Below are 68,285 nucleotides of genomic sequence, written 5' to 3'. Positions count from 1 at the left end.
AACCCTGGCTTGGATCCCAGCCCACTGTCCTGGTCTCCCTGGTAACTGCCTTCCAGCTAGGGGTGCCCCTCTCCTAGGTTACCCGAGCAACCTCCATATCCTCCTCCTTCCAGGTCCTGGCTGGTTCATAGCAAATGTTGGGTAGGGTCTTGGGGTTGGTATTTAGATTTGAAGGTTGTGAGCTGCGGGTGAGAAGGAAGCAAGTACTAAGGGAAGGGAGCTGGCCTCGGTTACACGGTCTGTTAACAGCTTTAGAAGCAAGGACTTCTGGGAAGTGTGTCGCCAGTGTTCGAGGCCAAAGCTGGGGTGCTGCTACGGGTGTGGGGTGGGGTGGGGAATGAGGAATATAAAGCTTCCCTGTCCTGTGGCACCTCTCCCTGCCTCGTACATCAGAGCTGAGCTCTTGGGAAAAGCTACTTTTCTTGTCATTGAGAGAATTCCCCCGATCTTCCCGTCCAAGTGCCTCCCAAGCTGGACCCCGTTTAGCTTCTAAGATTAGGCGAGATCAGGTCACAGTGGTATGGCACACAGGATTCCCTAATCTTATCCCCCCCCCCTTTGCCCCCAAAGGCCTTATTTCTGGGGTTAATGGCTTGATCCCTCCGTACTTGGGGGCTTCCTTGGAGTGGAATAGAAGGGACGGGATGGTTGAACTGTAGTAGGAGGGAGGGGGCCTTCATGGAGACGCACCTCCCTACTCTCTTCTTCTAGTGTGTGTCTCTCTAGGGGTGTGGAGCGGCTTTTCCGGGCCAGGGTGGTGTGCTGGAGGAGTGGACCCTTCCAAGGCCTCTGCCCACAAATCCCGCAGTCCCCAAGAGGACCTTATTGTGTAATTATTGCCCCTTCCCGTATCATTTCTCCAAACCCTATACTTATTTTGCCTGAGTCCCTTGGCAGCCCCTCTAGCTTCTTTAGTTTCTCTATGAGAAGCTGGGGGCTGGGAGAAGCAATCTAAAGGATTTGTGTTTGGGGCTCTAGTGGTGGTCACGGAGTATAGAACAATTTGGAGACTAAGAATCATTATGGATCAAGACGACTTCCTTTGCTGCCAGCCCTCCCCCCGCCCCCGCCCCCACAAGAAGAACCTTCTCTGATTTTCCAATCAGTTTCCCCTAATCTTCTTAAGGAATGCCAGCCCTCCAACTCTACCCTTTCCTTTTTACCCTTACGTTGTCCAGGCCTCCCCACCTTTGCTGTGCTTTTTAAAACATGCTGTTTCCTTTCCAGAGCCTTGAAATTCTAAGTTCAGGGCCTTCCAAATGGGGCCTTCCATCGGGAGACGCCATATTCCTGGAAAAGGAGGGGGTCTGAGCTCAGTGTTAACTGTTCCGGGAGATCAAAATGCTGGCAGACGGGCTGACAGAGTGTGATCTGAGCTGCTAGCATGACAAAGCATGATCCGAGCTGTTAGAGGAGGGAAGCTGGAGGCAAAATTCCAAGAAAATCCAGTCTCAGAGAGAAGTCAGGAGAGCACATGGCTGTACAGATCAAAGTGTGTGTGTGTGTGTGTGTGTGTGTGTGTGTGTGTGTGTGTGTAGGGTATTTCCTGCCCATTCTCACCTTGATACTTCTCATTGTTGGCTGTCTCACTGCAATACGACTCCTATGCAAGGAACCTGACCAGTTTGAGTTCAGCCTCCTATAAAGCCCTTGCTCTTTGGCATCCACCTTAGAGTTGTTTGTTTTTGAAACAGGATCTCACTCTGCAGCCCTTGCTGGCCTAAGACTTGGTAGGAAGATAGACATCTCTTTATAATTATTTCATGAGTACTGGGATTAAAGGTATGTGCCATCATGGCTAGCACATCTTAGGTACTTTTAAAAAAAGATTTATTTATTTTATGTATGAATGTCCTGTAACTGTCTTCAGACACACCAGAAGAGGGCATCAGATCTCATCACAGATGGTTGTGAGCCACCATGTGGTTGCTGGGAAGTAAACTCAGGACCTCTGGAAGAGCAGCCAGTGCTCTTAACCACTGAGCCATCTCTCCAGCCCGCATCTTAGGAACTTTGATATTCTGTTGCACCCACCGCCCTGTGCTAGGCAGCCCCCAGGATCCAGACCCTCTCTTCATCACAGACATCACCACATTGTAATTTTGTCTGTGTCTGCAGGCTGCAACCCTCTTTACTTAAAGAAAATGATTTATTTGTTTACATGCTGTGTTTATAAGTATTTTTCCTGAATGCATGCGTGCCTTGTGTCCTGAGAGGCACAAGAGGAAACCAGATCCCTTAGAATTATAGGTAGAGTTGTGAACCACCATGTAGATTCTGGGAACAGAACCTTGGTCCTCTAGAAGAGCAGCAAGTGCTCTTGATGGTTGAACTCTCTCCTGCTGGGCCTGTAAGCATGCACACACACACACACACACACACACACACACACACACGCACACACATATGAAAACACACATACACATGCACACACACATATGCACATAAATACACATGCACACACCCCAATAATATGATAAAGCCTTTATTTTATTTTTGAGACAGTCTCAAGTAGCCCAGACTGGTCTCAGACTTTGTGGTTTATGATGACCACTACATTCTGATCTTGCCTCCACGTCCTAATTCTGGGATTACAGCCATGTGCCACCATGCCCAGTTTATGCAGGGCCATTGGGTTGAACCTAGGCCTTCATGCACGACTGGCAAGCCCTTTGGTATCTGAGCCTCATCCCTGCCCCCTAACTTTGTTATTAGTGCTGGAGATTGAACATTGGGCCTCATGCATGCTGGATAAGCACTTTTCTGGGGAACTGCACCGAAGTCCTAAGCCTTAGCATCTCAGGGGAGCAAAGCCAGTCAGTCCTGTGCATTTCTTTCGAGACCCTCAGGGCTGTGAGGGGAGAAGGGAAACTGTTCTCCTGCTTGAGCAAGAGTTTTGCCAAGGTTATACCACTTACCAGTTGACAGAACACATTCTCACACTTGTGTCTACCTTGGGGAGCATCTTGCTGGGGACAGATATGAAACTTACTTTTACCTACTGGATTACTCTGGATGACTAGCTTTACCTCTCCAATCCTCTGTTTTGTCACAGTGAGGGCAATGGGGCTTGGGCAATGTATCCTGTTTGGTAAGACGGCCATCTAGACTTGCTAGTGTACCAGTGGGGCCAGTCACAGTTGGCTCTCTCAGTGACAGGAAGCTCCCCTCTGTGTCTCCCAACTCTACCAACAAGCAGAGGAGAGGGATGCTCCCCGTGTGGGTGTATGTTCCTCTCAGAGATGAGCCTTAGCACTGGTGCAAGACCAGGTCTGTGTCAGACCACCTGGGGAGCTTTGCTGGGAGTGGTCTGCAAGTCCTGCAGGCAGGAAACCTCTTTCCCCAGCATGGTTTTGATCTAAGCCTGTAGTCTGGGGGCAACCCTCTTATTGTTCAAGGGTGGGGCTTCGAGATCCAAAGCTCAACATAGGATTGGGTATGAATGAAGAGCCTGAGTCTGTCATTCTTCCTGCCCTCTGCAGTGGCAGCACTGATGTGCGCTTGCTAATTGTTTCCTCCCACCAAGCTTCCTGTTCTCCACCCTCCCTCTTACCTTTGCTTTCTGTGCTGTGTTTCCAGTCCTGGAAGGAAGCAGAGCAGAGCTGCAGGGGAGCTTGGTTTCCCTTCATGTGAAGGAATAGGGTTCCTTCCACGTTGGTCTTCTATTGCCCAGTGCCAGGCACCCAGAGTGCAGCAGCCTTGGCCAAGTGCAGTAGCTCAGAGCTCTATCTGGATGACAAGTTCTTGAAGCTGTTGCGGGGGGGGGGGGGGGCTCTGAAGGCTATGACATACTCTGAAGGGACAAATCTGAGGTCAGACCCCCATCCTCACTCAGAGGACCCTCTCTGCCTTGAGATGCTGACTTTTTAGGTTGTAGGGTGATTCCTGTGATCGGTGCTATTGTGGTAAAGTACATAGAAAATAAAATTTACCTTTATTTATTTACTTATCTATTTATTTATATTTGAGACAGCGTTTGTCTGTTTAAGAGCTCTGGCTGCCCTGGAACTCTTTCTGTAGACCAGGCTGGACTTGAACTCACAGACATATACCTGCCTCTGCTGGGATTAGAGATGAGTGCCACCAAGCTAGTCAAGGCAGTGTTTCTCCTGTTTCTGCTGTGAGTCATAGATCCGCTGGCCTGTGAGGTTGTGACCAGTTCTGTCTCCACCTTCTATCTTACCATAGGAGTGTTGGAATTATGGGTGTTTGCCTCAGAGAATGACTTTGTTTTCTCTAGACAGGGTTTCTCTGCATAGCCTTGGCTGTTCTGAAACTCACTCTGTAGCCCGGGCTGGCCTCGAACTCTTGGAGATCTGCTCGCTTCAGCCTCCTGAGTACTGGGACGAAAGGTGTGTGCCATACTGCTTGGCAAGAACGGCTTTTTAAACTTCACTTTTTTGTGCTGGAATTCAAGTCGCCAGGCCCATGTATCAAGGCTCTTACCTTCTGAGCTGTCTGTTTGGCTCATTTTAAATAATTTTAAGGTAGTTAAGTGTCTTTGAAGTAATTCATATTTTGTAACCATTGCCATCTCTGATCCCCAGGATTAAGAAAAACATTTATTTTATGAAGATAGATATGTCCTGAGTGTGTGCATTTATACCCTGTGTGTGTGTGGTGTGTTGTGTGTGTGTGTGTGTGTGTGTGTGTGTGTGTGTGTATGTGTGTGTGTGTAGGGCCCCGGGAGTTCAGAAGAGGCCTTGGATCCTCTGGGACTGGGATTATAGATGATCATGTGCTTTCTTATGGGAAACAAGTCTGTGTTCATTTAAGAGCAGCCAGTGAGCTTAACTGCTGAACCATCTCTTTAGCCCCAGTCTACCAGAAGTTTTCCATCTGTAAGTATACTTCCTTTTCCCTCTTGCCCTTCGTGCCACAATGCCATCGCAATACCACTGTATTCTGTGGGAGTTTTACTCAGGAGTGGGCTGTCTGACCTTCCCCTCCAGTTTACATGGGTTCATTCTCTGGGTCTTTCTGGCTTTCTTCCGTTTCCCCAGCCTCTGCCACCACTAGACGTCCTCTGCAGCTTGCCCTGGCCCTCTCTTCCTTTGGCATTCCCCTGGGTGGTGGTGGTGGTAACTCTCTTCATTTTCGAGCGAGGTCTGCCTAGCTGGTCAGGTCCATTTCTTCTCTTGCTCCTGACACAGTGCCGGAGACTACACTACCTGAACCAATCTCTTCACACTACTTAGGGACTGGAACTCTTGCTGGTCTGTAAGCTTCCTTTTCTCCTCTCCTTTCTTGTTTTCGTTTACAGGTCTCCAGTGAATGGGGAAAAAGCATGGGTTTCATATCTCCGAGTCTTTGTAGGGCGTATCCACAGCATGACCAGCTTGTGCTTCCTACCTTGGGTATCTGTTTCCTTTCTTGGATGATGCTCCCATACTCTCTCGTGAATGACTGGGGTGTGGCATTCACCTTTGGTCACAGCACTTGAGAGGCAGAGTATTATAGGCTAGTGTGGTCTACATCGTGAGTTCCATGGACAACCAGAGCTACATAGAGAGACCTCATCTAAGAAAAAAAAAAGCAAGCAAACAAACAAAAATTCTAAGACTGTCCTAACTGGCTCTGGGAATGTTACTCTACACAGTCAAGCCAGTTTCCTTATCGATGAGAGAGGCCAGTAGGTGAGGGCAATTACCTTTAGATCTGAAGACTTTCAATCCCTGGAACCCACATGGCAGAAGGAGATAACAGACTCCTGAGGTCAGGTGTCCTCTGACCTCCACACATGATATAAATAAAACAGGGATGATAATATTGATCTCACAGGAGGATTAACCCCGAGTGAACTGCCTTAGCACAGTACAGAGGCCCAGCTCTGCTATGTCCTCTCCTGTTAGTCCCTTTACTGGCTACGTCTACCTGTTTCTTTTTCCCTTGCTGCGTGTGAATGGGTGTGGAGGCCAAGCTATCTCCTCAGCCCACACCCATGTGTTTTTCAAACATAAAGGCTCCCAGAGGCTCAGTTTTTTTTCTTCCTTGAATTAACTAATTAATTCTTAAGAATCAGGGTTGATAAGTTATCCAGGCTGGCTTTGAACTACTGGACTCAGTGAGTCTCCTGCCTTGGCCTTCGGAGTAGCATGGAGTACCAGGTTTTGTGCCTGGTACATCTCTCCTGACTTCCATACCTCTAACTTCTGGTTGAGTGTAGCCACCTGGACAAACGCCAGTCTTGAGCTTCCTAAGTTAGGTGAACCATCTCCTTTCCTGGGGGATGCCTCTGACATCTTCCAGGTGTCATTTAACGTGAGCCCACTCTCAGGGATCGAGTCCCCTTCTCAGAAACTCCAGCGCCTTCCTCCCCGCCACCTTTGCTCGTGGAGCAATGTCGTCTTCTGGAACTCATCATTCTGTGTCTAGTCACCTTCTGCTTCATTCACTGTTTTGAAGAATTCCAAACACATTGCAGGCACGGCGCCCTTCTGCGTTCCAGTATGTGCCTTTAAAGAACGCTATAATCTTCCTGGGGGAATACTGCCTCTAAGGAATCCACTCCCGCCCTGAGAGCCCTCAAGGCTCTCCAGGAGTTTCCGTCCCATAGTGTGGATAGAATTCAGGCAGAGGACAGATCACACTCCCTTTCCTTGCTGCCTGGTGCTCAGCACAGGCCTGGCATCTAGTGACAGCACCATAAGAAAACTCACAAATCCTCTTTTCTTTGGTACCTTGACTCCTCATCCATGTCCTGCCATGACAGGGGAGAGCCCGGTCCGGAGTGTGCCTGGTGTGTTCTGCCTGGGGAACATAATTCAGGAAACGGCTTCTCAGCTTAGATGGCTGCCTTATCTTTATAGAGGATTTGCATGGTGTTGGAAGTGAGTGTGGAAGGAGCAGATGAGGTACCGAATAATGTGTATTGTGGGCATGAGCACACCTATGATTTTGTTTGTTTTTCCTTGGAAACAGGGTCTCTCTGTGTAGCCCTTGTTGACTTGGAATTCACTCTGTAGAGCAGGCTGGCCTGGAACTTAGAGCTCCACCTGCCTCTCTGACTCCTGAGTGCTAGGATTAATAGTGTGTGCACCTGATACTCTTCCTCTCTTCCCATATCCCTCTCTCCAGTCCTCTCCTCTTCTCTCCTCCGGCTGTGTCTTTCTCCATCTCTACTCCCTCCTCAATTCCCCTTCCATGTTCTAAATAAACTCTATTCCATACCAAAAAAAAAAAAAAAAAGAAAGAAAGAAAGAAAGAAAGAAAGAAAAAAAAAAGTGTGCACAACCATTTCCTGGATTTATCATGATGTTGGGTTGCAGACCAGGGACAAGTGGCCGAGGTGCATATTTAATATTCCAAAAGTGACCTGGCCTCCACATTCTCCCACCATTTCCCAGTCCTACCTGTTTACCTGTTATAGGTTATGTTATAGATTATGGGCCACAGCTGGGATGCCTCATCCTCTGTTTGAAACTTTCCAACCCAGGGGCTAGGCTTCCTCTCACCCATCCGTGGCTCTTCCCTATACAATCCAGACATTTTGGCTCCACTTCTTCCTTCTCTTCTCTTCTTCTCTTCTCTTCTCCTCTCTTCTCCTCTCTTCTCTTCTCTTCTCCTCTCTTCTCCTCTCCTCTCCTCTCCTCCCCTCCCCTCCCCTCCTGTCCCCTCCCTTGCGGCGCGCTCCTCGACCAGCAAGGAAAGATGACCACCACCAGAGGATTCTTCTCAAATCACGCTTTATTGTGAGAGCCTCTTGATTGAAGGGGAGAGCAGGAAGCGAGGGCCCCAAACTACCCTAGCTGTCCGCTTATATAGGGAGAAGCGCATACGGGCTTGCCATGATTGGTTGTCACCAGTCTGCTGACACCAGAGGCCTCGGGATTGGCCGGAGATAGGTTATGTACTGTGAATGAACAGGGTGCAGCGCCTTAGCTGACAAGAGCATTATTATATATGGAGTTGTTTACCTCAATCCGTGAGGGAGCCAGCGCCATCTTGTAATGGCGTCCGCATTCGGCTCCCCACACTCCCCTCTCCTCTCCTCTCCTCTCCTCTCCTCCCCTTCCTTCCCCTCCCCTCCCCTCCCCTCTCCTCCCCTCCCCTCCCCTCCCCTCCCCTCCTCCCCTCCCTTCCCCTCCCCTCCCCTTCTCTCCTCTCCCCTCTTTCTCTGTTTCTCTCTGTGTCTCTCTCTGTTTCTCTTCCTTCTCCTTCCCATCATCTGTCTCGCCCTCCTGTTTGGTTGGTGAACTCACCCAAGAGCTGCCCCCATAAAACCTGCCTTTATACTTTAATTTGGCTTGAGTCCGCTCATCTCGTTGGCAGAGGATAACGTATCACATGACATTTCCATACATGAATATTTACCCTGTTATTCATTTTCTTATTCATCCCCTGCTCTCTTTCCCCTCCTACATTGCTAACAATAATTCTCCATTTACTTTCATGTTCTTTTAAAAAGCTGTTCCAGAGTTCCAGAATCCACATGTGAGGGAAAACATGTGATGTCTGCCTTTGTGACCACAATGACCTCCGGTTCCGTCCGTTTTCATGCATGCTACCTCTCTCTGGATGTGTGGTGTTTGTCTATGTGTGTGAGGTTAGGGAAGGACGTTAGGTGACCTGCTTTATCATTTTCTACCTTGTCCCTTTGAGCCTGAACTTGGAGGTAGGTTGATAACCAGTGAGTGAGGCCCAGTTGATCTCCTGTCTCTTAACAGTGCTGGGATGCTTGTAGTGTTAAATCTGATTTTTTAAAAATTTAATTTAATTTATTTTGTTTTTTGTATTTTGGAATATTTATTTATTTGAATTACTTTTATTTTTTGCAATCCAGCTATTGCCCTCCTCCCCGCTCCACTCCCACAGTTCCACAGTTCTTCCCCCTGTCTCTGTGAGAATGTTCTCCCACCACAATTTTATTTTATTTTATATTTTTGCTTAATAGTTTTACATCCTGCTCACTGGCCTTCTCCTGGTCACCCCCTCCCACAATCCTTGCCCCCTCTAACCCTTCTCCTCTTAGTGGGTAGAGACACCCCTAGATATCCTGCCACCCACACACCTGATTTTTTAAAAATTATTTTATTTTATATATGTGAGTACACTGTCACTGTCTTCAGTGAGCAGAATAGGGCATTGGAATCTATTACAGATGGTTGTGAGCCACCATGTGGTTGCTGAACTCAGAACCTCTGGAAGAGCAGTCAGTGCTCTTAACCTCCGAGCCACCTCTCCAGCATCTGATTTTTTTTTTTTTTTTTTTTTTTAATGTGGGTGCTTGGATTAGAATTCAGGTCCTTATGTTTGTGCAAGTGCTCTTATCTACTGAGTGATCTTTCCAGCCCCTAGGATATGTGATTTTAAGGATATGTGTGTGTGTTTTGCCTGCATATATATGTATGTATATGTGTGTGTATATTATATGTACTATACGTATGTCTAATGCCTGAGAAGGCTAGAAGATGGCATCACATCCACTGGAACTGGAGTTATAGAGGTTATAGGCCACCATGTGGTTGCTGGGAATTGAAGTCAGGTCCTCTGTAAGAGCAGCCAGTGCTCTAAACAACTGAGCCATATCTCTCTCCAGCCCTTGCTTCTCTTCTTTCTCCTCCTCTTTCTTCTCTTCTTCCTTCTCCTCCTCTTCCTTTTCTTCCCCCTCTTCCATCTCCTTCTCTTCCTTCTCTTCTTCTCCTCCTTTTCCTTCTCTTCCTCTTCTCCTTCTTTCTTTTCCCCCTCCTCTTCTTCCTCCTTCTCCTCTTCCTCCTTCTCTTCCTCCTCCCTTTCCTTCTTTTCCTTCCCTTTCTCCCCCTCCTCTATCTTTTCTCCCTCCTCTTTCTTCTCTTTTCCTCCTCTTCCTTCTCTTCCTCATCTTCTCCTCCTCTTCCTTCTTTCTTTTCCTTCTCCTCTTTCTCCTTTCCTACCTCCTCCTCCCCTTCCTCCTCCCCTCTTCCTTCTCCTTCTTTTCCTTCTCTTCCTCCCCTTCTTCCTCTTCCTTCTCCCCTTCCTCCTCCCCTCTTCCTTCTCTTCCTCCCCTTCCTTCTTCTCTTCCTCCCTTTCCTTCTCCTCTTCCTCCTCCCCCTCTTCCTTCTCCTTTTCCTTCTCTTCCTCCCCTTCCTCCTCTTCTTTTTCCTCCTCCTCCTTTTTGGGACAGGGTCCCTGTATGTAGCCCAGGCTGGCCTGTAAGTCATGACTGATGTGCTTTAGTTGGAGTATGGAAATAATAAACATGTGCTATCATGCCAGCATTCTTCATTTATCTGTGCTGGTTTATTATTTGATTATTTACTCATATTTGGAGACAAGGGCTCATTCTTTAGGCTGGCCTCAAACTCCTCAGGTAGCCAAGGATGATCTTGAGTCCTTGGGCCCTAATGAGTTTTGGAATTATAGCATTCACAACCATGCCTGGTTTATGAGGTGCTAAGAATACAAACCAGGGCTGTCTGTGTACTAAGCAAGCACTTTACCAACTGAGACTACATCCTCAGATTTATTTATTTGTTTATTTGAGATAGGGTCTCACTTTGTAGCCCAGGCTGGCCTTGAACTTGAAAAGACTAAGTGACCCCCCTTCAATCTCCCAAGTTCTAGAGTTCCAGGTGTATAACACGGATTTTGTTGTTTTGTTTGGGTTGAGACGAGGTGTTGCCATGTAGCCCAGGATGGCCTGTAATCTTCAGCCATCCAGCCTTTACCTCCATAGTGCTGGAAACAACAGGCCCCATACCTAGACTCCTTTGTCGGCTGGGAACAGCCTGGGTCCTCGATCATGCCGGAGGCTCTACCACAGGGCTGCATGTGTTTCTATTTGTCATTTTGAACCAAAGTCTCACTTGCACCGGGCATGCAGCTTAGTTGGTAGAGTGCTTGCCTAGTAGGCACAAAATCCTGGGTTTGATGCCAGAACTACATAAACCAGATGTGCTGTGCACACCGGTGTGCCAGTACAATCATCAGTTCAGGGCCATCCTCAAGTACACAGGGAGTTCCAGGCCAGCCTGAGCTACATGAGACCCTGATTCCAAAGGGAAAGGCCCTGGAGCATGTGGTGTCTCACTAAACTGTCCAGAGTGGCTTTGAATCTTTGCTTTTCTTGTGCTGGGTGTGGTGGTAATGGCCTTTAGTTTCTGGAGGCTGAGGCAGGCAGGTTTCTGAGTTTGAGGCTATCCTGCTCTACAGGCAGAGAGTTCTAGAACATCCAGAGCTTCACAGAAAGCCTTTTCTCAACAAATAAGCAAACAACCAGGAAACATATGAAAGTGTTGGTATTACAGATGTGTGCCACCGGCTGGCTGTTCTAAGTGCTTTGTGTACACTCCCTTCCCTTCAGACTCAGTAAGCAACTCGAGGCAGGACAAAGTTCAGGCTAGGACTGTTAAGGCTGATCCTATCTTTGAGCTTTTTAACAACCGGTCTTTCTGTGAACCACCAGCGGCAGCAGGGAGGAAGGTATTTCTAGCTACTGCCTTTACCTGGTTTTGTCATCTCTGATTAAAAAAAAGTGGAGTAAGATGAGAAAGTCCATGTTATTGCCTTGTCAGCTTTAGCGTCCTTTCTCACATCCCCGCTAACCACAGGCTAATCCGGGAACACTGAAACTAAGGCTTTGGTAATCTTTGCCCAGGAGGGCCCATGCTCTGACGTGTTACAATCGACGTATGAAACGGTTCTAGACTAGGGCTTCCTCCAGGTTTTCTCAGCTCGGAAGTTCTAGAAAATGGAGAAGTTGGGGCCATAAATCCCTAGTCTAGAATGTGGGGAGACTCCAAGGACATGAAGCTAGGGGTTTTCCGGAAGTGTTTATTCTGACTTCACCCAATGCCACCCACACCTTCTGCGGGCTCGGGAATGGGGGCAGGGGCTTGAACAAGGACGGAGAGGGAGGTGCGTGGTGGGCTCTCAGTGGGTTGAGGTCTGCAGAAGACCATTCTGACACTTTGCCTCAGTTCTGTCTTTGGGCCACTCAGGGCCGCCCTGCGTCCTATGGACTCTAACTCGCTTACTCCCGAACCAGAGAGAACCAGATGGCGCTGGGTTGCGGAGGGCTCCAGGAACCCTGAGGTCCGGCTCCTGGCTCGAGCCTTCGGGGCAGCGGCCACGTGGCCTTGTCCAGGCGGGGGGCTCACCTCCCCTGCTAGCCCGGGTGACTCAGGCTGCCGCAGCTGTTCCCGCGTCACATGAGAGAGAGAGAGGGAGGGAGGGAGGGAGGGAGGCGGCCACCCTGAGGGGGAGGGGGGCGGCCGGGGCGGGGCCGTGCAGCAGGCGGGGCGCGGGCAGGGGGCACCGGAGACCGCGGTGGAGCCGGGGCAGGAGAGCATCGAGAAGCGGCGGCGAGCGCAGGTGAGGCCGGGGATGACGCGGGCCCCGGGCGCCCGTGGGGACAACTTTGCCTCGAAGTTCGCGTGGCGCCACCCGCGCCACACCCGAGGGGAGGCTCGCGCCCGGGGGCTGGCGAGGGTCCCGGGTCGCCGCCCGTAGGGGTTGGGATCCCGCGCGGTGCGGAGGCCCGCCGGGGTCCACCCGGATCCGGCCGTGCCCTCCGTGCGCCCCGGGATCCCGAGGCCCCGCGGCTCCGCTCCGCGGTGCGCCTCCCCGCCCCCCAGTCCGGCCGGCGCGCGGGGAGGGGGGAGGGAGACGTGGATCTGACCGCGGGTTTCTGGGTGGGAGGGCCGCGATGGGGGCCGCGCAGGGAAGGCTGCGAAGGCCGGCGGGGAGCTGCGGATCCGGCGGACCCTCGGCCTGCTCTAATCCTTGCGCTCTCCGCGGCCCCAGGCCCAGCAGCCATGGCGGTGGAAGGAGGAATGAAGTGTGTCAAGTTTTTGCTCTACGTTCTTCTGCTGGCCTTCTGCGTGAGTAGTGCGGGGAGGGCGACGGGGCGCGCGGGCGGGGTGCGGGGGTGTCTCGGAGCGGGAGCCGTGAGGAGTGAGGGACCCAGAAATGAAGGCAGCTGGAGGCCAGATGTGGAAGGAAAGCCCGGGGAAAGGGCCAAAGGCAGAATGTGTCCGCGCTTCCCCCCCCCGCCCCTCCCCCCGGCTTTCCGGGACCTCTGAGGAAAGTTTGGACCGAGAATTGCCACCTTCGATGCGGAGCACCCTCAAACCAACCCCCTCCTGGCCCTTCCTGTCTGGTGACCCAACCATTTGTGATATGGGGTGGTGGGGCAACCTGCCAACGGTCTGATGGTATCGCCAAGGGGCTGCTTCCACTCTTGACCCTGTTGATTCATCTCCATTCCCTCAGCCCTCTCATTTACTTGGGGGAAGGAAAGGCTCTGCCCGCCCTCCTTCATTTGCTCCTGCCTCAAGAAGCTACTGTTTGTTCAGAAAGGGGCCACTCTTACCCCTTCTTCCCCCTCCCTGGCCTAGCTGGCCCTAGGACCTGAGTCACTGGAGTGAGGGGGTAGTTCTGGGAGAGACTCCAGCTGGGAGTCCATAGAAAGTAATGCACATCCTGGGCTGAAGAGCTGTTTAAAAGGCGGGCAGGACACCTCCTGATTCTCTTCTCCCTGTGTGTCTTAAATAACGTCCCGGCCTTCGCTGTGGGCAAGGATAGGCAGACCTTCTCTTTAGCCAGTGTTTCCTGGAGATGTAAGAATCTGTTTTCTGGCTGGGGGTCTGGTGTGAGGGCTACTGGACTGAGGATCTGACCTAACCCTCGCCTTTCCCCTCAGGCCTGTGCAGTGGGATTGATCGCCATTGGTGTAGCACTTCAGGTTGTCTTGAAGCAGACCATCACCCATGAGATTACTGCTGGTTCGCTGTTGCCTGTGGTCATCATTGCAGTGGGTGCTTTCCTCTTCCTGGTGGCCTTTGTGGGCTGCTGTGGGGCCTGCAAGGAGAACTACTGTCTCATGATTACAGTGAGTGGGGTGTGGGAGCTCTTAGGGCTGCCAGAAGTCACTTCTGTGGTGAGGTGGGTGGATGGAGAACACCAGGAGTGTGTCCTGTCAATCCAGACTTCAAACCCAGCTCCTGTCCTGTCTTTCTGCAGTTTGCCATCTTCCTGTCCCTTATCATGCTTGTGGAGGTGGCTGTGGCCATTGCTGGCTATGTGTTTAGAGACCAGGTAAGCAGGGGGCAAGGGGAACCCGTCTCAGGTTGCTCTGGGAATTTAGGGCCTGAATTCTGTTCTCAACAGCACACTTCTCTGTTCTTAGGTGAAGTCAGAGTTTAATAAGAGCTTCCAGCAGCAGATGCAGAATTACCTTACAGACAACCAAACAGCCATCATTTTGGACAAATTGCAGAAAGAAGTGAGTGGGATGTCTGGGAAGAGGGTCAGCAGGGACAGAAGATTCTTGTCTCTGGATTAAAATGGACGTTCGATGCTTTAGCAGCTTCCCCTCCCCCTCCCTTCCTAGAATAAGTGCTGTGGAGCTTCTAACTACACAGATTGGGAGAGCATCTCCGGTATGGCCAAGGACAGGGTCCCTGATTCTTGCTGTATCAATATCACGGTGGGCTGCGGAAACGATTTCAAGGAGTCCACGATCCACACCCAGGTAAGAGAAACTTGGAAAATGCTGCGGGAGGCAGGAGATGCTGACGGGATCAGAGCTGGGGACAGAGGCTGGGAGGTACAAGTTTCTGTTGGTATTCATGCCTGCCTCTTCCCTTCAGGGCTGCGTGGAGACTATAGCCGTATGGCTGAGGGAGAGAATTCTGCTGGTGGCTGCAGCAGCCCTGGGCATTGCTTTTGTGGAGGTGAGGAATGCTGTGGGTTGGGGGTTCGGAATCAGCCCAGGGCATCTGGGGAACAGGAGGCACTGGCCTGGGAACGGTGGTTGTTGGGTGGGTTTGGGGAAGCTTGCCCTGCCTCCTCTCCACCCTCATTTCCATCTTTCCTTTCAGGTCTTGGGAATTGTCTTCTCCTGCTGTCTGGTGAGGAGTATCCGAAGTGGCTATGAAGTAATGTAGGGGGAGGTGTCTGGTCTCTTCTGTTTTCTCATGGAGTGGATTCTCCAGGTTTTTCAATTAAACGGATTATTTTTTCAGACCTAAAAAAGGAGATGGTCTCAGTTTATCTCAGTGATGGGTGGCCCCTTCCTTTTCCTTCTCCCTGTCCCTGCCCTGAGAATAGGCAGGCATATTTGTGGGGGGTGGGGCTGGGGAAAGGAGTATTTTCTTGAGAGTGTTGGTTGGGTTGGCAGTGGAAGAGGTGGGGAATCTAGAGGAGGTTGTGGCTGAGTACTCTTCCGCCCCTGTGTTGCCTGTTTAGCCTTCAAACAGTGTTCCCGCAGTGTCCATGAGACCATCTCCTGTGTAAGTCAAAGGGATTTCCCACAAAGGTTCTACATGGTAGAGCCTTGATGTGTCTATTTTGGACGATTTTTTTGGCTTTCTGATGCTTTGAGGGCCAGCAAACTCCTCCCTCAACCGTCAAGGAAGAATGTTTAAGTTGCTTGAGGCCTGTGTGGCAGTGCCCCTGATTTTTGCCTTAGATATTAGGGGAGTTGAGGTATTTCCTCTTTCATGGAAGCCACCCAATCTGGCTATGACCAGTTTTTATCACTTTCCCTTCTATCCCCAAGAATTATAGACAATGCTGTGCCAGGCGCTAACGACAAATTCTCATGACTCTGAGAGAAAAAGTGCCCTCTGGTGGTCATCTCTCCAAGTGCAGCTTCAAAAAGCATCTGTAGGTGCATGGTAGCTCCTTACACCACCCAGTGTCCAATAGAAGTTTTGCAGGCACTAAAGAGGCCGGAGGGTTTGTTCTGTAGGGAGTTTAGGGATTTTAGATACTTAAATCTTGTCAGGCTCCCAAGGGCAACTTCATTTCTTTTGTACACCTGCTTTTTTATTTAAAGCAATACATATTTATTGAGAGCCTAATTTGTGTCAGAAACCAGCCAGCCCCAGGAGGAGACAGAAATAGTAGCCTTGCCTTTCAGAATCAGTCTCTTGCTGTAAAGCTGGAATCAGTAGATTGACTGGGCAGGCTGGGGAAGAACCCAGGTGAGCACAGCATCCACTACACTGGCTGGAAGGTAGGAGGCGGGCAGCCAAAGCAGCTTGGCATCCCAGCCTGGGCTGTAGCGTGTTCTCGGGTAACGTGCAGTTAGGGCATGCTCCAAGCAGCTTGTCACCTTTGTTAGGTCTGGGTCACAAATCAGGTTCATGATGCGGCGCTGCACTTGAAGATCTGTAGCTTGGAAGATGCTGTAGTTAGTGTGCACGTTCATACTGCCTCTCCTCCATCCCATGCTAGATCCTTGGGCTGATTGCCAGGTTCAGGAAGTGACAATATCCTCTCTGCCTGCCCCTTTCCTCCCCACGAGGTCTGACCTTTCTGGCCCTCTCTTTTATCCCTGTCATGCACCCAATATGGCCCCAACTACTCACAAGTAGTGAGGAAGGCTTCCCCATAATGGGCCTGTGTAGCTGGAGGTAACCGGGCCCAACAAGCCTTCAGGGTGTTCTCCAGACTCTCCAGGTTTGTCACTGGGGTTCGGAAGAAGCCAGGCTCCACAATGGAGACTTGTACTCCAAACGGAGCCACGTCCCGCCTGGAGGGTGGGCAGAGAGGTTACTGTGTTTTAACCTAGGTTTTCATAACTGTGGCATCTAAGATAGAAAGGTGTCATAGTGTAGGGACATGTGTCCTGACTGGGAAGGCTATTGCTGGTTGGCCTGGAATTGGAACACAGAGGGTTTTTGTTTTTACTTCCTGGCAGTGAGGATAAAACCCAGGGCCTGTGTATGGTAGGTAAGCAACTGAACCACATCAATACCAGCCTAGGGTGAGGTATAGTTGAGCATGTTTTCCTTGTATTTTTAAAGAAGATTTGTTGGTTATCTGTCTGTGTATGGCTGCATGGTGCACTATGTGTGCAGGAGCCATCATTGGTCAGAAGTCATTACTGGGGTTATGGGCTATTATGAGCCACCTTGTAGGTGCTGGGAACTAAACCTGAGTCATCTCTCTTTTGCTTTTTTGAGACAGGATCTTGTGTAGCCCAGGCTAGCTCTGAACTCTCTACGTAGCCAAGGATGACCTTGAACTCTTGGTAACTTATGTCTCTACCTCCCATGTGTTATCATTATGTTAGTTTTCCTGTTTCTTGCTCTTCCTCCAGAACTCAAACTCAGAGATCAGTCTGCCTCTGCCTCCCAGGTGCTGGAGTTAAAGGCGCACGCCACCATGTCTGGCTTCTCTCTTTTTTTTTTTTTAGAATTTTATTTTATGAGACAGGGTTTTGTTATGTAATTTAGGCTAATCTTCAAATTTTCTTTTATTTAAAAATTTGTATTTACGTTATGTATGTGTGTGCCACTGGCCATGTGTGGAAGTCAGAGACAACTTAGTTCTCTCCTATCAAGTATGTCCACTGAATTCAGGGTGTCAGGCTTGGAAGCAAAGTGCTCTTAAGGGCTTAGCCTTTTTGCTGGTTCTCAAGCAGCTTGGACTTGGTATGTGGTAGAGGCTGACCTTGAAATTGGTGACTACAAGTGTGTGACCACCATGCTTGGAGTGTACGTGTAGACAAGATCTTGTAGTTTTGGGATCACCGTTAGGCGTCACTATGCACCTCTCTCCTGTGTATTTTATTCTGTGATCTAGACCAATGCCCAGCAAGCTTTTTGTGGGTGGTGGTGCTCAGGGTCCAGTCTAAAGCCTCATGCTGCTCAAGTAGCCCAGACTAGAGTTCAGGACCCTTGTGCCTTAGCGTCCTGTTCCTTCAGGTGTGTGCACATGTGCATGAAGGCCAGAAGAGGCCATCGTGTTGCTTGGGTGTGGGTTCTCACGATTACACATCCAGCAGTCTCCCTATCCACCCTGTCCCCTACTTTTTCTTTTTTAAAAAAGGATTTATTTATTTATGTAAATACACTGTCACTTTCTTCAGACATCAGAAGAAGGCATCAGATGCCATTACAGATGGTTGTGAGCCACCATGTGGTTGCTGGGAATTGAACTCAGGACCTTTGGAAGAGCAGTCAGTGCTCTTAACTGCTAAGCAATTTCTCCAGCCCCTACTTTTTTTTTTTTTAAATAGTAAATTTTGAGATACTACAGGCCAGACAAAAGGAATTATTTTTTAGTTTTGAGACAGGGTTTCACCATGTAATCCTGGCTGGACCAGAACTAATTATGTAGACCAGATTTGCCTGGAACTCACAGAACTACTGCTGCCTCTGCCCCAAGTGCTGGAATTAAAGATCTGCGAATGTGCTAATATAACCATTTACAATGTAACTGTTAAAATGTGTTAAAACCATTATTAGTCTGAAGGCAGCTGAGCTCATCTGGTTGGTAACTGCAGTTTGCCAGTTCTTGATCTAGAGTCCCATTCTCTATCTCCCAGAACAGAAGACCGAGTCTGCAGTACTAGGAGCAAGGGACCTAGACTGGTATCAGCTGGTAGATGACTTGGTGGGTGAAGTGGGTGTATATTCCACTGCCCTGGCCTGGCCTGTGCAGAGATCCAAAGTGTCCCATGATGCTGACTGGAAGATAAAGAGGGGGAAGGGAACAAAGGAGACAAGGAGATTATCTGTCCAATGAAGTGACAAAGGCAGCCTTCCTCACTAGCTGGACTTCACTGGACCCACCTGGGCTTCTGCCCCAAGTTTAGACTCTACCACCTCCATTGACCTCTTTAGCTCTTTTCTGTCTCACCAGCTTTGACTATTACTGTTTAAAAGGTTATGTAAGCCCTCAGTGGAGGCATATGTCTGTGAGTTCGAGGCCAGTCTAAGCTACACAGTGACACCATGCCTCACAAAACAGAAGAATGAGGCGCAGACCTGACTTCGGGCATGTCTCCAAACTCCTCTCAAGTAGCTCTATAGTTTATATAGAATGGTTGAGAGAATGAAATACTAGTTCTTCTACTGTAAATGGTGACATGCAATTCTGGCGAGATGATTCCTAGGACAAAGCCTTTTGCCATTAATCATCACCTCAGGAGGGTCCAGACTCCCATGTGTGCTATGGTGCCCATGCATATGTGTATATGCAGCAAATAAGGGTGTGTGTGTGTGTGTGATCTGTCAAAGCCAGCTAAACAGACTGACGGGAGGCTTTCCCTAACATCTAAGCACTGCTGGGTTCTTGCACACAGCTCACTTTACTCTGAACCCCATAAGGCAAGTCTCACTCTGACTTAACAGAATTGGAAGAAAAACAACAAAACCAAAACACCGAGAAGCAACCTAATTGGGTGTGTGGTGGCTCGGTAGGCTGAGGTAGGAGGACTGCCCAGTATTCCAGGCCAGTCAGGGCAACACAGTGAGACTTGCCTCAGAAACTAAACACCTGCATGCACACACTCCTGTAAATTAAGGACACAAAGTTTGTACGTGATAAAGCTTGGGGTTTCACCTGTGGCCCTGTCTGCTCTTCATCTCTGTGTCATCCCCACTTGTCCTTTAGCCTGGGTCACCAACTGATGAGTCTGTTTGAGTAGGATCCCTGCCCCTCTCCGGGAAAGGCCTGGAGCTGTGCACCCTCACCTCAGGCTGTCAGAGAAGGCCTCCAGGCCAAACTTGGACACACAGTAGCCCCCGCCATTGGCTGCTATGCGGCCCAAGACACTGGTGATGTTGACTACCCGCCCCCTGGCCTGCTGTAGTAAGGGAAGCAGGGCAAGGGTGACCCTGATGGGGCCCAATGTGTTCACATTCAGCACTCTCTGGAAATCATCCTGTGTCAGCCATGGTGTGGGCCCGATGATACCAGCTACACCAGCATTATTCACCAGACCGAAAAGCCCTGTGGGAAGATGACAGACACGGGGAGGGGTTTTGGGGAGGAGTCCTGGGATTGCTGTACAGACCAGGCTCCTGGGGTCTCCAATATACTTACCAGTTTCTCCAACACGTGTCTTCACCCATTCTGCAACCTGCTGGACATTCTGGGGATCAGTGATATCCAGCAGTGTGGTGTGGAGGCGGGAGGAGGCCATCTGCTGTAGGTCTTCTGCCCCAGAGCGGGTGAGGCAGCTGGCCAGGACTTGGAAGCCCTTCTGGTCAAGTTGCAGTGCCAGAAGGCGACCGAAGCCCGAGTCACAGCCAGTGATGAAGATGAAAGCATCGCTGGCCGGCAGGCTCTGCCGGTCTCTGAGCAACCACAGTGCTGCCCACAGCAAGGCACCCAGAAGCAGAGGCAGCCACATGATGAGATGAGACGACCTGCTGAGGGCAGCCTAGGCTGGGCAGGAAAACTTGTCATTTCCTCTACCCCTTTAGCCTTAACCCCTAACATTTACTTAGCTGGAAATGTCTGGTCTGAGCAGACAAACCAAGAAACTATATTCTTGACAGAGGACTGGCAAGCTTGACTTATTGTGTAAAACAGATGTGGGCAAACACTCTCTTTGTAGCTAATGAAATAAACCTGAGCTGGTCCTATGGGCAGACCTATTACTGTGAGAGCTGAGGGACCTGAATTACTATTCTCCTACTAAGCTGGGAACATCAAAACCCTCTAAATGCATTCTTGCCTTGCTTTTGGAACCAAGAGCCCTTCATTTCAGTCCTGGTAGCCTCAGTATCACTGTGAGACTGGACATCTTCAGTCTATCTTGGAACCTGTTTTCTCATTTAGTAAACTGGGTTACAGTACCCACCAGGCCCATCTCCGTGTTGTGGAGATGACATGAAGACAATGTTTGAAGCCTAAAGCTCGAACAACCACTCTCAGCCATCCTTAGCTAGGCTTTTTATAGCATCCTTGTTCCCACCATCACTTACCTCTGGGGAAAGCTGGCAGGCTTTTCCGCTCTGCCTAGGAGACTTTGCTCCTAGATTTCCCAGGATCCCACACTAGCTAGCTACAGCTAAGGCCAAAGTCTGGAGTGGGTGGACTCTCGCTGTGGACAAGGAGTGTTAAGTGTCTCTAGGTTTGGGGGATGACGGCAGCGATGAGGAGGAGGAGCTAAGAGGCTGAGGCCTGGCTGAAGTTAGGTTTAGCAGAGGGCAGTTCTGCTCAGGCTCCACCCCCTAACCCCCAGGCTGTCTTTCTCAGCCTGGGCTCCTAACCATCTATGCTATTGTTTCTTAGGAGGGGGGATGACCAAGGATGGCAGCTGGCCCTCTCTGTGGGTGGCCCTGGATCTGCCAGTTTTCTTCCTTCTCAGTCCTAAAGTGCCCCCAAGAATTAATCTCCCACCTGGCCCAGACTCATGACACTGCTTAGCAGCAGCCTGGAAGGGCACATGAGCATGTGGCAGAGCAGAGAGCCAGAGCTGAGACTCGCTAGGTCTGCTTCCTGCCTTAATTCTGCTCTGCAGGAAACTGAGATCTGGAAGCAGGAAGTTTCCGGCAGAGACCCCTCACCTTTGGGCAGGCATGGGGAACTTACTTTCTGCTCACCCAAAGGTACCTGCACCAGGCCCAAGCTAGAGTAGGGGTACCCTCCAACAAAAGGCACTTGCCCCACAGTGGAGCAACCTCAGACTTCCCACTGCCTCACAGGCACTAGTGATGCTTTCAAACACACCACACAGAATGGACACTTATGTTTTTATTCATGGCTCACTCTCTCCCTCCAGTCCAGAAGGGTGAAGTAAAGTCGAAGGGGTGGGTTTTAGTCTAGGATGGTGCAGACTGCAGCTGCCCTTTGTAGACATATTCCAGCGCAGTGGCAATGGTGCGCATGTCCAGCTCGATGCTCCGAGCCCAGTTCTCCACATCCCCAATTTCCTGAGAAAGGGGAGACAAGACTGAGGCCAGGAATCAGGGTGGGTGGATTTTAGCTCCCAACTGAGGTGGCTTACTCAGACCCTCCAACTGTTTTTCTGTCTGCTTTCCTTAAAGATGTATTTATTATATGTATATGAGTACACTGTCACTTTCTTCAGACACACCAGAAGAGGGCATTGGATCCCTACTGCGGATGTTTGTGAGCCACCGTGTGGTTGTTGGGAATTGAACTCAGGACCTTTGGAAGAGCAGTCAGTGCTCTTAACCACTGAGTCATCTTTCTAGCCTGTCTGCCTTCCTTTTGGGATGAATTACTACAGTGTTGTTCAGGCTGGCTTTAATTCCTGGGCTTAAGCTATCTCTTGCATCAGCCTGCAGACTAGATGGTAGTACTAGTCCATGTACCACACTCAGGGTTTTCTGAGTACTTTTATTTTTGTAGTGCTAGGGATCAAACCCAGACATTTACTAGGGCCCTGAACATGTCACAGAGCTGTATCTTGAGATCCTGCCTTTCTTCTTTCTAGCTTTTCTGATACCACAACCATAGGAGTTTCTGGGACAATCCTCACTTCCTCATTAACCCTAGGTCTGAGGTATTTATGAGAATGGAGAGAGCCAATGGGGGTTCAGTTAAAGACAGTGATGTGTTGAGCGTTGCCCACCTTAAGCGCCTGGTTGAAGTTCTCCACCATTCCAATCCACTGGCCTGTCTGCTTGGCAAACTGAGCAGCCTGAACCTGTAGCGTCTTCACCTCATGGTCCAGCTTTCTCTGGTTCATGTAGGCCTGGGCTACACTAAGGATTGGACGAGGGGGTATGTTAGCTCATCCAGCTCATACTGGGTGCTTTTCAGGGGCAACAGCCTATTACAGTGGTGGGAGATGGGTCAGGAGGGGGGACTGGGGAAGCCTTGGGACTCTGGCCTTCTCTGGGTGTGACCCAAATGAAGCAGGGTCCTTCCTCCAATCCCAGGGTTCCCAGAAAAGCCAAGTTGGGAGCTGACTAGAAACATACCATTTCCTATCCTCTCAAGTTTTTGCAGCTGAGATGGGGCAGGGAAGGTTAACCTGGGGGGACATCCCTGAGGAAGAAGCTGGGAGGGAAAAGGGAGCGTGGGAAAACCCAGCAGCAAGGACATATCTGGCAGTGATTTGAAGCCCAGGGAGCTCTGCAAGAAGTTGCAAAGGGAATCAGGCCCCTCCCTGAATCTGGGGTAGGATGGGAGAGTACACCCTTCCTTAGGAACCCTGGGTTAAATGAGCCTACCCCAAGAGATTTTCTTGGCTCTTCCTAGCCCCCTTTTTGAGACAGGGTCTTATGTAGCCCAGGATGACCCCAATTTGATATGTGGATAAAGCTGGCCTTGATCTAATCCTCCTGCATCTACACTCCAAGTGCTGGGATTGATTCTAAGGCATATAGGCATTCACCATCACACCCAACTCTCCCTTCCACCCACCCACACAGCCCAGTGCTTACACGGCTTTTCAGCTCAATCAAGGCGCTGGCTGTGGTAAGCATCACTATAAGGAGGCCGGTGCTCCGTTTTCCTCCACGGGTTTTCACTTCCCCCTTTATGTAACCAGTGTTCCCTCTCTTACTAGCAGATGACCTTTTCATTCCCTATTCCAAAGCACTAGGTCAGTCAGGAGACTCCACATCCGGTGCCCTTATCCACTGGAATGTGTGGGGGTAGAGGAGGCAAAGGGCTGGGGAGGGGGGAGTTCAAGAAAGTGGGTAGGGCACCTGACAAGGGTTGAGATAAACTAAGCCTTTGTTTTATTTTCTGGAGAATAGGAGCTGTGGGTAGCAACACAAAACCCTTTCTAATCTGGATTTGGCTTAGCTGCCCTCTAAGCTTTGAATGTGGGGTGGCATCTAGCAAGTAAACAGAAAGAGAGAAGTCTGGCCAGCCTCATAAACGTAGCAAAGGACGTGCCAGTGTGGGAACACCAGAGAAGAGAGCTGTCTGGAGACAAAGGAGACTGGAGGCCCAACCACAGCCATTCTTTCCCCTAATCTCCCCTCAAGATGAGTAATGGAAATGACCCCAACCCCTGCATGACTCTCTTGGATGACTCAGTCTCTAGATTTGCAACCAAGCTTGTCACTTGCCCTGGGCGGAAGGCATAGTATGTGCCTCTTCTCTTCCCATAGACAGACTATCAGATCACCATCTCTGCACTCTTATGAGTCATGCAGGGCCAGGAAATCCTTCCAAGTCTTTGGATATCACTGGTCATCATTGAGGGTTGAGATTGGGGGTAGGGTCCATCCCTGGAGACCCAGAAGGAAAGGAAGAGACAGCCTGGTTTTGTTATAGCTCTTGGCTGAGGCTCTCCCTTACTTCAACCAGCTGTGCCATCTTGTTCCTGCCATTTGTCTCGAAGGCTTGCCAGAGAGTAGGAGGTGAGGAAGGAAAGAGGGTATGTGGTGAAAGAGGTTGTCTTTCCCTCCCACCCAAGTGACAGCTGGACAAAAGAGGGTGAGTCGAGCTGAACAGATGGCATCGAGTTGTGCCAGGGAAGTTAGTGTGGGGAGGGGAATTCTGTTTTCCCAACCGCTGCAGCTGTCGCCCCCATCAGCATCAGCGTTGGAGAGTCAAAGCTGAGAATCTCCCTGAAGTTACTCTAGGGGGAGGAGACAGGTCAGGGGAGTTACTAGGTCACGTGGATGGAGGAAACCAGAACGGAGGGAAGAGGTTCATACCCCACGTTGAGGTGATCCACCAATGCTTCTGTCAGGCAGGTCGCTGCAGTGATGGCCTCTCGCCTCCTCTTCTCTGGGGAAGGGGGAAAGGGATTGGAGCAAACTTCCTATTTGGAAGGTGGTGCTAATGGGTCCTCATGCACTTGATACTGTTCTGGGAACTGCCAACCGATGTCTGACCACTTAAAAGAGCCTCCCATATATAAACAAAATAAACCCCTTTATTTTGGAGGCAAGGAAACTGGCAACCTGAGAAGGGAAAGGACTCCATCAGGTACGCCAAGGACTCTTTTCAGACACCCTTTCTCCACTACTTTGGGCAATGGATTGGCAACTCCAAGATTCCCAGTCTAGGCCTGAGCAAAGACGAGCTTCACTGCTTTAGCTGTGCGGCCAACTGGAACCCAGCCACTTACTGGGCGGACCCCAATTCCTCCCACTTCCGGGGTGAGAAGCTGGCTGGGCCAATTAGCAACACGTGTCACGAGCTAGGGGCGGGGCTCAGACGCCGCCTGGGCGGGATTAGGGGAGGAGCCGAAGGGACCCGAGCGGAGCCAAGTGGACGGAGTTACCAGAAGTCCCTCCCCCAATTCACTGTCCGGTACTCGGGTTGCCCGCTAGTCGGCGCCCTCCCCTTGATCTGGGAGGTTACCCGAGGTCCCGGCTTCCGGAAGAAGCTAGGCCGCAGCCGGGAGCGGCCGACGGGACACTGAGCTCACCCTGCAACTCCTTGCGTTCATTCTGCTTGGCCTGGTGTTCTTTGAGCAAGCGGGACAGCATGGTTGAGTCCGGCTGGGTGTGGGCACGACGGGCCCCTCCCTAAGGTTGCGGGAACTGGACTGTACCGCCTTGGCTCACCCGAGACGGAGTCACGTGATCGCCGCGTCACGTGACGCGGGAGCCTCCCTCTTTTGGCATTGGGTAGTTGGTATTGAGCTAAAAGAGGGAAGTGGAGAGTTGGGTGGGTCGGGGGGCTGAGCTGTTCTCTAATGGGTCTCAGCTTTCCGAGTTGGGAACGCTCATTGTATTTAGTTATGTTGAAGAGTCAGTTTTCACATGCTGTGGCTGTCAGGTTTTGAGAGGATTGGTGTCCTCATGCTGTTCTCTACGATTCTGTTACTGGGGTAGCAGAAGCTCTCTGAACTCATTGAAATTCTTTTCCTTCCCTCACCTTACTTCCTGGCGGTGCCGGCCGGTTCTCAGTGGATTCCCCGCTTCCTCTCCCTAGAAGAGAATGCTTTCAATTCTTTCCCAGCCCTCTTGTCTTCTCACTGCTCCACCGAGGTCCCCTCAGCTCTGGGTGATCACTGATCATTTTAGGCACCTCAAGCAGCCTTCTAGGGAGCTTTGCTAGTGTTGCGGGCAGCGAGTGGCGAACGCGCAAATCCATCCCTGTCCTTTTGTGGTCAGGGAATGCAAACCCAGTTTAGTGGTGGCAGAAGCATTAAGTGCTACTGTCAAAGTGAAAGGTAAATTATACAGCGCTCTCCGACTAAGGAGGAATGCTTCCAGGACTGGATTCCAATGAGAAAAACTATAAACACCATCAATTCATTGCTCTTGTTACAACCTCTCTCCCACCCTCCCTCCCCCCTCCTCTCTCTCTGTCTCTCTGTATGGGTCTCTGTCAGTGTCAGCATTTCTGTCTGTCTGTCTCTAGGCTCCTTGTGCTTTTCAGGGTGGCCTGGAATCCAGGAACCTCTGCTTCAGTGCCACAAGCGACTGGGGCTGTGGGCTGCATTACAAGTGTGCACATACCCAGTGTGGTGGCCCACTTTGATCCTAGCACACCTGAGGCAGATGCAGGAGGATGTCAGTGGATTTGAGGCCAGCCTAGTCTACAGAGCAAACTTCAGGGCAGCCAGGACTATGTAGAGAGACCCTGTGTCAACGCAAAAATACACAAACCACCCACCCACCCACCCACCCCCACACACACCAAACGAAACCGAATGTGGAGACATGCTGGCCAAATTTTCTTATTCATTCTGAACTTCAGTTTTACTGTTAACAAACTAAGGTGATTAGACTAATATTTAACTCTGGCTAAAGATTAGACCAACATTGATGAGTTTGTAAAAGTGCTGTCATCTGTGGCACACACTGATACATACCTGTCAGGGGGCTGAGGTGGAAGAATGGGGAGGTCTAGACTGGGTTACATAGCAATACTCCTCCCAGTTTAAAAAAAAAACCTGACCCCCAATTTATTAAATTCTCCAGAGGATTGTCTGTCTGTCTGTCTGTCTGTATCTATCCATCATCTCCAAAGTGCATCCACAGTTGAGGACCGTGGGCCAATCCGTGTCTAAGACTTACCCATTTTCTGAGTTATGGCGCTGAAGTTGATAGCTTGCATCTACCAGCAGGGACAATGGATGCAGGACAGATTAGAGTATTCTCGGCTTCTTAATCAGAGTGTGAATTATTGACCCACTGGTGCATCCAGCGATTTTATTTATTTTGTGTGTGTGTGTGGTGGCGATGCATACCATGGGATTCACGCTTAGGTCAGAAGATAGCGTTAGGGTGTCAGTTCTCTCTTTTTAACATACGGGTCCTGAGGATGAAATTCAGGTCTTGCTGGCCCTCATTCAGCCATTTGAAGAATGGTGTCTTATACTCTGGGAGGTGAGTGAGAAGAAGCATTAACTGTCAATATCACATTTAGAAACTTCTATTCTCACTTTTATTGTGTGTGTGTGTGTGTGTGTGTGTGTGTGTGTGTGAACACCGTACCAGTGGGGGCTGGAAGATGGCACCTGATCCCCTGGAGCTAGAATTTAAGGCAGTTGTAAGTCACCTACCTAATGGGGTCCTGGGAACTGAACTCAGGTCCCCTGGAAGAGTATTAAAAGGTTTTAGCTGCTGAGCCATCATTCTAAGTCCCTATAAAATTTTTTAAGTGGGGTGAATAAATAAACACAAAAGGAAATAAAATTGAAAACATTTTTAAGTAGGGACTGGACTGGTAGCTCAGTGGTGGAGTGCTTGCCTCGAATGCTCAGAGGTCTGGGTTTAATTCCCAGACTAAATACACACAAAAGCTAAACAAAAATGTTGGATAGTATGTATGTATCTAAATACCTTTATGCATATCATAAACATTTTCTGAGCACTCATAATAGGCCAAACACTGTGTGTTCATTTATCCCCTAGAACAATCCTGTGAGAATTGCTGTCCATGCTAATATGCATGTGTAGAATATGAGGTAGGGAGAGCAGTTAAGTGATGGATACAAACCCAGGCTAATTCTAAAGCCTGAATCCATATTGCATAGATCACGGGAGAGACTCTGGGGGGCAGGGCGGGACTTAGTTGGATGTGAGCTAAAGGGAATCCTGGAATTCTCTCATGGTGTGGGTCCCAAGTTGGACCAGTTATTGGTTGGCCATTTTCTCAGTTTCTGCTCCATCTTTATCCCTGCACACCTTGTAGGCAGAATAAATTCTGGGTTGAAGGTTTTGTGGCTGGGCTGGTGTCCCCCTCCCTCCATTGGGAGTCTTGCCTGGTTCCTGGTGGTGGCCATTTTAGGTCCCATATCCCCTATTGCTAGGAGTGTTAGCTTGGGTCAGTCTCATAGATTTTTAGGAGTTTTCATTGTCCTAAGTTTCTAGTTCTTCCCAGAGATACCACCTACTGATTCCCATTCTCTCTCCCTCTGTCCTTTCCACACTTGATCCTTCTTCACCTTCTTTCCCACCTTGTTCTCACCCTCCCTCCATTCCTGACACGTGTTTTATTTCCCCTTCTCGGTGAGATTCAAATATCTGCTTGTAGGCTTTCCTTAGTTTTTTAGCTTCTTTGGGTCTGTGGGTTATAGCATGGTTATCCTGTACTTTATAGCTAAATATCTACTTATAAGTGAGTACATACCATGTGTGTATTACTGGGTCTGGGTTTTCTCACTCAGGATAATCTTTTCTAGTTCCATCCATTTGCCTGCGGATTTCATGATGTCATTGTTTTTTTTAATAGCTGAGTAATATTCCATTGTGTAAATGCACCACATTTTCTTTATTCTTTCTTTGGTTTATGGACATCTTAGTTGTTTTCAGTTTTCTGGAATATTTATATATAATAATTTCTGGAATATTATGAATAAAGCTGCTATGAACATAGTTGAACAAGTGTCCTTGTGGGATGGTGGAACATCTTTTGGGTACATACCCAGGAGTGGTACATCTGGGTCTTCAGGTAGAACTATTCCCAGTTTTCTGAGAAACTGACAAATTGATTTCCAGAGTAGTTGTACAAGTTTGCACTCCTACTAGCAATGGAGGAATGATTGTTTCCTTTACTTCCCACCATCTCCAGTCTTAGACATTCTCACCCCAACACTATTAATGGTATCCTGCTAGACTTGCAGACAGGAGCCTAGCATAACTGACATCAGAGAGGCTTCACCCAGCAATCGATGGAGACCCACAGCCAAACAATAGGCAGAGCTCAGGGAATCTTGTGGAAGGGGGTGGGGTCGGGGGAAGGATTGGAGAAGTCAGAGAGGTCAAGGACACCACAAGAAAACCTACAGAAGCAGCTGATCTGAGCTCATAGGGTCTCACAGAGACTGAACCACCAACCAGACCTAGGGATGGACCTAAAGCCCCCACACGTATGTAACAGGTGTGCAGCCTGGTCTTCATGTAGGACCCCTGACAGCAGGAGCAGGGGCTGTCTCTGACTACATCCTTTCCCCCTAACTGGGCTGCCTTGTCCAGTCTCAGTTGGAGAAGAGATGTCTCTAGCCCTACAGCAACTTGATATGCTAAGGTGGGTTAATATCCGTGGGAGTCTTTCTCTAAGGAGAAAGGGAGGGGGATGGAGGGAGGTGAGGTGAGAGGGAGCGGCTGGGAGGAGAGTGAAGGGAAGCTGTGATCAGGATATAAATAAATAATTAATCAATTAATTAATGGGAACAGCAGGAGCAGCAACAACAGCGGGAATCCTGGCAGGGAAGGAGCTTTTGGGAAAGGGTGCTCTATAGAAAGGGCTGATCAATAGGAGCGGGAAGAGTGAGGACATCCCAGAGCAGTGTGGCCCAGGCCTCCCTGCCCCCTCTGGCTCTGGCTCTCCTTCTAACTGCAGTGAGCAAGCAAAACAGACATAGAAGATGCCTGCTGCTTTACTCCCAAAGCTTAGGCATTTGAGAGAGGGTTTTGGGTGGGCAGGGGTGCTGGAACGGAGGCATGGGTTAAGAAGGTGGGGGTTATGAGAGGGGTTGATACTGGGAATTTCAGGAGTGACTCAGACAGAGTGTCAGGATCATCTTGTATTCCCCACACCCGACTTGGCCCAACTTCCTGACACTCACAATAGACACTGCCGGGATCCTGCAGACATCAGTCTCTGTCCTTCTTCCCCACATACTGGCTGCTCTGCTGTCCCAGAGTTGGACAGTGCATGTGGGATACCTATACCTGAAAATCCCAACTGATCTCCACAGGGTTATCTTCCAGCTGGTATTCGCTAGATCCTTATTGTTTATGGTCTGACTCCAGTTTCTGCTGTATCTGAAACTCATTCGCTTCACCTGACTTTGGTGAAAGTGGACACAACATGCATGCATCGGCAGAGGATGACTCCTCTATTTAAAACTCCCCCTCCTTTCCCTTTACCTCTCCCCACTCCATCCCTCTTTCTCCCCTCTTCCCTCTCTCTTCTTAATATGCATGTACATGCTTGGGTCTGAGTGTTGTGAGGGTTCATGAGATGTATATATGTATGCTGGAAGTTGACAGGGAGTGCCTTCTTCAGTGGTTCTCCACTGTGTTTACTGAGGAGGGGTCTTTTGTAAACCCCAAGATCACCAATTCTGGTTAGTCTAGCTAGCCAGCTTACCCTAGAGTCCCCCAGTCTCCCTTTTGAGTGTTGGGGTTGCAGGAGTCTTCCATGTAGCACATTATCCTGAGCTCCCTCTCTCGATAAATACCCTGAAGTTTTAAATTTGGTGGTATGTTTCACACTTGTAATCCAAGTTCTTTGGAGACCAAGGCAGGATGCTTGCCACAAGCTTAAGGCCAGCCTGGCCTACAGAAAGGAGCTCCAGGACATCTTGGGTTGCCTGTGTGACCCTGGCTTCAAAAACAAAAACAAATAAACAAACAGAACCCACAACAGCCAACCAATCAAACTCCCAAATCGCCCCCAAGTAAACGAAGTAAAATAAAAATGAATTTGACATCTCATTCTGCTCATTTCTCTCTATGATTTTATACCTGGTTTATTTTCCCTTAGAATAATGAATGCAGCTCCATGATCCTCTTTTCCCACTATTCCCTTGTTTCTTTGAGATTTCTCTCAGAGTGAGCTTTATTGAACAAGCTCCAAATGAAGCATGTAGGCCAAACCTTAGCGCTGGCTGGGAACTGCTCAGTGTTTAGAGGTTGGATGAGGACTGAGGGAGGCCGAGCAGGGAGTGGAGAATGCTCGAACGAACGCTTCACATACTGGGAAGTCTGGCTGGACTTCAAGAGAGGGGGCTGTTGGCAGCGTGGCCAAATTCCACATATTGGCCTAAAGCCAGAGCTCAAAGAAAAGGGGCCCTTAAGACGGTCTAAATGGCTCCCTGTGGGAAATGACCCCTGGGCCCTCTCTCCAAGATGCAAGAGTTTCTCTTGGGTCCTCAAAGACCAGAATGGTCAAGCCATTTCCCTATAGACTTCACTCAGTCACATTTATGTTCTTTCTTTCCCAGCCACTCCCACCGTATGAGCTTTGGCTACTGCCAGAACTCAGAGGCTGGCAGAGCCTTCCAGTGCTGGAGAGATGGGTGGAGTGAGTGAGAAAGTCCTCAAGATGTGTGTTGTGGAGAGAAAGGGTGACCCTTGACACACACTCCAAGCCTTTGTTGCCTGGCCGGGTGGAGGGAAAAGTGATTTGTGGAGTGGGCCTTCTGGAAGTTCTTGCTTAGAAGTTAGAGATAACAACAGGAAAACATGTGTTCTGTGATGCTGGAAAAAATTGTGTTCCAGACACAGGTAAAGAATGTGTTCAGGGATTAGCGAGGGGACAGGAGAAAACTGCTAATGTCTTTCTTGGGTACAGACACTTCTCAATTAAAATATTTTGAAATAACTTTAGACTAAGAGAAAATTTCAAAAGTAGTGCACAAAGGCCTGGGAATATGCAATGGCAGTGTGATGTCAGGACCAGAAAGCAACATTGGTACAGTACTACTAACAACCTGCAAGACGCATCCATTTTCAAAAACATCATTTACATGTGAGTTCACGATTGTAGTAGTGTGCGGCTTTGCCCCATGTATGTGTGCATTTCACCACCACCACACAGAGCCTGCCATCCTGAAGGAGCTCCCTTGAGCCTCTCCTTAATACTCGGATTCACCCCTCTGTCTTTATCTCCTGGCAAACATTATAGTTCTGCCATTTTGAGAGTGCTACGTCAATGCTACCAATGCAGTATTTTTGTTTCTGTGGTGTTGGGGCTCATAATCTATGACTTTGTGTATGCTAGGTAGTTGTTCTTCCACTGAGCTACGTCCCAGCCCTGAGCTCTTTTGGATTTGGTTGTATAGTCTAGTCACACTGAAGATCTTGTCTATGAGGGTTTGCAGTGAAGGAGTGCAGCTTTGAACACAGCTTATTAATTTTGCTAATCTCTAAACTCAAATGGAAGACGTTTCCTGACCCAATGTTTAATGCGGGTCTTCCCTGACCCTCTGGATTTCTCTAGTTTCTTCAAGTCTGTTCACCTACAGTGTAGCTCAGCACTGCAACATTCTGGATCATCCCTTAGGGAAATATATTTGTCTTCATTACTAAGCTGGTTTAGTGGTCTTGTGTGTTCTCTCCCTCTCTTGCCCCACTATTTATAGCCAGGCTAATTTTGGGTGACCAATCTCTCTTATTTTCTGCTTCTTCCTCCTGTGGCGGGTGAGGTGACTTCTCAAATATTTGGGCAGAGGAGGTCAGAAGCAGATTCTTGGCATCTGATTTCAGCTTTGGATTTATGGAAAGCTGGTGGAGTGCAGACAGAGGCAAGCCAAACTGCAGGTGCAGAAAGGAAGGCAGTTGGAACTCTAAAGGCGTTTTGACCTGAGTCAGAGACTCGGGGAGGAGTCATCAGTCCTGGGTTCCGTCCCAGTCATGCCCTTCTGCGTGTTTGCATGATCTCCTTTCTGGAGCTCTGAGGCACAAACACACTGGAGAGGAAACACAGGGTCGCTGAAGGTAGAATGCATGTATCTTTCATAGCACCTGTTTAGAGGAATGCTACAGTCCTGCAGGCATCACAAAGATGGCCAAACTATCACATGCATTTTAACTGACCTGGAGGCAAAACTGTCCCACAATCAGAGTAAGAGCCAAAGAATAACCCCCAACAGAGAAAAGAAATAAGGGGACACCGGAGAAGCAGCTTTTAATAAAGATCACAAGGACATGAGATATTTGGAAGGTAGAGACAGTAGTGACACAGAAATAGTCTGAGAAAGATCTCTGGAGTGACATACTCAAGGGGGTGAGTAAAACTAGAACTTCAGGCAAAGCGGTCAGAGAGGGGTGCACCCAAGACCAGTGCCTAGTAAGAAAGAGAAGCCAGAAGGCAAAGTGGAAGGCTGTGAAGCTACTAGTTTGCCAAATTATTTCCCATCTCTTCTCCTGGCCTCATTTCTTGATTAGAGTTATAAATAGCAAGGAGATGGGGAAAAAAGTCCCCTCCCTTTGCTTCTACCCCAGAGTGGGGGAAGGGAAGGGACGTTGAGTAGGCCCTTGGGTCTCTGTGGAGAACTTTTTTCTTTTTGAGACAGGGTCTGGCTATTGGAGATCACCCAACTCCTGCCTGAAGTAGCCCAAAACTCCGTGTGCCCCTTTCTGTTGATTCATTCAGAGATAAATTCACTATGTAGTCCTAGCTTTGTAGAGCCTGCTGATTTCCTCCTACCTTGCTCACTGCAGAGGTTGCAGGTGTGGGTCACCAAGCCTGGCTTCCCATTCCCATCTTAGATTTTGAGACAGGGTCACACTCTGTAGCTCTGACTGACCTGGAACTCTCCCTGTAGACAAAACTGACCAAGGTGACAGAGATTGTCCTGACTCTGCCTATTGAATGCTGGGAATACAGGCGTGTCCTACCATACCCAGTTTCCCATCCTTTTTTGCTGTGTTTGAAATACCCAGTCCCTAGAAGGACTTGATAGCAGGATGCACCCTTTCTATGTCTTAGTCTCTTGGGTCTAATGTCTTCCATTATTGCCCCCTTTTAGCTCCAGTCCCTCTCCACAGTTTAATTTGCATTTCTTATTTTACTCTTTCTTTTGACTTCACTGCAGACTTCGAGATAACTCTTGACCTTCCTCCTGTTCTTCGTTTCCCTTTTCTCTCCATTTGCTCCAGGCTCCACACCTGCTGAGTGTTTTCTGTCTGTGCCTTTACTTCTCTCTGGTCCTCTGAATGCTGACGTTGTGACTTGCTAACATTGCCTTCGTTATTTGTGGGTTGTACTGCATGGGAAGCGGTTTGATTTTTACAGCCTAAGAGGTGCGCTGTGCGACTCCAGATTGAGGTCCAGGAACTCTCCGGTCCCCTGTTTTTTTTTTTAAATCAGTACAACTATCTTCTCAGTCTCATCCCAATTCTCTGTGATTCTTCTACTTTCTCTCTGCATTTCTGGGCTCAACCTTCACTTTTTGGGGAAATGGTGGGGAGAAAGGAGGCGTGCGCAGAGCAAGGGTGTGGCGGCACGGTGCTAGGCAATGGGTGCGGCGGGTGCTAGACTAGTTCCCACCCGGAGCTGCGGGTCTGGGCATCCCCAGACCCTGGGTCGCCCGCCCAAGTTTCTATCCGCGGCTGGGGGCAGGGGGCGGGGCAGGGGCGGGCCTGGGGCGGTGTCCCAGAGAAGAGGCGGAGCCGGAGCCGGGGCTGGAGCGCAAGGCAAGCAGACGTTCCATTGCAAGCGGTAGTTGTACTTAGCTGGTCCTGGAGCAGCGGAGGGGCGGACTGAAGAGGGGTGCCGAGGTGAAAGATTGGAAGACTACGACAGATCAGCTAGATTTCGGAAGCTAGAAACACTCCTGGAGAGACCTGGGGCTCGGGGCGCGCGATTTCCTCGTACTAGCAGGGAGAGCGCGGAGCGTCGGTCCCATGGCCAGGATTCCGAGGTGTGATTTCCTCCGGCTCCCCGGAATTTGCTACCTTCTTAGTTCCTTGCTTGCCGGACTGCTCTTACCACGGGCTATCGCCTTCAATCTGGATGTGATGGGTGCCATACGCAAGGAGGGAGAACCTGGCAGTCTATTCGGATTTTCGGTGGCCCTGCACCGACAATTACAGCCCCGACCCCAGAGCTGGTGAGTCACCGTACCCGCCCTGAGTCCCCAGGCTTAAGCCTTGGGCTACCCTTCTCCCAACTCCTCACCTACCCATCTCTCAGGCCTTCAACTGCACTCTACCCACAGGCATCCCACACTCTAACTTGAAGCTTTGCCTGGTCTTGTTCCCAGACCCAGGGTCTTGCCTTGGGGGATGAGTTAAGAGAGCAACATTCTTGCCAGAGAGCCTCTTCCTTCTGCTTTTCCCCTCAGTTTGCATCCTTGTTCCAGCCTTGCATCTCTATTCTACCTCAGGGGATGGGGTGGGGGTGGGGAGGTGAACTGCTCCAGGAAGGGAGTATGAGCATTCTGCCTCGGCATAAGTGGGAAGGAGTGTATGGTCAGAGTGGTTGAGGGTGTCATGGGAGGCAAAGAGGAGAGAAAGCAGAAATAGCTACTGTCAAAAGCATCACCATGAGCCAGTGTGAGGACTGCAGGGCATGGGAGGCCAGGAGTGATGTGGCTTAACACAGCAGGGAGGCAGAAGAGCTGAGGCGGCCTGGCAGTCTTCAGTGATGACTTGGTCACAGACAGTGGCAGGAAAATAGAGACTGAGCAGTAGCAAGAAATGGTGGCAGCTGTCACCATCATGGTCAGCAGCAGCAGCAAGATCCAGTAAAGATGCCAGGCTGCTTCCTTTCTTCTTCAGGCAATTTCCAACTCCAGAAATCTCAGCAGCAGGGAAAGACAAGGGAGCGTGAGAGGCTGAGGGGTGATTGCCATTTTTTTTTCAGGACCCCTGGTAGCTAGACACATTTGCATCTGGTTGTGTTTCTGTGCCATGCCCATGGTTCTTACTGCATGTGACAGGAGGTGAGAACAGGAAGAAAGCTTCCCACTCCCTCCCGCCAAAGGGCATTTTCACCCATGGCCAATGAGTAAGCCACACTTAAGTGTCCATTACTGGGATCGATGCTGTCCTCAGGGACTGTCTTTTCCTTGGTCTGGGGGAAGGGGACAGAGATGAGAGTTTACTTCTCCTCACTCACTGGAGGTGGGGGGGGGATCCTTAATCTTTCTCCATTATTCCTGTCATCCGGGAGAAGGGTCTGCTCTCTAAACCGTTGGGAAAGATAGAAAGCTGATGTCGCTAACCAGCAGCAGGCTTCATCTCCACCCCCCCCCATCCCCATCTGTTAGAGTTCCAGGCCTGGAAGCCTTTTTAGGACATGCCGAACTCCCTGAGTTATTTCCAGGCAAATTCTAGGTTATTTTTAATAGCATGGTCTCTTGTCATTTTCCCCTTCTCTAAAAGTGGCCCCTGATTCTGTCTCCCAGAGCCAAGTTAGGGGTATTCCCAGTGGGGACTGACTGTCTGGCTCTATTTTGCTCCAGCAGAGGGCATTCTGCTGACTGGGGGCACGGAGAAGCCTGCCACCTTGTTTGGTCCCTCTTTTGAGCACTGTTGAGAAGACCCGTTTGTTTTTCAGTCTAATGTAGATAAGATTTTGAGTTCTGACCCTCTCACTTTGCTCTGTATTTGCCACTTCATTTATTCCTGTCAACTGTAAAATGGAAGCAAACCTTATCACTCACTACCTCATCAGAGCATTTGGTAGCACAAGGCCCGCAGCGAGTGCCCCGGTGTTGGGATTCACAGAGCTTGAGAACTGCTTTCCAGCATCTTGGATCCAGAGGCTTGGCTGGAGGAACCCTGGGCTGAGCCAGCCTTTTGGACATTCAGTTTTCCCAGAGGGCCACTCAGACTGCACTAGGTCAGGGAGGGGCTGGACAGGGTCTGAAGCTCTGGTAGAATTCAGTAGTAGTGTGCTAACTCATTGCACTCAGCAGCTAACATCACCCCCCTTACAGTCACTGAAGCTTTGGTTACTGTTCTGTCTGAAGGCCCTGGGTTGTTGTGAAGCCATGAAACAGTGTGGCTGGGGCGGTGGTGAAGGGGTGCTCTTTTTCTAGGTGGATCTGGCTGGGTTCTTTCTTCCAGGAGTAGGCTTGGTCCCTTAGCGTCTGTACAAGTGAGCACCCCTCCTTCCTGCACTTGTCCTTTAGGAAAGGTGTGAACTCTGAACTCCCACACTTCCACTTCTTTGGCTGTGCATGGCACTAAGCAGTGGTGGCACCAGGTGTCTCTGTGACTCCATGAAAGGCATGGGCTCAGCAAACTGGCACTTCCTATGGAACAAGCACAGATTAGGCAGGCCCCTTGTAACAGAAGATGCTCTCTGTGTTTTCAGGTTAGCACACAGGAATGAGGAGGCTGGGTTTTTTTGCTCAGGGCACATCACTTAGATTTCCCAGGGTGTCATTTTCCCCCCTCTTCTTCCTCTTCTGGAAACAGGCCAGGCAACGGCTGAGCATGTAATTAGGCAGAAGGGGTTGTAAATGGGGGCAGGCTGCTTAAAGTATGTGAATGAGGTTGCTCACCTGGAAGACAGGAGCCTTTATCTTATAGGACTGTGAGAGCAATTGGGAGAATGCTTGTGGCTCCTTTCCTAGGGATCCAAGCGAGAGTGCTAAAGAGTAGTTCCTCCATCCTCCATGTCTAGCCCAGGGCCTGACCTATCTTAGGTGCAGAATAAATATCACTTTCTGGTCTCCTGAATGCCTGCCTTAGGGCTTGATGTAGAATGGGGCATCAGTAAATGGTTGTAAAATGAATGATGAAGGTATGTCATCTTCCTGTTTTATAGGTATGCCTGTGTATGTCTGTGTACTGGATGTGTGTGCATGGTGTCTCTGAAGACCAGAAGACGGTGTCAGATTCCCTGGAACTGGACTTAAGTATTGTTGTGAGCCAACGTGAGGTTGCTGGGAACAAAACATAGTCTTCTGCAGGAGCAACAAGTGTTTTGTTTATTTCTATCTATCTATCTATCTATCTATCTATCTATCTATCTATCTATCATCTATTTTCTTTTTTTGAGGCAAGGTTTCTCTGTGTAACCCTGGCTGTTCTGGAACTTTGTAGAACAGGCTGGCCATGAGCTTACAGAGATCTGCCTGCCTCAGCCTGCAGAGTGCTTGGATTAAACACATTCACCACCACATATGGTCTACAAGTGCTCTTGACTATTAAGTTATCTCTACAATCCCTCATCCCTCCTGTTAAAAAGATCTATTTTTAATTTATGTGTTTGTGTGTGTGCGTTCCTTGTGCCCATATAAAATTATGTGCACAGAGGTTGTAAAAAGGTGTTGAATCTTCTGGAACTGACATTACAGACAGTTATGAACCAGCTGGGGTGGGTGCTGGGAATGGAACCCAGGTCCTCTACAAAAGCAGCACATCTTGACTGCTGATCCATGTTTCCAGCTTCGTGCTCCCCTGACCCCCGCTTGTCACTAGCTCTGATAAGGAGATGACAGCTGCTAAGAAACAGCAGGAGTCGTGGGAACCTTTTCCCTCACCCTACATGGTCTGGCGCAGTGCCCAGCAGATGCCTGTCAGTAATACTGTCCGACAGTTGTGGGCTTCACCCCTCAGGATGGGGCATGGAAGAGTGTGGGAATGAGGCCTTGAGGCTCATCCTGTTTGCTGCCTGCCACTCTCTATCCTTTTCCTCAAGAGAGGATCTCTGTAGCCATCTGGGTATCGGTTTCTTCGTTTTACTTCCCAGTCACTCCTGGCTTTGGGGTCCAGTCCTGGGGGACACAGGCAGCTTCCATTCCCAGCATAGTCCCCCTCTGGGGAAGACATTCTGGCTGTAATCATGGAAAATTGTTCTGCCAAGAAAGTTGTAGCTGAGAAAAGAGGCTGAGGAAGAAGACTGTGTAGGGGTGGAGGGAGAGGGGGAAGAAAAGCTGTGGATGGAAGGGAAGGTTGGATGGGAAAGGAGGTTCTGGATGTGGGGAGGAACTCAGGTGGGGTTAGAGGCTGTGAGAAACCTCCTCTACTTCCATGCCATGGGTGTGACGTAGTTTGGGGCTCTCAGAGCCACCAGTGGGTAGGGTCTTCAGTGGACACTGGAGCAAACCCACTTCAGATCTCTTTCCTGGCTTCCGAAGCTGTTCCCGAGCCACTATGGTGCCAGTCTGTGTGCCTGTTGCTCTTGGTCCAGGCATTCTTGCCATTCTGGCAGAGTTTCAACTGGACCAGGGTTAGGGAGGAGGGCAGAGTCTGAGGCTGGGGCCAAGTAGGGGGTGGGGGAGTTTGTCGGGAACAGGTGCTGGGGAGGGCAGTTCTCTTAGGCTGGCAGAATGCTGGCAAGCTGCTCTGGCTGGCATGTGTGTTCCTGTGTGTGTACTCACCCTTTCTGTTGGTTCTTTACATAGAGAGTAAGTATGCATGTGACAAGATTGTAGGCTCAGGTCCATCAACCTGTTTTTGCCAGCATTTGAGAAAAAATGACTTTTTTTTTAATTCTCTCTTTAGTACTGAACATTCTGCTTGGCCCTGAGGAGGTAGGGTCAGGGAAGCTCCAGGGTAATTGGAACTCTCTGGACTGAGTCTAGCCTTTGTCTTACAGGCTGCTGGTGGGTGCTCCCCAGGCCCTGGCTCTTCCTGGACAGCAGGCAAATCGCACCGGAGGCCTCTTTGCTTGTCCCCTGAGCCTGGAGGAGACAGACTGCTACAGAGTGGATATCGACAGGGGAGGTGTGGCCTTTAGAGGGTGGAGTGGGGGCAGCACGGGAAGAGGGGAGGGCAGGACTGTGTCTCCTGTTCCCTCCCCTGATTCCCAGTGTCTTGCCTCAGCTAATGTGCAGAAGGAAAGCAAGGAGAACCAGTGGCTGGGAGTCAGTGTCCGGAGCCAGGGACCCGGGGGCAAGATTGTTGTGAGTACTACCCCCTGCAATGATGCAGAAATTATGGTGATGTGTGTACATTGTGCTCATGTGCCCAGGAGCACCTTCAGAATACTAACTGGACACATTGTATGGTTCCTAGAACCACTGGGAGGTACACAAAAGTGTAAGAGGCAGTCTGTTACTTATCCATTTAAAAATATTTGCCTATGACTTCTATCTAATCATCCATGAATTGTCATAGCACTTCAGACCATTTTCTGACTTTTCAGGTGCTAGGCTAGTTTCTGAGTCAGCACCTGTGAATACAGTGGAGGTTGGGGCCCTGCCAAACAGCTATGGGAATTCTTTCTGGCCTGGGACTCAAAGTTATCCTCCTGCCTCTGCTTCCTGAGTGCTGTGATTTAAGTCGTCTGGCACCATGACTTTAGTCGTGACCCTCTCCTCTCTCACTCTCTCTGTCTCTAACTGACATTCACAGAAACAGAATTATCAACAGATGTCACCACGAGGCTGAATATAGCTAACTAAACAGTCTAGCCTCTAGTCCACAAGCCCAAAGGAAGAGTAGAAAGGGCTTCTGCAGGCATGGTGGTCTGAGCCATGCTTCTGAAAACTGGAAGTACTCAGAGGAGAGAGGCATTAGGGTATGTCCTTTTCAGAGGCGATGGCTTACAGAGGTCTAGGGACAGAAGCTGAGAGTACGACTCAGTAAAGTGCTGGCTTTGTAAGTGTGAGCATCTGAGTTGGATTCCTAGAATCCACATAAAAAAACAGCACATGAAGGTTGTGTTTGTAACCCCTATATTTGAGAGGCAGAGCCAGGAGGGTCCCTGGGGGGGTTACAGGCCAGCCAATCTGGCCCAATTGGCAGGGTCCTGGTGCCAGTGAGAGACTGTGAACAGCTTTTGAAGAACAATACCTAAGGTTGTCTCCTAATTTCCACATGCCTGACATATGTGTACGTACACTGATATTGCACACATGCACACCTGCACATATCTGAATGAACACACGACCCCCCAAACTTAGCATGTTGCAAGATTGTTACAGGATCAGGGAAGCACACGCTTTATGTGCTGTTAATTATGTGTTTGAGAGTATGTGTATGGGCAGAGTGTAGGACCAAGTCATCTTCCTTTAAGTGGTTACAGGTGGGATACTATATGAGGACTTCACAGTGGCTGGGGATGGTGCTTAAGTGGTACTGGCATAGGCGTGTGTGTGTGTGTGTGTGTGTGTGTGTGTGTGTGTGTGTGCATTTGTACATGCTTGCATGGGTGTGTCTGCTATAAGTCTGCATATGAACAGCATATAGGTTCCTGGTAAACAGGAAATGATCTGTCCATCCATTCTCTCATAGACCTGTGCACACCGTTATGAGTCTCGACAGAGAGTGGACCAGGTTCTGGAGACTCGGGATGTGATTGGTCGCTGCTTTGTGCTAAGCCAGGACCTGGCCATCCGTGATGAGTTGGATGGTGGGGAGTGGAAGTTCTGTGAGGGGCGCCCCCAGGGCCATGAACAATTTGGGTTCTGCCAGCAGGGCACAGCTGCCACCTTCTCCCCCGACAGCCACTACCTCGTCTTTGGGGCTCCAGGAACCTATAACTGGAAGGGTGAGTCACTCGCTGAGGAGGGTGGAGGAGGAGACCAAAACCTCCTCTTAGCTCAGAGATGGGATCCCATCTCATGGGACGCCATCCATTGCTGGCAGCAACGGGCCAAGCATGACCACAAGTTGACCTGGGGCATTGCCTGCCATGCCTTCCACTCCCATTATGCGAGCACATAAATGAATGGGGATACCTACTCTCCATCGCATGGCCATGTGTCTATCTACATGTTGGCATGAGCTCCCACGTGCACGGCTGGGCCGGGGCCTGCATGCTCCAACACAGCAGCCCACACCTCATCACTGCCATTCCCGTCTCTGCACGCTGCCACTGGCTGAGCTGACATCGGTGAGTGCGATGTTTGGAGGACCCCTAGAAGCTTGGGCTAGGGAGGTGGTGGAGGTGGGGCTGAAGGGGAGGAGCTGCCTATGTGCCTGTCCAGCCTGTGTCTGGCTTGAGGGGGTGTACCTTGCTCCCACCTTGAATACTAACAGGACTGTCCTTGCAGGCACGGCCAGGGTGGAGCTCTGTGCGCAGGGCCCGTCGGACCTGGCACACCTGGATGACGGGCCCTACGAGGCGGGGGGCGAGAAGGAGCAGAACCCCCGCCTCATTCCGGTCCCTGCCAACAGCTACCTTGGTAGGGACCCCTTCCTGGCCCAGGATCACTCTAACCCTCTGTTCCTTTCTCTTGTCCTCTCTTCATGTACCCATCCTTCTGTCTCTTTCTCTGTCTCTGGCCTTTTTACCTGTCTCTGTCTCTACCCTGTGTTCCCATCTCTTGCTGTCCTTTCCCCTGGTGTCTCTCCCTGACCTGCCCCCCACAGGGTTGCTTTTTGTGACCAACATTGATAGCTCAGACCCTGACCAGCTGGTGTATAAAACTTTGGACCCTGCTGACCGGCTCACAGGACCAGCCGGAGACTTGACCTTGAATAGCTATTTAGGTTTGTAAGATCCTGCGTTCTGGGCCCTGGGGTTTGGCCCTGGCCTTCCCACTTCCCCTTTAGGGAGTATCCTTTCCTTCCCTGCCCTCCCCTAAAACATGCCCAGGGAAACACGGATTAGGCACAAACTGCAGAAGAGAATTAGGCTTATCAATAAACCTGAGAAGAATAGGTCTCAAAGGTGGTAGTCTTAGAGGCTGTAAGCCAAGGGTCTCCAAGGAGGAAGACCCGGGTGGACTGAGAGGACCAGGGTCAACCTGCTTGGAAGGACAGTGTTGACTCCTAGGGAAGTTTCTTTGAGGAGTGGATGGTGGACTTAGGTTGGAGAAAGCTCTAGCCTTTTGAGTAAGTCTCTCATAACTGTTGATACCTCACTCTGCCAATTAACAAGGATGAAGTGAGGTCCAGGAGACATTTGGGTGAAGCAAGCTCTTCCTTGACCCCTGGTCTTCCTCCCACATATGTCAAGACTGCCTTCCCCTTGGCGTGGGTGGGAGAGAAGGGGGTGGGGGAGATGCATTTGATGTTAATGTACCTTCTGGGTGTGTCAGATGGGTGGCTCTCTTGCTATACCAGCCCCTCTCTAAGTCACCAAGGTCTCTCTGCTCCATGACACCTCTGTGCCATATCCTGTGTCTCTGACCAGGAGGGCTACAAGGATTTCCAGGCCCTGGTTGGGGAGGAGGAATAGCCTAGGCATTGATGAAGACTGGGGAGAGGCAGCTTTTCCTCGTGGCGCCAGGGGCTCACCTGGCCTTTGGGTCTTGGAGAATCACTCACAGTAAGCGATTCCCTCACCCAGGTTTCTCCATCGATTCTGGGAAGGGTCTCATGCGTGCAGAAGAGCTGAGTTTTGTGGCAGGGGCCCCACGTGCCAACCACAAAGGGGCCGTGGTCATTCTGCGCAAGGATAGTGCCAGCCGCCTGATCCCTGAGGTTGTGCTGTCTGGGGAGCGCCTGACCTCTGGCTTTGGCTACTCACTGGCCGTGACTGATCTCAACAACGATGGGTGAGAAGGGACAGGGGAGTGTCCCTGGGTCCAGGTGTGGCTTCGGCACTTTGTCCTGGGTCCTTTGGTTTGGAGGGCTCCATACTGTCTCCTTCCTCCACAGCTGGGCAGACCTGATTGTGGGTGCCCCCTACTTCTTTGAACGCCAAGAAGAGCTGGGTGGTGCTGTGTATGTGTACATGAACCAGGGTGGCCATTGGGCAGATATCTCTCCTCTCCGACTCTGTGGCTCTCCTGACTCCATGTTTGGGATCAGTTTGGCTGTATTGGGGGACCTCAACCAAGATGGCTTCCCAGGTATGACTGGTATTAGGAAAGCTCGGTGTGGGGAGGGGCTAAGAGAGTAGTGGCTAAGAGGATTCTAAAATGATGTATGTAGCTTCTCAATGAATGTGGAAACATATTCTACAGGATTGAACAAGGGAAATTGGGTACCCCTTGTCTATCATCCTCTGCAGCCCATAATTTCTTTTCTCACATCCTCAGACATTGCAGTGGGGGCCCCCTTTGATGGAGATGGGAAAGTCTTTATCTACCATGGGAGCAGCCTGGGGGTGGTCGTCAAACCTTCACAGGTGAGGAGCATGGTTGTTGTGAGGAGATGGTTCTGGGTGCAGCAAGAGCTGCAGAGGCAGGGGAGGGAGGATTGGGAAAACAAACTAGGCTCAGCGAGGCTGACTGCTGGTTTCCAGGTGCTGGAGGGTGAGGCGGTAGGTATCAAGAGCTTTGGTTACTCCTTGTCCGGTGGCCTGGATGTGGACGGAAATCACTACCCAGACCTGCTTGTGGGCTCCCTGGCTGATACTGCTGCCCTGTTCAGGTGAGCTTCCAGGTTATCAAACCCTCCTTGCTGGTGTGGTCGCATCCAGTCTCACACCCGGTATGGCAGAGTGTACCCAGCTTCACATTCTCTCCTTTCCCACCCAATGAACTCTCTATGCCCAGGGCCAGGCCTGTTCTACATGTCTCCCAAGAGATCTTCATTGATCCACGAGCCATCGATCTGGAACAGCCCAACTGTGCGGATGGACGCTCCATCTGGTGAGGCGAGATGGGAAGGGAGGGCTGAGGAGGCTGCCAGAGGTCATTTGCCTCGCCTCTCTCTGCTAGTTTGCGTCTGGGCAGTGGCAGAAGTGAGGTTTGGAGGCTTATTTGCTCAGGAGCCTCCCTTTGCCCCGCAGCGTCAACATAAAGATCTGTTTCAGCTATGTTGCCACGCCCAGCAGCTACAGCCCTGTCGTGGGTGAGCGGAGACCTCCCTCCCCTACTGCTCACTCTCATGGTTCCAGGGTGGAGAAGAGGGCGCCATGGAAACAGAATCTTCAGTCCACTCTCTTTTCTCCCTCCGTGCTATAGTCCTGGATTATATGTTAGACGGGGACACAGACCGGAGGCTCCGGGGCCAGGTCCCACGTGTGACTTTTCTGAGCCGAGGCCTGGAGGACCTCAAGCACCAGTCCTCAGGCACCGTGTGGTTGAAACACCAACATGACAGAATCTGTGGAGACACTGTGTTCCAGCTGCAGGTAGCCACTGACTTCTGGTCCTTGTTCTTCTGAAGCACACCCGCACCGCGCTGTAAGCTCTGGGTTCCCAGGGGCTGAAGAGATGCTCAGCGGTTAGGAGATTGTGCTGCCCTTGCAGATGACCCAGCTTTGGGTCCCAGTACCCACCTTGGGTGGCTAGTGATGACCTGCAACTCCAGCGCGCACACACACACACACACACATTTTAAACAGTAAAAATTCTTTGTACTTGACAGCACAAATACTAAGATTGGAATACCGGGTAAGACTGGCATGGCTTCTTCATGAAGATGCCACATAAATTAATGAAGAATTCATAGTTTTTGAAAAAAAATCTAAGCATTAAATGGTTTTCCTTTCCAGCTTATTTATTTATTTCTTTATTTTAAGTGTCCTTGAACTTTTTAATACAGGCTGCTTAAATATGAGATCCCACTTCCTTAGCCTAGCTTTGAGAGCTGCCTTCATACATCTGTGAGGGGAAGTCTGGCATTTCACAGGGGTGGGTGGGGGTCCAGTCTCCAAGGAAGGCTTTTTACTGCCATGGTCCCTTTTATCCCCGCATACATTTCCATCTGCATCTCTATCTCCCTCGATTTTTTCCCAAACTCGAGTCTTCAGAGCACTGGTGGGGGGCCTTGGTCAGGGTTGGGACTTGGGGGTTGTTCCACTGAGAAGCAATCTTTCCCTTCCAGGAAAATGTCAAAGACAAACTGCGGGCCATTGTGGTGACCTTGTCATATGGTCTCCAAACCCCTCGGGTACGGAGGCAAGCGCCTGGCCAGGGGCTCCCCCCTGTGGCCCCCATCCTCAATGCTCACCAGCCCAGCACCCAGAGGACTGAGGTGAGCATGAGGAAACAGAGCTGGGAAGGACAATGGTCTTGGTGTCTCCCCTGTGACACCCACTCACAGCTCAAAAAGTTCTTTCACATACTGAACAACTGTGTATTTGTAGGTGATGAGATACCTCAGAGGCAAAATGGCTCAAATGATCATGTGTTCTTAGTGTGAGAGCACAGTGCTCCTGGTGTGAGAGCACAGTGCTCCTGGTATGAGAGGACAGTGAGTGCTCCTAGTGTGAGAGCACAGTTACTCCTGGTGTGAGAGGACAGTGAGTGCTCCTAGTGTGAGAGGACAGTGCTCCTGGTGTGAGAGGACAGTTGCTCCTAGTGTGAGAGCACAGTGCTCCTGGTGTGAGAGGACAGTGCTCCTGGTGTGAGAGGACAGTGCTCCTGCTCCCCCACTTCCTGTAGTCACTCAGGTCTTAGGACTGTTGTCTTCTGAGATGGACATCAAGGCTCTTAAACTACCTTGCATTAAGTCAGTCATCCGGAAGGGGTAGCATGCAGCTGAGGCAGTGGCAATGCCCTTCCCCGTTTTTCAGTCTCTGGGATAGTTTGTACAGTCTGGGCTGGACAATGAGATCTGCCCGTGGACCACCCTGCTAATCCGTACAGCAGCATGGCACCACTCCCTTTACTTTACAACTCAGAGAGCTGTAAGAGTTTGGAGGCCAGCCCAGTGTCAAACAGTGACTAAGTGCCAGTTCTGGAATTGTTTACTCACATGCCTTGGTGACACATTTGGCCCCCGCCTCAACCGTAGAGATGATCTTCTCCTGAACACTCTCCTAGATCCACTTCCTGAAGCAAGGCTGTGGTGAAGATAAGATCTGTCAGAGCAATCTCCAGCTAGTGCGGGCCCAGTTCTGTTCCAGGACCAGCGACACAGAGTTCCAGGCTCTGCCCATGTGAGAAGGGGTGGAGAGTGCATTTGGGGAGGAGGGGCCCGGGTTCAGGGTGGTCAGGCAAGGGCCCTGACCCAGAAGGCTGAGGGTCAGGGATGGGACCGTAGTGCCCTGAGCAGAGACAATGATTCTCCTAGTCTTGCTATGTTTTGTGGACACTTTGTGACACGCTCCTCTGTGAGGCAGAGGTGGCTGGCTCCATGTTATGAACGGGGCGCAGCGGCCCAGAGACCTTGCCGTTTATACAGGGTCAGAAAGTGGTGTAGTTCAGGATGGAGGTCCCCTGATTCATTTGTGCACTGGAAGAGCTGGTTTCCTGGAGTGGGAGGGATGGGTCCTGGAACGGGAGGCGAGGCAGGGTGTACTTGCCTGGAGACTGGGAAGAGAGAAATGGTGAGACTCTACAATGTGTTGGGTCCCATCCTGCAGGGATCTCGATGGAACGACCGCCCTGTTTGCACTGAGTGGGCAGCCATTCATAGGCCTGGAGCTGACGGTCACCAACCTGCCCTCTGACCCTGCCCGGCCTCAGGCGGATGGCGATGACGCTCATGAAGCCCAGCTCCTGGTCACCCTCCCACCCTCTTTGCGCTACTCGGGAGTCCGCGCTCTGGACTCTGTGGTAAAAGCCTGGGGCAGGGCACAGTGGGTGGGGTGGGTCCTTTAATTTTTTTGTGAGTTTTTTTTTTTTTTTTTGGTAGTCATGAGTCCTGTTATGATCTTTTCACACCTGTATTTCAGTGTACTTATCTGGTCATAATCACTCCCAATATTCAAACTCTCTATCTTTGTCATTGTTCCGTTGCTGTGAAGAGATGCTGTAACCATGGCACCTCCCCCCCCACAGGGTTTCTCTGTGTAACAGTCCTGGCTACACTAGAACTCGATTTGTAGATGAAACTGGCCTCGAACTCACAGAGACCCGCCTGCCTCTGCCTCCAAAGCGCAGGAACTAAGGGTGTGTGTTACTGCATCTGGCCCTTGCCACGGGCAACTTTTATATAGGAAATCACTTAATTGGGACTGGCTTATAGTTTTGGTGGTTTAGTCCATTACTGTCATAGTGTAAAGCATTGTAGCACACAGGCAGACATAGTGCTGGAGAGGGAGAGGAGTCCACATTTGGATTGGCAGGCAGCAGGAAGAGGGAGAGACTGGGTCTAGATTGAGCATTTGAAACCCCAAAGCCCACTCTCAGTATGCACTTCCTTCAACAAGCCACACCCACTCAAAAAAGCCACACCCACTCCAACAAGCCACACCCACTCAAATGAGGCTACTCCTACTCCAACAAGGACACACCCACTCCAACGAGGCCACACCCACTCCAATAAGGTCACACCTCCTAATAATGCCTCACACTAATGACTGAACATTCAAATCTACCAGTCTATGGGAGACATTCTTATTCAAACCATCCCACTTTTTTTCTCCTCCCACTACATTGTTCCCCGGCCTATGCTTATGTTTATACATATTCTTAGAAAAAAAGTATTTGTTTTTCTGCATCCAGTCTTAACCTGTCTTGTTCCTACTTTCCTCTTTAGACTGCTTCCTGCTCCCAACATAGTCTCTGTTCTCTGTGTGTGTGTGCCTGTGTATTTGAGATAGGGTCGTATTATGTAGTCTTGGCTGGCCTGGAACTTGCTAGAGAGAGCAGGCTGGCCTCAGATGACAGAGATCCACCAGCCTCTGCCTCCAGAGTGGTAGAATTAAAGGCGTGCACCACCAAGTACCAAGCTTGATCCTCATGTATAGTTGAGACAAGGTCTCTCTATGTGGCCCAAATTGAGCTGATCTTGAACTTGTGGCAGTCCTCCTGCCTCAGCGTACCAGTGACTGGAGTAATAGGCATATGCTGTCTCTCTCTCTCACACATACACACAGACACACAGAGAGGGGAGGCACATATAGGTTCATATATATTTAGAGTCTGTATATGAGAGAAAATTTGCAATAGTTCTTTTTTCCTATTATCTATTCTTGTGCCCTCTCACCCCCAGTTTAGAACCCTTCTTCTCCCATATAGTTCCCTTTCTACTTTTATATCATGTATACACTGAAACTAAATTTCTTATAGGAGAGAAAACGTGATGTTTGTCTTTCTGAGTCTGGCTTGTTTTGCTTAAGATGGTTGATCTCCAGTTTCACCTGTTTTCCTGAAGATGACAGTTTTGCTCTTCTTTATGACTAAATGAATGTGAGATCTTGAGAGCTTCAGTAACCCAAACTGACCTAGCTTTCCTTCCCCGATTCAGGAGAAGCCGCTCTGCCTGTCCAATGAGACTGCCTCTCATGTGGAGTGTGAGCTAGGAAACCCTATGAAGAGAGGCACTCAGGTTGGCATATCTGGCTTGTGCCTTGAGTGGCCCATGCTTAAGACCCAGCCCTCTCCTGACTTACCTGTCATTCCTCACTGGGCAGGTCACTTTTTACCTCATCCTCAGCACCTCTGGAATCACTATTGAGACTACAGAGCTGGAGGTGGAATTGCTGTTAGCCACGTAAGCCTGGGGTCAGGCCGGGTCATTTAGAAAGGCTTCAAGTGCCTCATGGGGGCTCCAGTACCAACTGCCCACACATGCCTGTGTCCACATGTCAGGATCAGTGAGCAGGAGCTGCATCCGGTCTCCGTTCGGGCTCATGTCTTCATTGAACTGCCACTGTCCATTTCTGGGTAAGTGGTTGCTTGTGTGGGCTTTCCTGCCACTCCCAACTCCTGGTTTGCCTGACTCCATTTGGCCAGACCCCAGGCCTCTTTATCGCTTCTTGTCCCTCAACAACCAGGGTGGCCACTCCCCAGCAACTCTTCTTCTCTGGCACGGTGAAGGGCGAAAGTGCCATGCGGTCGGAGAGGGATGTGGGCAGCAAGGTCAAGTATGAGGTCACGGTAAGCCTCCTGTTGTGTGGCCCCTCCTCTGTCTCCTTTCTTCTTGGCACAGAGGGTAGGCTGTTGAAACATGTCCCAAGGTATGGGCTCTTTCCCACCCGGTCTTCCCCGGACTCCAACGCTTCTGCACTGGGTAGACTGTGCTAAGAACATGCTGGTGCAGGGGCTCAAGGAGTCCTCTGGACAGGCCGGCTCTCCTGTGGCTCTGAGGGCCCCTGGGAACTCGGGGAAGCATCTCTGCTCAGGCTCCAGCTGGAATGGGGTCTTGGGCAGAGTTTATACCTTTCCTTAATACCTCACCCTGGCTTGGCCTAGAGCCTCTCACACGTGCTCAGCTTTGTCTGAGGTTAGGTATAAGAAGAGAATGATGCCCGTTCTGATCTAGAATGTGCAGCGTTTGGTGATCTCCCCTCAGCCTTGCTCCTCTCTCTGTAACATATCTGAGCTTCATTTCCTCACACTGCTTTGGGCCCATAGGTTTCCAATCAAGGCCAGTTACTCAATACTCTGGGCTCTGCCTTCCTCAACATTATGTGGCCCCACGAGATCGCCAATGGGAAATGGCTGCTGTACCCTATGCGGGTGGAGCTGGAGGGCGGACAGGGGCCTGAGAAGAAGGGGATCTGCTCCCCAAGACCCAACATCCTCCACCTGGTGAGGCTTAGAGGTGGAACTGGCGAGGGTGGGGCTGGGGGGTATGAGAGGGAAGTCTGTGTGCATGGTGGAGCAGAGATGCCATCTCATGGTTGCAATATTTGGAGGAACTCTATCTGCTCCTTTCTCTTTCCTGTCCCAGGATGTGGACAGCAGGGACAGGAGGCGTCGAGAGCTGGGGCAGCCGGAGCCACAGGAACCTCCAGAGAAGGTGGAGCCTAGCACATCCTGGTGGCCAGTGTCCTCTACTGAGAAGAGAAATGTGACTCTGGTGAGGCAGGGGGAGCAGTACAGTCACTGTGGGGTGCATGTGAGGTAGAGGCACCATCACTGGTGCACAGAATGTCTAGGAACTGGGCTTCCATGGAGGTCAACCTGACTAGGTGCTTATACTCCAGGAATGAGTCAGCCAGACAGTCTGCAACCCAGCTGGAGGGAGAGAGCGCCCAAGGGGCAGTTCCTGACACCTTAGACACCACAACTCCCACTGCCCACTCCAGGGTCAGCTAGGTAGCCAAGCAAGTGATCTTGTTCACTTATATAAAACATTACATGTTTAAGGGCTGGGATGAACTCAGCCTCTCGCTTGCACCATCTCAGTGCTGGGGTTACAGGTGTTTGCCACCGGACTCTGTTATCATAACTAAGGTTTGGTCTACTCGTGAGGTGCGTTACTCTGTCCTTTTTGAACAGTTTGGCTTCCCGTTTGTTTTCCCACATAGCTCTGGTGTCTAGCTGGGTTTGTTGAAGGCTCTATGCTCCATCCTCCTAGGGTGGTGCTGACTAGAACATGAGAATGTGCTGTCAGTTGGAGACACTGTGGGTGGAGGTAACCCAGGCATGACAGTGTGGGCAGCACAGCCCTGAAGAAACTTGGCAGTTCTCCGTAAGCAGTCGGTCCTTTTTCTGGGCAGAACCTCTTTGATACCCGAGCCTGAAGAACACAGGCCACTGGGCATCTGGAACCAGCCACTGTGGTACACATCTAGTTCCACCTTCCCCACAGGGCTGGCAGCTCTGAGTGACTCCTGCCTAACAAGAACTTTGAAATAGTCGCTTTTATTTCTTTATTTAAAAACTTCCTGAGTGCTGGGATTAAAAGCACACAGCACTCGGCCTAGCTTAGAAACAGAGTCTCGAACTCACGGCAAGCCTAACTCGGCCTTCCCTGAGCTGGGATTTCAAGCATGTGCCACCAGATCTGGCTATTTATTAATTGTATTTACTTTTATTGCAGAACAATGCAGCACATTATTCCATAAAATGCAGCATGTTCCCTCTTTACTGACAGGGACTGGAGATCAAACTCGGGCCTTGTATACGCCAGACACGCACTCTACTGCTGAATTACAAGCCCAGTTCCTTATTCTCTTAAGAGGGGAAGGGATGTCCTGGTTTTTTAAAAAGTAATTTTATTATTTTTATGCGAATCAGTGTTTTGCCTGCATATATGCATGTGACCCACATGCACACAGTGCCTTCTTTTAGAGGTCACATGGGGGACCATGTAACATCTTTTGACCTGTTCTTGGCTCATTTCACCTCGTGTATTATCTCAGATTCTTTAAAAAGTATTTTTAGAAGATTTATTTTATGTTGATGAGTGTTTTGCCTGCATATATGTATGTGCATTGTGTGTGTACCTCACACCTATGGAGGTCGAAAGAAGGCTTCAGGTCCCCTAGACCTGGAGTTATGGATGGTTTTGAGCTGCCAAGTGGCTTCTGGGAACTGAGCACAGGATCTCTGCAAGCGTAGCCAGTGCTCTTAACTGCTGAACCACCTCTCCATCTCCATCACTTGGGTTCTGTTTATATAAAATAAAGGCAGCAGATAGCCTTGTCTTTCAGCAAGCTGACTAAAGGGTTTTGAATTACTCAAAGTAGAGAAATAAAGGAAGACCAAAAGATTTCAAAAAGGGGCTAGGAGGTGGCTTAGTGAGCAAGGGTACTTGCTGCTGACTGAGACACAAGGCTTGAGCTCCACCCCTGGAATCCACATGGTGGAAGGAGAGACCCAACTCCTGGAAGTTGTCCTCTGACTTTCACATGTGTGCAGCAGCATGCGCCCTCCCCACTTATAAAATGTTTTTTTAAAGGACTCCAAACACTCTCAAGCCATTCTCCTGCGTGCGTGCGTGCGTGTGTGTGTGTGTGTGTGTGTGTGTTGTGAATATCGACTAAAAATAACATTTTTGGTAAGGGGGTTGAAGTCAGCCTTGGAAGGAAGAGTGTGAGTTCTCTGGTCCCAGTAACTCATTGTAACCTCTCCCTCAGTGAGTTTAGAATGGGCTTTGCCAAACACAAATCTGACTTTAAACGTCTGCTCCATTACTAAATTGGCTCCTCCCCTCCCGTTCTTTTCCTCTCCTTTCCCTCTCCCCTCCCCTCTTTCCTTCCTCTCCCCCCTCCCTTTTCTTGAGACAGAGTCTCATGTCATCTTGTTTGTCCTGGAATGCCGTGTATAGACTAGGCTGGCCTCAGACTCACAGAGTGCTGGGATTAAAGGTGTGTGCCACATGCCTGGCACTGCTGAATAGTTTTACTATCTCTGTGACCTTATGTAGGCTGGTGGCCTTCCTTAGGCTTCAGTTTCTTTCTTCTTTTGAGAAACACTGATGCCAGGCACAGTGATCTCCATCAGAGCAGTCTTAGCGCATAGAGGCCAAGGTAGATAAGTTTGAGGCTAGCTTGGGCTGGTGAGACCTGTCTCATAATTTGGAGCTCAACTGAGGTAAATGCATGGTAGTTACTGGATGCTTAATAACTGAGACAATAGGTTGAGTAGGTATCACCTCAGGAGGCTGCTCTGCCCGTTGCTAGGAAGTGAAAGGCCACCTCCTCCCAATGTGTTTCAAAGCCAAATAGTCTAGAGTTGAGGTAGGTAATATTTTGGGCCAGAGGGTTGTCTTGGGAAGACTTCCTGGAGTTTGAGGTCAGATGAGAGCATGGGAGACAGACAGCAGACTCATGGGCCTGCTGGCTCAGGGTCCTGCCTATCCTTGTTCCTAGGACTGCGCCCAGGGCACGGCCAAGTGTGTGGTATTCAGCTGCCCACTCTACAGCTTTGATCGTGCGGCTGTTCTTCATGTCTGGGGCCGTCTATGGAACAGCACCTTTCTGGAGGTAAGGGTAGCACTGGGGTTCCAGGCTGGTGTCTTCTGCGAAAGCCCCCATTGGAGTTTGCTTCTAACTCTTTCCCATCCAAAATGCAGCACTGCAAAGCCAAGTTTACCCTCTGTCTTGGCACCATTCCGTTGGTAATCTCAGTGGCTGGGGAGGGTTGAGAGGAACATGGGCATTGAGAAGGAGTCTCTTCCATATCTCCTTAGGAGTACATGGCTGTGAAATCCCTGGAGGTGATTGTCCGAGCCAACATCACAGTGAAATCCTCCATTAAGAACTTGTTGCTCAGAGATGCATCCACAGTGGTAAACTGCCAGGCTGGTGGGTGTGGTGGGTGGGTGGGGACTGTCCTTCTTCCTACTCATTCCAGCTTCTGAACTCCTCGTTTCTCAGATCCCAGTGATGGTGTACTTGGACCCCATGGCCGTGGTTGCAGAAGGTGTCCCCTGGTGGGTCATCCTCTTGGCAGTGCTGGCTGGATTGCTGGTACTGGCCCTGTTGGTGCTGCTGCTGTGGAAGGTGAGGCTTGGGGAGGGATGGAACCAGTGTGAGCTAGAGTTAGAGTAACATGTGCACTCATTCCTGTGTAGGTGCCATTTTCCAAAGGCCAGCTTCAACAGGCCAGGTACACTGCTGAGGAGAAGTGTGCAGTCGGTGATTAATCACTCAGCAGACTTTTCTCTGAGGGAGTAGAACAATTCTCTGGGGCTAGCAAAAAGGATGAGAAAACACATACACACACATACACACACACACAGACACACATACACACATACACATACATACACACATAGGTACGTATACACACATACATGCATACACATATACACACACAACACATATAACACACATATACACACATATATACATACATAACACACACATATACACACATACATACACACATACATAAATACATACACACATAGTTACATATATATACACACATACATGCATATACATATGCACATAATACACACACACACACACACACACACACACACACACTTAATTGGTGGCTGAAGCAAAGCTCCAGCAAGCTCCAACAACTTAATTTTTTCCTATAGCTTATATATCTCAGCAAATCTTTCAAGCAATATACAAATTACTCTGTGGTTACATTCTATTTTCTTTAAGTGAATAATTACAATCAGTTATATGTAAAAATAAAAATTCTTGTTCCCAATACCCTTTCATGATTGAACATTTTACGTATTACAGGTGAAAAAATGAGTTATTCCCAAGGACACCTGTATATTCATGTTACATAACTTGTTGTAGATTAACCAAGGATAAGCAAACAAGAAGTTTTATCAGGCGTCTTACAGGCTGCAACTTGTGGTTACAAAAAAGGGATCAATTATTTTATTATTTATCTTAAGTGATCTTATAAAAAATCTTAAAAGAATCACACACCTAAACTTTTATCTAAAAAAAAATCAGTCATTTCTTTTAATCCTCAGGGTGCACACCCACTCATCAACAGTTTTTTTTAAATTAAAGCTTATCAGGAAGAAAAGATGATTTATTATATATGAGTACACTGTAGCTGTCCTCAGACACACCAGAAGAGGGCATCTGATCCCATTACAGATGGTTGTGAGCCACCATGTGGTTGTCGGATTTGAACTCAGGACCTCTGGAAGAACACACGGTGCTCTTAACCACTGAGCCACCTCTCCAGCCCAAGAGTGTAGCTTTCTGAACTTCATATTGTTCCCCAAGATTTTCCATGTCAAAGACATCTTAACCTAACTTTACTATTAATCTACATTTCTAAATTCTTTCTAAGGGTAGTGGTTGAGCCATTAGCCTAAAAGATCAATCTCTGTTATTGTAAGTGCGGAGCTGGAGACCCCAATAGAGCTTTTGTTCAACTCATAGATCATGACCAGGAGGGCAACAGACAGAGCAAAACTTCACAACAGCAAGATGTCCTGAGGCACATAGTTCTTGGGGCTCTGCCTCTCTGAGGCACACCGATGGTGATTGTGCTAACTGGTGGGCTGCATTCCATGAGTCCCAAAGCTGTTTTGCCATTCCTCTTGCACGGGCCCCTGCAATCTGGCAACACCAGGAACTCCATCTGCCCTGGGTGTTTCAGAGATGAATCTGATGCAGGCCTTATCCTCAAGGATGGTGTACTTGTGGGAGTTGGGGAGCCTCATAGTAGAGGGCAAGGCGGAAGTTGTTGAGCTGAGACAATGGGAACTCTTTAGAGGGCATTCTCCTGGAGCTAGCCTTAGGAGAAGGTGAAGTGGTGAGATGGGGCAAATGGGACTGGGATGTGAGACGTCCGGAAGAACCACGGTGGATAAAGCCACAGGAGTAGGGAAGTGTGGTCTGATTTAACCACACCATGGCAGCAAAGGCCGAGAAGAAAGCTGTGATGAAGGCCAACAAGTGTGGAGCACTAGCTCAGGGAACTGCTTGGAGCCGAAGGCTAGCTGCATACCAGGTTGCACATGGAACCATTCTTGCTTGAACAGGACTGTAACAGAATCCTATTGGCCCAACATAAAAGCACGCACATGTCCCACCAGGGCCCATCCCTGAGCCACATGCCACATGTGGGGCTGGTGCATAACCAAGCCCAAGCACACTCTTTGGGCTCTGTGGACTGCCTGGCCCACCTGCTATTTGACAAATGTGTGTCATCAGTGAGCCAAGCTCTGGAGTGGTGCCCATGCGTTGAGAGATTGCCCAGTCTTAGGGAGCAATTAATGCCTTCAAGATTGGCCTCAGGATGCCTGTCCCACCCCACAGAACAGAGATAAAGGTCTACTTCCTCCTCAGTCTTCCCATCCTCTGCCTCTTTCCCCTTATCCTCCAACATCCCAGTGTGGCTTCTTCCGTCGGAACAGTCCAAGTTCATCATTTCCAACCAACTATCACCGAGCCCATCTGGCCATACAGCCCTCGGCCATGGAGGCTGGGGGTCCAGGGACTGTGGGGTAACTGTTGTGTGTATGCACATGTGTATGCAAATGTGTGTATATCTATATGCTTACATGTGCGAGTCTATGTACAGATCTCAGATTTGGGGTGTGGGGGTCATGAATGTGCAAGGGGTATGTGTCAGGAATGTGCAGGGTAAAAAGAGAAGTGTGTACAAGGGAGATTGAGGGTCCTGGCATCTGAGGTAAGGAGTAATTAGAAAGGTGAGGTTTTAAGTGTGAGCACACACAGCCCAGCATGCACAGACAGTGGGTAGGCTAGGAGTGTGAGCATGTGGGCATGTGGGGGTGGTTTCATGCATGTCTTTTCTGTGGGAATGAGTGTGTAGAGATGACTGTGCAAGGGAAGCTGTGCAGTCTGAGCATGCAGGAGTCTTGGCTATTCTGAATTTTACTATGCAAGGGGTCTAACACTATCTTGGTAGGTGAGGGATTGAGCTACTGTATTCATGGGCGCAAGGGCCCTGGCCTAAGGGGATTCACACAAGACCACAGGTGTATGCATATAAGGTTGGAGGGGCAAGGGGTCTAGAAGGCTATTTATCTCTTGGATCTTGTATTCTAGGAGACCCTACTGAGGTTTTTAAACAAGTATGAGTAAGAGAGGAAGGTTTGGGAGGTCCTGGTGTTCAGCTTCAAGCCTCTCTTTCAGGGACCAAGGGAGATTTCCTTGGTTTTGCTCCTTGGGTTTTCTTCTGGTTTTCCTCTTGCTGTGAATGAGAACCTTGGACCCTGGTACTGATGGTAGCAAGCTGGGCTGCCCACTGTGCTGGAAGCTGACCAGCCTGCTTCACTTTTGCTTCGGCTGGTTCTTTCTAGCCCAGGGATGGTGAGGGGCTTCAAGGGGCCAGTTCTGCAGTCCCCTCATGGTCTGGCTTGGTGTCTTTATAGCTGGGATTCTTCAAGCGGGCAAAGCACCCCGAGGCCAATGTGCCCCAGTACCATGCAGTGAAGATCCTCCGGGAAGACCGGCAGCAGTTCAAGGAGGAGAAGACGGGCACCATCCAGAGGAGTAACTGGGGCAACTCCCAGTGGGAGAGCTCCGACGCACACCCCATCCTGGATGCTGACTGGCACCCTGAGCTGGGTCCTGATGGACATCCTGTGCCAGTCACTGCCTAACTTCTGTCCCAAGCCCAGCCTGTGGGTTCCTTCTACCCTTTCCCAAGATGGCTCCTTAGGATGGAGATAGGGAAGTAGGTTGCTGGTATCATATTGAAATATGGCAGGCTCTGTTTTCTCAGGGGCACAGATCTCTCCCACCGTGAAAACCACCCCTCCATCTTCCCTGTACAATGCTGTGAGACAAGGGGGCATGGCTGGAAGGGCATCCTGATGCAGGATAGGGAGAAGGGGTCCTGAGCTTCCTCTCTCACCCACCCCATAAACCCTGTCTTCCCCAAAGTGCCTTAGACAGAGGGTCAGGGGAGAGATGTGTCACTGTCTCAGGGGCCCTTCCCGCCTAAGTCTTCCCTGTCCTCTGGCCTTAGTGTGCTGTACCAGCCCAGTGGCTTTGTCTATTTATTAAAAAGTATTTGATGATAACAACTCTGGCTGCTTTATTGAGTGCTGCTCTCTCGTCCTGAGATTTTTCTGTTCTCCATTCCAGCGAAGCTCAGGGCAGAGTAGGTGGTGGGGGAAGGTTGAGGTGGGCCTGGCAGGGGACACGTGCATTGACTTGTGACTAGTTCTGAGGGGCACATGGTATAGTCTCATAATGACATCAGGGAGAATGTTACCACAGGGATAAGAGAGGGAGAATAGGGGTTCTAGAAGGGGGGGGGGGTAGATAAAGTCCAGGGCTTTGCAGTATAGTTTTCTGCCTCTGGAGAAAGTAGGAAGAAATGCTGATTAATGATCACCCTGGCAGTGGCAGTGGTGCCGAGAGCCTCTCAGGATTTACCTGACCCTTCCTTAGAAGTACTGGGGTGGCTTTCAGCTGCAGATGGGGAGATCAGATGGCCGCCTTGGGGGAGAGTTATTTCACAGCTTTTCCCATGATATGGGGCCCAACAGGTAACCACTTATAGGGAGGGGGCTGCCATTCCAGTTGAACATCAGAGAACTGTGCCCTCTCGATGTCTTTCCAGGTCTCTCTGGTGAGGTGGCACCCATCTCCGATGTGTTTCCAGGTAGGTTCTAAAACTCGCTGCCACAGGAAGGCCTGGCTTCCCTGAGGCTCAGCCACATGCTCCCAGAAGAACAGCAGGCCTCCCTGGGAGGGAGGGAGAGAGGAAGGAAGAAGGGCGTTAACATTGATCTCCTCTATCTTGTTCTTTTTTTTCTTTCTCTCAGACCCAGCTTGTCAGATCTCTCTGGAGTAAGAGGATCTGTCCGAAGAGTTTATGAAACGAACTGCTCCAGACATTATCTGTATGTCTAGCTCCTGCCATACTCACAGTGCATATAAGGAACTTCTAGTAACTGAGTGGCCATGACAGGGGAAAGATCTGTATAGAATTATGAGGAGTACTATATAGTAGGGAACAGGAGCAACTTCCAGGACTTCCAGGTTTGTAACCTTGGAGCACTGTGAATATGGTACCTGTTGTCTACCTGTTCGAGCTCAAGACATCTGTGATTAAGCTTTTTTGTTTTGTTTTGTGGTTTTTTTTTTTTTTGAGACAGGGTTTCTCTGTGTAGCCCTGGCTGTCCTGGAACTCACTCTGTAGACCAGTCTGGCCTTAAACTTAGAGATCTGCCTGCCTCTGCCTTCTAAGTGCTGGGATTAAAGGTAAACACCCAGCTATTTTGTGGTTAAGTTACAAAAAGTGCCCAAAATGTCTTATTGTATTTTAAATAAATTAGCAAATTTGTGTTGGGTGTTTTTATAGCTGACCTGGGGCGGTGGGTTAAATGCACCTGCTGGACAGAGGTGTGATCCCAGCCTTTCCTGAGATTCTGGTGTCCAGCATAATCTAGACATCTTAGAGCTTCTGACTACAAGACTTCCTCAAGTCCTTTCCCTCAGTGTCCCCTTCCAAGGGAATTTGTCCACTCCCATACTGAATTATCACTGGAAGGTCACAGGAAAGTCACCCAATTCAGAGTTCATTATTTACAGCAACCACATCTTGTCCTCACTTCCAGACCTGAACTTCTAACAACACTTCTCTGCATAGATAGATGTCTTAGCAGATCCTGAGACCCAGCACAACTAGAACAGTTTTTCCATTCCAGCAATTGAAAGATTCATCCACACCCTGTTCAGTTGTGCAAGCCAGAAGCTCCGGAAATTATCCTAAATTCCTCTCTTTCCACACCCGGCTCAAACTCTCATAGACTGGATCCCCTAGTGCTTCTACTTGAAGAGCTTTGCTTTCCCATCACGTCCTCCCCAGAACGCCTTTATTTCCTCCACCTCATCCACACCGTGGTAACTTTTCAGACATCAGTTTAAACTTCGCTGCCTCCGGTGTCTTCCCCAGCTCTCCTTACTCCCCTGTATTTCCATAGCATCTTATTGTGCCCTCCACAGTCAGATTTCCCATCCATCAGCAGGTGCATATGTCTAATAGGCCCTTCTGATGATGTATTCAGCTGTCAGATGGTGGGTGACCCATGCTATGCTTACCTGCTCCAGGCCTATACCCTTCCTAGTCTACTCACCGGCCTCAGGACTCTACGGACTTCCTGCAGGACTTTTTTGGGGCTCTGTACAGAACACAGCACCAGGGTACAGACCACCACATCCATGGAGCCGTCAGCCAGTTGTTTCATGTTCTCTCCATAAGCCACAATGAAGCGTTCGTACTGGAGGTGCCTGTTCTCGGCCATGCTCTTTGTCAGAAACTTCTCAAAGTTGGGGTTTGGGTCCACGCAGGTGACCTTGCATCCAGGTGGGTAGAATTGGAAATTGGTACCGGTGCCACAGCCCAGCTCCAGCAGGGACACTTTGCTGGAAGTCCCCTGAAGATCTTTTATCTGGCTAAACAGTGCCCGTTTCTTGCTTTCCATCTTTTTGTAGGACCTGGCTGTTAGCATGTTCATTAAGTAGGGGAAGTAAGCTTTGCATATAGGCTGCCAGCAGCCCAGCAGAGCTAGTAGGTGCAGAGGCAGAGTCAGGAGCAGTACCAGCAGCTGCAGGAATGGAACCAGGGCATCCATGACTCCTGATGGTGTGTCTCGCTCATGGAGCACTGGAGTTTTGCCTCTGCCCAGGCTGGCAGACGTAAATCTCCCCTCCTCCTCCGACAGAACTTTGCTCTTTGCTTCCTGCCTGGTAATTCTTTTGCTGGGCGGAGCATGTGCACCATATGAGATTCCTTCAGAGGCATGGGTCACACTATGTCACTGGCTCTTCAACAAGTTTTATGTCGGTGAGGGATCAAGGTGGTGTCTGTTTTACTGTGTTGTACAAGATGGTTGAGTATGCTGACTTGCCTCAGAGGGACTAGGAAGGGGGCCAGGTGTGGGGGCATGTTTCAGATCACAGCCTCATGGGAGCCAAAGGCTGGGAGCAGAGTTGGCTCACCGTTCTCAGATCTGCTTGGCTTGTGCAAGCTAGAAACACCCTTTGGGATTTTATAATCAGCCAAATGCCTTTGTCCTAAAAGATGGCTGAATAGAACGTACAGGGTTGGGCCTGATGGTTAGCAGAAGGAGGGAGGTTGCTGGTCAGAGGAAAGGCTCTGGGTCAGGAGACTGGCCTCAGGAGCAGAGTGCTGGTCTGCAGTGCTTGAGGCTCTGAACTGAAAGACGACACTTACAAAAAAACCTCATCAAACAGAATATTTAAAATTTTATGTATATATGCATGCATGCATGCATTGTGTGTATACTCTTGAGTGTATTGTGCTATGGTGAGGTTGTGGAGGTCAAATGACAACTTGTGAGAATTGGTTCTGTCCATCCACCACATGAGTACTAAAGATTGGACTCAGGTTTGTCAGCAAATGCCTTTACCTGCTGATTCATCTCAACAAACGCTGATTTTCTTTTTTAATGTTATGAGTGTGTGCATGTGTGTTTGTGCATGTGCATGTGTGTACATGCATATGAACCAAGTTGAGCAGGTAGAGGCCAGAGGACAATTTTGTGGAGTTGGTTCTTTCCTTTTATCTTTATGTTGGCTCTGGGCATCAAACACCAGGTCTACAGACTTGCACATAAAGCCCAACTACTTCACTGGCTCTAAGACATTTTTTTGAGCTGGATACTCATTTTAAATTCAAGGCCTCCAGACTCCATAAGTAGAAGGGAAAGAAGAGTCAAGGAAGGAAAGAAGAAAGAAGGGCAGGCAGGGAGCAAAAGAGTCTGGAGACCTGAGTTAGTCCTGGTTTGGCTATGAGTTCTGTGACTTGTTGAGAATGTTCTCATGTATCAAACAAGGAGAAAGAAGAGGTATGAGGTCCTTATATGATTTCTAATGTTCTGCTCTGTTCCTGTATAGGTCCCATATGATCTATGGAGAGTAGGGGAAAGAAGCAAGAAGCTGCTCCAAAAGTCCTTGGGATCTTGATGACAACTCAGTACAGTAAAGCTTCAGGACCAGGTCAGAGCTGGCATCCTAGTACAAAACCCTAGGTTGTTGAAGTACTGAATTCTTTTTTCCTTTTATACCTGAAGCCTCCCTTAGTGTGTCAGTAAGTCCTCATGGACAGTCTTGAGGGCTGCAGAGCAGTGGTAATGGCCATTTTCTTTTCTTTTCTCTTCTTTTCTTTCCTCTCCTTTCCTTCTTCCTTCCCCACTCTTTCTTTCTTGCTGTTGTTGTGCTGGGCTGGGGTTAAGTCTTTTGCTAGGCAACTGCTCTACCACCGAGTTAAATCCTTAGTCCCAAAGAAAGTGGTTGAATATATGTTCACATCATATAAGGATGTGGCTGGCACTCAATGGTCAGGTGTTCACGTGGCATGCAGAAGCCCTGCTTCTAGAACCCAAGAAACTAGATCTCTCCCTCTCTCTCTCCATCTACCTATTCATCCATCCATCCATCCATCCATCCATCCACCCACCCACCCACCCACCCACCCACCCACCCACCCATCCATCCATCCATCCATCCATCCATCCATCCATCCATCCATCCATCCATCTATCTATCTATCTATCTATCTATCTATCTATCTATCTATCTATCTATCTATATATCTATTCCTTTTACTGAAAACAGATTCTTTCCTCATCCAGCACATCCTGACCATTTTCTCCTCCTTCCATTCCTACCAGTGTCTCTTGATCTCCTCTCTTCCCTGGACACCCCCTTCATCTCCCATTTAGAAAAGGGCAGGCCTTCAAGAGACAACCACCTAATAGGACAAAACAAAATATAATAAGGTAAGAAAAGGGCCCTCACACTAAATCTGGAAATTCAATCCAAAAGAAGGAAGAGTTCCAAGACCAGGCAAAAGAGCCAGAGATACACCTAACTCCTACAGTTAGGAGTTCTACAAAAATGCCAAGCTAGCTGCCAGAACATATATACAGAAGACCTGGTATAGCCCCATGCATGCCTCATTTCTGTGTAGCCCTGGCTATCCTGGAACTTGCTCTGTAGCCAAGGCTGGCCTTGAATTCAGAGATTAGCCTGTCTCTGTCTCCTGAGTGCTTGGCTTAGAGGGGTGTGCCATCATGCCAGATTTATCATTTTTGTTACTTATTATAAAAGTCTATTTTTTGTTTCATATAACTTATTGTTGTTTCATTTACCATCACTCTTGAGTTTTTATACCTGTTTTTATGTAGTCATCTTATTAAATTCTTTCTCTCCAATTCAGGGATTGTCTATTTAGCCCTGGCTGTCCTGGAACTCTCTCTGTAGACCAGGCTGGCTTTGACCTTAGGACATGTCATTAAAACTCAGAAATAAACCGTATTATTCTGAGGATGTGGTTCAGTTGTAGTTAGAATGCACAAAGCTGTATGTTTTAATTTCAGTCCTGTATAAATGGTGTGCAGATAGTTCACACTTACAGCCTGATATGCAGAAAGATGCCAGCAGGACTTCCTCACTGAGCTGTCCCTAAGTCCTGACAGCTCTGTTTCTTGATTTGATAGTCTTATCTTTCATCACTGCTGACACTATCTTACCAAACTATCACAGACAGTTGGCTGGCCTTCTGTTGTTGCCTATTGACAGAGTCCGTCATTTCCACCTTCTCTTCTACCCACTCTCTAGTGGATTCATACTGTCTTGAACATGAAACCGGTGCTCCTTGCTGCTGCTCACAAAGCCAGGCACTCACTTGTGGGCCTCTGCCCAAGTCTCCTGCTTCTGCCCCTCACCGTTCAGATGGAAAGACCCTTCAGTTCCTCATGCTCTCATCCCTTCAGGGTTCACGGAAAGTCTAGCCAAGATTAGACAGGCTAGGATTGGCAGAGGGCGGACCTTCCGGACGGAGTGGCAGGAAGGGCCTGGTCAGTGAGCATAGGTCAGGCCAGGAATTTTATAAGGTGTGGACTTGGGGCTGAGATTGCTACTGGCCCATCAACTCAGAGGGTCAGGGGCAGTGAGCATCAGGAATGAGGCAAGACTTAGGATTGGGATAAAGGTCAGGATAGTAAACAGCGAGAGCAAATATCATTCTTGTAATCCAAGGCAATACTTGCACATTTCAAAGGGACAGATATTTCTTCTGGTCATGAGGGCACTCACAGGAGCATGAGGAAGAGTGGCTGAAGAGCTCATGGCTTCTCAGCACCTTGTGTGTTCCTCATGTCAAAAATATTTGTGTGTAGTATGTGACTCCTGGTCTACAAATTGAGATCAAGGATAACCAGGGCTATTCAGAGAAACCCTATCTCAAGTAACAAAACCAGAAACAAAATGATACGTGGTTTCTTAATATAAAACTGAGTTTTATTGACATGGGTGAATATTTGAGTTTGAAGATGATGTTTTATTACTCCTGGCAAAAATAATCGAAGTAACCAGGTATGGTTGCAACAGGATGAGTTGCATGTGTTAGAACATGCTGTAAGTCCATTTTCTCTTTTGTCAGAGAGAAAGATACCTATGCCTGGAAGCCCCTGAGAGACCTACAACACTTAATCAAGCAGCCAAACCTTAATTCAGTGACATTAGGGTTGGTTCCCTGCAAGGAATAGGATACATATCTTAACATTAGGAATGATACAGGATTTCCAGAGCTGGGCAGTGGTGGCATCAACTTTAATCCCAGCCTTCAGGAGGATTATGGTAGATCTATGAGTTTGAGGCCAGCCTGGTCTACAAATTGAGATCAAGGATAGCCAAGGCTACACAGAGAAACCCTGTCTCAAGTAACAAAACCAGAAACAAAATGACATATGATTTCTTAATATAAAACTAAGTTTTATTGACATGGGTGAAAAATTAATCCATGCTATGACAAAATGTGTTTGCTTCTTGGGTGGCCTAGCTGCAGCACACATCTGTCTACGTCAAATGTGGAACTGGAGATAGTGCCTTTCCTCTTAGGTTCTGATGATGAAATATGGTCTGAGAGGGTTCTGGTATGACTTGGCAAAAATTTGGAGCCTGAACATGGATGGAGAGAAAGAAAAGGTCTACCCTGTTCTAGAAAGCCCAGCTGTGCAGAGCTCTTTCACTGTGGGATAAGTGATACAGAGTATAGGTTGTGTAGGGAAGGCCACAACTTCTAACTTTGGAGCACTCTGTGGTCATTCCCTGGGCCAGACAAAAAAGGAGCAGTATATGGGGTTAACTTATTCTGGGTAGGATACCGATAGGACTGTGGTACAGACAGAGTTAGGGAGAGCATGCTTCCCTACTCACCACAAGTTTGCTAAAAAGATTCAACATCCAACCATTGAGCTGAACTATCCTGGCAGGAAAGAATGAGGCAGAAAGGATTGGTCATCTTAACACGAAGGGATGAAGAGGATGGTGTGGGCCTGTGTTCATGAAGGGCCTCAAGTAACTGCAAATGTTAACAGACACTTTACCATTGCATTTTGTGGTAGTCATTTTTTCTCATTGTGACAAAATATCCCCCGCCTGCAAAAAAAGCAGCTTCAGGAAGGAGTTGATTCTGGCTCAGTTTAAGAAAGGAAGGATGCGGTTCTATCATCTCGACGAAGGCATGGGTCTATAAGCTCGAGGTGGCCGGTCACGTTGGGCCCACAGTCAGGAAGCAGAGTTGGGTGCTGGTGTTCAATAACCACCTTCTCCTTTTTATTCAGTCGGGGACCCCAGTGGGATGAAGCTACATTCGTCATGGATTCTCCTTCTCTAGCTAAACTTTTTCTGGAAAATTTCCAAGAGACATGTTAGAGATGTGCACCATGAATTCCAAAGCCAACAAAGTTGACAGCGAAGATTCATCATTGTGTATTTAGCAGCTGTATTAAAATTTTGGCCAGCTGTGGTGGCTCATACAGTCAAGTTCAGTATTCTTGCCCCAGGCAGCAAAAGCCAGCCTGGTCCATATAGAGAGTTCCAGGCCAGCCAGGGTTAAAGGGTGAGATCGTATCTCAAAAACAAAACAAAACAAAATTTAATTGGGGGGCTGGGGAGATGGATCTGAAGAGGACCCTAGTTTGGTTGCCAGCATCCACACAGGGCAGCTCACAACCATCTCTAACTCCATGGAATGCAAGATTCTCTTCTGGCCTCTGTGGGAATCTATGTGAATGTGTGAACACACACATGCACTCATGCACACACACACACATGCACATACACATGTGCACACACACTCAGGCATGCACACATGGGTATATACACATAAAATAAGAAATTTAAGAGGTAGGAGTCTCTGCGAGTTTGAGGCTAGCTTGGTCTAGATAGCTAATTCTAAGCTAGTCTGGTCGACATAATACCAGGCCAGCCAGCCAGTGCTACCTAGTGAGACCCTGCCTAAATAAAAAGTTTTTAAACAAGCAAACAAACAAAAAATTGTTTTTTGTTTGAAATAAATGTCTAAACTACAGCACTATTGAGTGACCCTCTGCTGATGTTACTTCATTTTAAATATATCTATAGCATGAAAATATAAGACAGTTAGCTCTCTCTCTCCAAAGTCTGATTGGCCTTCCTGCCAATTTATGGATGGAATGTGAAATTAGCCATTGCAGTTGCAAATGTGGCTCATGATTCTGTATGTTCTGAAACAGAAAACTGTGTTTTTCCTTTCAAGATAATCATGACCTGCATCATGAGCAGACTCAGGGACCGGTTTACCAACAGCACAAGTTTTTACCTTGCTCTGTATTCCAGACTAGCTCTGGCTCTGAGACAGCCATCAGAGCTGACTCTGGCTTCAGGATATAACTGCTGTACTTCCCTGGCCCTGACACCCTGGCTTTGGGGAAACTGGGACATGCTAAGGCCTCTTAGCTCTGTAGTCTGATGGAGGCTGACCGAATCCTTGATGAGACCTTTTCTTTTGGAGTTGATTCTCAGTCTCTGTAATTCATAATGTAAATATTATGGTGTACATTAAGATATATAACATATGGTATGTGGTACATCCAGAGACCAACATGACTACTGTACTAAACCAAGTTGACTGTCATTTCACAGGTTTTCCTTTTGGTGTGACACAAGCAGCTAAAATCTATCATTTGGCAAAGTTCCTGGATACAGTACTAACTATAGACATCATGTTGGGTATTGGATCTCTAAACTAGTAGAACTAGCCTGTTACTGTGTAGCCTTTGACCTATATATTCTTATTTCCTCCCTACTCTGCTGGGGTAACCAATATTTTAGAAAATTTTGAGTGCTGGATGTGGTGGCTCATGCCTTTGATACTAGCACTCTGGAGGCAGAGGCAAGATGATCTCTGTGAGATCCAGGCTGGTCTGGTTTACATAGTAAGGTCCATGACAGCCAGGACTACAAAGAGAGACCTGTTTTTTTCTTTTTTTCCTTTTTTAAGTTTTGAGGTACCAGTGTTGGGAGTACATTTGGGTAGCAAAGGCAGGTATATTTCTGTGAGTTTGAGGTTAGCCTGTTTATATAGCAAGTATATAGTCCAGCTAGGGCTACACAGTAAGGCTGTTTTAACAAAGCAGTGAGCAAGATCCTGTGTGTGTGTGTGTGTGTGTGTGTGTGTGTGTTTGTGCAGAAGTGTTAAAGGCAGGGTGTGTGTGTGTGTGTGTCCAGATGGATGTGTGGAAGGCTGTTTGTGTGTGTGCTCACATGTGCGTGTACCTTCATGGATGGGTGTGTTGAACTAGGGGTTGGGTGCTGGGTGTTGTTCTCTAGGACCTGGTCTCCATCTTACTCTTTCAGACAGTGCCTCTCACTGTTAGGATGACTGGTGATTGATCTCCAGGGATTTTCCTATTCTTCAGTGCTGAGTTAGAGGTGTAAACACTCAGCTTTTCTCGAGTGCTGGAGACCCAAGTTCAGGCTTTCATGCTTATGCAGTAGGCCTCTGAATGATTGAGTCATTTCTCCGGTCCCTGTAAACTCTACTTTATCCTTTATCTCTATGGAAAAATTGATTCCACACAAGCGAGTGAGGTCATGCAATCTTTTTTTTTTTTTTCCCAAGACAGGTGTTCTCTGTGTAGCCCTGGCTATTCTGGAACTTGCTCTGTAGACCAGGCTGACCTCAAATTAAGAGATTCTTTCATCTGCCTCTGCATCTTCAATGTTAAGATTTTTTTTTTTTTTTTTTTGAGTTAGCCTTGGTTGTCATGGAACTTGCTATGTAGACAGAGTGATTTCAAATCTGCCTGTCTCTGCCTGCCTCTGCCTCCCAGGTGCTGGATTAAGGGCATTTGCCACCATGCCCAGCTAATATTTTTATCTTTGTGTAACACATTTTTCTCATCACTATGTGTTCTGATTTCATCATGTGGCATCGAATGCGGGTGGGTAATGTTTATGTGTGTGTATATATATACACATACACACATTGCAGTTTCATTATCCACCATTGGTTGTTAGACACTTATTTCCAATGCATGAATAATGCAGCGATGAAAGTAAAGAGCAGGGGTGATACCTCTCCTTTAGGTATTACCCGGAAGTTAAATTGCTGGGTCTTGTCGTTCAATTTTTAATTTCTTTAGGCAATGTCATTCCAGTTCCGCAGTGGCTGCTCCAATATGCATTCCCATGTTGGGTTATTTTTCTTCCAGAGCCCCAGGGGACTGGCAAAGAAATATGATAAGAATATCAGAGCAGGAGGAAATACTTCCTGGATGGTGGAGTAAAACAAGAAGCCATTAGCAAAAAACGTTCAAAACCAAAGTTTTCCAGAACTCTAAAGACGAACCAAAGATATATCAATCCATGGAGGGACTCCCTGTCTGTCTCCTAGAGAAATGGCTGTTGTAGGAGCCGTGAGTGTAGTGGTGTTTAATGAGTCTTATTTTTACCCTTTTCCACTTCCAGCCTTGAAACCTCAGACCCACTATAATGGGTCTGCAGTAAACTACAGGCAATAGGGAGGCTTCAGGCTTCTTAAAGATTCCGTGCGGAAATCAATGGGACAGCCTCAGACAGTCAGTGGTAATTTTATAAAGAAGATCTAGGGATGTCCAGGGGCTGTTTTAGCGGCTCTTACACGT

At 49.1% G+C, this 68,285-nt stretch overlaps 5 protein-coding genes across 8 annotated transcripts; 2 read left to right on the top strand and 3 right to left on the bottom strand.

The window, feature by feature from the left end:
- The first annotated feature begins 12,204 nt into the window (after positions 1 to 12,204).
- CD63 (CD63 molecule) lies at positions 12,205 to 14,944 on the top strand. The gene is made up of 8 exons (XM_080935164.1): positions 12,205 to 12,291; positions 12,724 to 12,800; positions 13,622 to 13,810; positions 13,942 to 14,016; positions 14,108 to 14,203; positions 14,312 to 14,452; positions 14,571 to 14,654; positions 14,802 to 14,944. Exons 2-8 carry the CDS (start codon positions 12,735 to 12,737, stop codon positions 14,865 to 14,867), a joined length of 717 nt encoding a protein of 238 aa, XP_080791290.1. The 5' UTR covers positions 12,205 to 12,291; positions 12,724 to 12,734; the 3' UTR covers positions 14,868 to 14,944.
- Positions 14,945 to 15,871: 927 nt separating this feature from the next.
- On the bottom strand, positions 15,872 to 20,118 carry RDH5 (retinol dehydrogenase 5; the record flags this gene model as incomplete). Its single annotated transcript, XM_080935176.1, has 4 exons — positions 19,762 to 20,118; positions 19,410 to 19,668; positions 16,296 to 16,459; positions 15,872 to 16,095 (listed from the first exon to the last, which is right to left on the bottom strand). Exons 1-4 carry the CDS (start codon positions 20,069 to 20,071, stop codon positions 15,872 to 15,874), a joined length of 957 nt encoding a protein of 318 aa, XP_080791302.1. The 5' UTR covers positions 20,072 to 20,118.
- A 1,287-nt stretch (positions 20,119 to 21,405) lies between these two features.
- On the bottom strand, positions 21,406 to 25,181 carry BLOC1S1 (biogenesis of lysosomal organelles complex 1 subunit 1). Its single transcript, XM_080935175.1, has 4 exons — positions 25,031 to 25,181; positions 24,312 to 24,384; positions 22,265 to 22,397; positions 21,406 to 21,599 (listed from the first exon to the last, which is right to left on the bottom strand). Exons 1-4 carry the CDS (start codon positions 25,089 to 25,091, stop codon positions 21,489 to 21,491), a joined length of 378 nt encoding a protein of 125 aa, XP_080791301.1. The 5' UTR covers positions 25,092 to 25,181; the 3' UTR covers positions 21,406 to 21,488.
- Positions 25,182 to 34,239: 9,058 nt separating this feature from the next.
- Positions 34,240 to 57,351, top strand: ITGA7 (integrin subunit alpha 7). Of its 4 annotated transcripts, XM_080935085.1 has the most exons (27): positions 34,240 to 34,621; positions 39,067 to 39,194; positions 39,294 to 39,373; positions 40,707 to 40,962; positions 41,468 to 41,599; positions 41,787 to 41,906; positions 42,709 to 42,916; positions 43,020 to 43,213; positions 43,403 to 43,491; positions 43,609 to 43,736; positions 43,862 to 43,957; positions 44,098 to 44,159; positions 44,273 to 44,442; positions 45,138 to 45,287; positions 46,079 to 46,194; positions 46,621 to 46,813; positions 48,450 to 48,530; positions 48,616 to 48,695; positions 48,794 to 48,868; positions 48,979 to 49,081; positions 49,559 to 49,735; positions 49,878 to 50,006; positions 52,747 to 52,860; positions 53,067 to 53,165; positions 53,254 to 53,379; positions 55,702 to 55,814; positions 56,709 to 56,914. In XM_080935085.1, the coding sequence occupies exons 1-27, from the start codon at positions 34,416 to 34,418 to the stop codon at positions 56,767 to 56,769; spliced, it is 3,486 nt and encodes a 1,161-aa protein (XP_080791211.1). In that variant the 5' UTR covers positions 34,240 to 34,415; the 3' UTR covers positions 56,770 to 56,914. The 4 variants fall into 4 exon arrangements, with proteins under 4 accessions (XP_080791211.1, XP_080791210.1, XP_080791213.1 ...); XM_080935084.1 differs by lacking the exon at positions 55,702 to 55,814 and having other exon boundaries at positions 56,709 to 57,351; XM_080935087.1 differs by lacking the exons at positions 41,468 to 41,599; positions 55,702 to 55,814 and having other exon boundaries at positions 56,709 to 57,351.
- Positions 57,352 to 57,457: 106 nt separating this feature from the next.
- On the bottom strand, positions 57,458 to 59,938 carry TMT1B (thiol methyltransferase 1B). Its single transcript, XM_080935163.1, has 2 exons — positions 59,427 to 59,938; positions 57,458 to 58,032 (listed from the first exon to the last, which is right to left on the bottom strand). The coding sequence occupies exons 1-2, from the start codon at positions 59,922 to 59,924 to the stop codon at positions 57,796 to 57,798; spliced, it is 735 nt and encodes a 244-aa protein (XP_080791289.1). The 5' UTR covers positions 59,925 to 59,938; the 3' UTR covers positions 57,458 to 57,795.
- Positions 59,939 to 68,285: the final 8,347 nt, after the last annotated feature.

Source organism: Micromys minutus, assembly GCF_963924665.1.
Source record: "Micromys minutus genome assembly, chromosome: 22".
Taxonomy (NCBI): Eukaryota; Metazoa; Chordata; class Mammalia; order Rodentia; family Muridae; genus Micromys; species Micromys minutus.
This window is presented reverse-complemented; position numbering and strand designations above follow the sequence as displayed.

Bases quoted from the DNA above. Each gene is read 5' to 3' on its own strand.
- CD63 (XM_080935164.1), top strand. From the start codon at position 12,735: ATGGCGGTGGAAGGAGGAATGAAGTGTGTCAAGTTTTTGCTCTACGTT. The intron at 13,811-13,941 runs GTGAGTGGGGTG...GTCTTTCTGCAG, and splicing joins ACTACTGTCTCATGATTACA to TTTGCCATCTTCCTGTCCCT. The intron at 14,655-14,801 runs GTGAGGAATGCT...CTTTCCTTTCAG, and splicing joins TGGGCATTGCTTTTGTGGAG to GTCTTGGGAATTGTCTTCTC.
- BLOC1S1 (XM_080935175.1), bottom strand. From the start codon at position 25,091: ATGCTGTCCCGCTTGCTCAAAGAACACCAGGCCAAGCAGAATGAACGC. The intron at 24,385-25,030 runs GTGAGCTCAGTG...CCCCTTCCCCAG, and splicing joins TGAACGCAAGGAGTTGCAGG to AGAAGAGGAGGCGAGAGGCC. The intron at 21,600-22,264 runs GTGGGCAACGCT...CCCCTTTCTCAG, and splicing joins ACTTCAACCAGGCGCTTAAG to GAAATTGGGGATGTGGAGAA.
- ITGA7 (XM_080935084.1), top strand. From the start codon at position 34,416: ATGGCCAGGATTCCGAGGTGTGATTTCCTCCGGCTCCCCGGAATTTGC. The intron at 41,907-42,708 runs GTTTGTAAGATC...TCCCTCACCCAG, and splicing joins GACCTTGAATAGCTATTTAG to GTTTCTCCATCGATTCTGGG. The intron at 49,736-49,877 runs GTGAGGCTTAGA...TTCCTGTCCCAG, and splicing joins GACCCAACATCCTCCACCTG to GATGTGGACAGCAGGGACAG.
- TMT1B (XM_080935163.1), bottom strand. From the start codon at position 59,924: ATGGATGCCCTGGTTCCATTCCTGCAGCTGCTGGTACTGCTCCTGACT. The intron at 58,033-59,426 runs GTGAGTAGACTA...CCTCCCTCCCAG, and splicing joins TCCGTAGAGTCCTGAGGCCG to GGAGGCCTGCTGTTCTTCTG.